Source organism: Monodelphis domestica, chromosome 5 (genome assembly GCF_027887165.1).
Source record: "Monodelphis domestica isolate mMonDom1 chromosome 5, mMonDom1.pri, whole genome shotgun sequence".
NCBI classification, from domain to species: Eukaryota; Metazoa; Chordata; class Mammalia; order Didelphimorphia; family Didelphidae; genus Monodelphis; species Monodelphis domestica.
In genome coordinates, this window is record NC_077231.1 from 305,422,181 (window position 1) to 305,483,128 (window position 60,948).

A 60,948-nucleotide genomic window follows, 5' to 3' on the forward strand; every position below is an offset into this window, starting at 1 on the left:
CAGGGCCATGAGATGCCTTCAAAGCGGACAAAAACAGCGCCCAGGTCAGCGGCCTCACGGCCAGAAACTAACTTGAAAAGGCTACAAGCTAAGACTAAGCTAGAGCCGCCCCTGTGGCTGGGATCGAACAGAGCATGGAGTGACTCTCTGCCTCTTGTGCTATTTTTGGCTTGAGGGTGCCAACAAAAGAGGTTCTCCACCAGCGGGGACTCCACCATCCAACCATGGGGCCATCGGCCCCGCCAGTGCAGAAATCCTGAATGCTGAGGATAAGTTGGCTCCCCGAGGCAGTAGATTTCCAGGGATGTCCACAGAGAGGACGAGGCTGAGCTAGCTCAGTGTTGGGGAGGCTTAGAAGGAGGTGAGGGAGAGAGGAGGTATCAGGCGTTGTGCTAATCTCATCAGGGAATGAGTGCGAAATCTGGACAATCTGCTAGGAAATGGAATCACACCCATTTGAATTGTTTTAGAAAGATTCTGAGGTCCAGACATGGAGATGCTTTCTCAAGCTGAACCGCCAGGCTTTCAGCCTCGACTGCAGAGAGCCCAGCTGATGGGCTGGCCGCAGAGTCTGAAAGCTAAACATACATTTACCTAAAGACCCTTTTAGAGAGGGTTCGCAGGAGGCAAGCCTTCACCAGGTAAAAGGACACTCGCAAGGTCTCTCTGAAGAACTTTGGTATCCATTGGGAGACCCAGGAGATATGGGCACAGGACCTCTGGGTCTGTGCTCCAGAAATGCTGTGGCTCCTTGAATTTAGAGACATCTCTGTCCCAAATGTTCTTACGGGCTGTTTGTGGAAGAACCTTCTGGGCTCTGATTGTTCTGATCAGCCACACACACACACACACACACACACACACACACACACACACACACGCACGCACGCATACACGCGTGCACACACGCACATGCATACATGCGTACATGTGTACATGTGTACACGCATGCACATGCATGCGCGCACACACGTATGCATACACATACACGCACACGTGCACACACACGAACATGTGCACACACGCACACATGCGCACACACATACACGCACACACACACATACACACACACGCACACACACACACACGCACACACACACACACACACACACACACACGCACTGTGCCCTGACCCCAGCATCTGGCATCATTGGTCCTCTGAGTACAACATCCAGGAAGGAGGGCTGGACAGCAGTCTTCCAGAGTTACACTGTACGCTGCCCCAATTCAAAGAGCTGATTCTTGGCTCGCGGCCTTGAGGGCTTACCCAGCTCCTGCCCACCCCAATCCCGACCCTCCTGGTTTTCAAAATTTTTCTTCTTTCTTCCTGGCTATTTCCTTCAGCTTCCTGAGGCTGAATTCTTTGAATGCTTCAAAACGACTAAGAACGCCCTTTCTTCCCTTGGTCACTTTTCTTCCTTTCTTAGCCTTTATGGTCTCCCCATGAAATGTTGGAGGACAGGCTCATGGGAAAGGATGTTGTCCATGCTAACAGGCGACATTCCAGAAGAGGTTCTATATAAAGGATTCAGTATTCTGGATGGAGGACATCCATTGATTCATGAGATTCAATATAAAAAACATGTAGAAAGAGCCTAATTCACTGAACCAAAGCACTGGTGATACTCTTGATAGCTAGTGGCTCAGTGAAGAGAGCGAGATCTGAGTTCAAATCTGACCTCAGACATCTACTAGCTGGGTGATCCTGGGCAAGTCACTTAACCTCTTTTTGCCTTAATCCATCCAAGAAGGAAGTGGCAAATTACTCTAATATCTGTGCCAAGACAACCCACAGACAACAGTGGCCGGCTATGGTCCTCGGGGGTCATGGAGTTGGACACAGCTGAACAACAGCATTAGTGTTAGCCTGAAGACATCTGGAGGCTTCTAGGGAGGTGATGTTCTCTGGAGCCATGAAATTATGTTTTTTCTTGATTTCCATCTCCCACATGGGTCTACACTGTTCATATCAGCAGGGCTGGAGATGTCTGAGGTAGGTTTTATCCAGGTTTTCTGGACCCCAAATCCAGGGCTCTGGCCACTACACCAAACTTCCTCTCATCGCAGCATCTAGCCATGGGGCTCCTGAACCCCCCCAAAATCTGCCCCCTCATCAAGATTCCTGAATTCTCCATGAATTTGCTGTCCCAGCTTTTCAGGACTCCATTCCGGTGGGCTCCTTTAGGCGAGGCGCCCTTTATCCGACGGATCCTTGACCACCAAAAACCATCGTCAGAGACACTCTGCTGGGGTCCAGGCCAATGCCTCCTCCTGACCCCATGGAGCTCCCCTGGAGCAGTGGGCAGCCGCCGTGAGGACTTCGGGCTTGCACGGCAGGAAATACTTTGTGAGGAGGTCCTGCTGCCTTGTAACTCTAAGAGTCTCTCTGCTCAGGGAGCTCTTTAGGCAAAAGCTAGAAGATGGGTCAGGAAAGTTGAGGTGGGGCTGCTTTTGCAGGCGGGCCCAAGATGCCCTTAGATGATAAAATTCTGGTCCCTTCCAGCTTCAGATTCCTTATCTGAAGAACAGATGGGATTTGGTGGCTTTTAGAACACCGCCCTGCTTTTAGTATTTGTAATAGAAAAATTGCTATTTAATTGATTCATTTAGAATATTTTTCCATGGTTACAGGATTCATGTTCTTCCCCCCCCTCCTGCTACCCCCATAGCCGATGCGCAATTCCACTGGGTTTAACATGTGTCATTGATCAAGACCTATTTCCATATTATTGACAATATACAACAATAACAACAATAACCACAACAACCCCTTAACTTCCATTTTAGAATCAATTCTACATTTTGGTTCCAAGGCAAAAAGTGGTAAAGGCTAGGCAACTGGGGTTAAGTGACTTGTCCAAGGTCACATGGTTGGGAAATATGGGAGACAAATTTGAACCCAGGACCTCCTGATCCAGGCCTCTATGAGCTACCTCTCCATCATGTCGCTTTGAGGGTATGGGATAAGGTAGAGATACAGGGACCATTTCCAAGATAAGAAAGAGGAAAAACAGTTATTTAAGCCTGCCTTTCATCAGTGTGATGTGGACTGTGAGTGATTGGAGGCTTGTCCAAAGAATTGGTAGCTCAGGCAGTCCCCATAGCAAAGGAACAAGCTATTTTGAGAGAGGGAGGAAGGCGGAGGCGATGGAGAGGGTCGGCTAAGAAGGGGCTGTTTGGGGCGGGGGGCAGTAGTTATCCTGGCCAGTCACAGAGCAACCTATAATTATCTACAAACCAAGCTGTCTGCATGGCGACCCTCATCAAGCGGCCACTTTCTTTCCGAGTATGACAAAGTACCGGCAGCTTCCCAGCTCCCACAAGTGACCGTGAAGAGACGTGGACCAATGGAGCCCCAGCCTGATGTCTCTTCCTTTCCTGGAAAAGATAAGCCACTCTTGGGGGCCCCAGATTTGAATGAAACCATGAGAGCCTTGGCCACAGGATGAGGAAACAGAGTCACACAGAGGCAGAGAAGGCTGGCATCCCCGCGAGATTGTTTGTGGGGGCTCAAGATAAACAAGGCAGCTCTAATCACGTCTCACACCGACCCCAGCTCGTCCCAGAACTCAGAGCGGAGGGTCTCTGGGCTAGGAGTGAGCCAGGGTAGGACAAATCCGGACTGTGAGCAGAATCTGATAAAGGGGAGAAACGTGAATTATTGCTGCAGCTACTGTTGCCCCCAACCCGAGCCGGCTCCTTCCATGATCTGCTTGGGCAGCTCTTCTGGGCATTCTGCGGTGTTTACTGACCTGGCCGCTCCTTTTGGCCCCTCGTTGCCAAAGGAGGAGGAAGAAAAGGAGGAGGGAGAAGAGGAGGTTGCTTTGGGTAGGGAAGTCAGGGAGTTCTCCTATTGTCCCACACCTGTGTGTTGCGGAATTGGCTTTCATTCTCTTAAGATCTTTGTTGTGGTTGCTGTTAAGTCATTTTTCAGTTGTGTCCCACTCTTCATTTCTCCAGTTGGGTTTTCTAGACAAAGACCCTAGAATGGTTTGTGATTTCCTTTTCCAGCTCATTTTACAGATGAGGAAACTGAGGCCAATCAGGTAAAGTGACTTGTCCGAGGTCCCACAGGTAGGCCAGCTCAGGCTAGATTTGAACTCAGGAAGATGAGTGTTCCTGACACCAGCTGATCACTCTATCCATTGAGCTACCTAGTATTAATTAATTAATACCCTGTATTCCAGAGCTGGGGTGTAGTTCTACCCTTAATGCATCATTTTATTTTTATTTATTTTTTATTAAACTCCCACCTTCTGTCTTGGAATCAATTCTGTGTATTAGTTCCAAGGCAGAAGAGTGTTAAGGGCTAGGCAATGGGGGTTAAATGACTTGCCCAGGGTCACACAGCTGGGAAGTGTCTGAGGTCAGATTTGAACCCAGGACCTCCCATCTCTACGCCTGGCCCTCAATCCACTGAGCCACCCAGCTGCACCCCCCCTTCATTTTACAAATGAGGGAACTGAGGCACAAAGATGCTACTATTTGCCTGAGATCACACAAGTAGGAAGTAACAAAGCTAGATTTGAATTCAGGTTCCCTGCCTCAAAGTCTAGGGCACTTGACACTGTACCACCCTGAACGGTGCCTCCTTTTTGTTCTGTAGCTTCCACGGTGCCCAGCATGGAGCTTGGCACAGAACACAGGCTCAGTAGTAACCACATATTGAATTTATTCTTTCTTGAGGGAAAGGCCAGAAATGAGACATGCTAAAATTACCAGGAGCCCAAGTAAAGGCAGGCTGGCGGTCCTGGGGATAATGTGACTTTTAGCTTTCCAGCGACCTTTGCATGATATTTACTCTCCCTCATGCCCGAGAGGAGAATTTTTTTCCAAACTCTCAACGAATTCCTGGTCTGGGGAAGCGTCTTTTTTGTTGATCCACACGTCCTTTACCATCTTTACCAAGTTCAATGAAAGTCACCTCTCTGGCATAAAGAGGGCACGTCAGGCACCCAGGACACAGCTCGGTGGGCTTAGATTGTCCTCTTCTGGTGAAACCGTGAGAGGCATCAGGCGCAGTGGAAGCTTCGCTGCCAGCCTCAGCCCTACCGTACAATCTGTCTGACCTGGAGCGAGTCATTTCCTGCCTGTGCCTCAGTTTCTTCATCTGTAAAAGAGTTGGATTTGACTGGACAACCTCTAGTTCCAGTCCAGCTCTAAGTCTAGGATCCTCTGGATGAAATTATTTCCCATCTCAGGGAGGAGGGAGAGAGAGAATTTGAAACTCAAAATGTAAGAAAACAAATGTTTAGAATGATTTTTATGTATTACTGGCAAACCCCCATAATAATAGTAGTAGTATTTGTAAAGTATTTTGAAGTTTCCAAAGCCCTTCATGAGAGTTAACTTGTTTGATCCTCCCAACAGCCCTGGGAGGTAGTTACTCTTATCTATTTTACAGATGAGGAAACTGAGGCTGAGAAAGGGCAAGTGATCTCTCCAGGTTCACAAAGCAGTTATTAAGTATCTAAGGTAGGTTTTGAACCCAGGTCTTCTGGCTTTAAGCCCTCTGCTCTATCCCCTATGCCACCTAACTCTTTGTATTAAACATTGATGGTAGCATGGAGAGGGAATTCCATCAGTCGAAGCTCCTTGAGGGCAGGGATTTTGTCTTTCATTTTGTATTTGTCCCTCCAGCACTCAGGACAATGCCTTGTGTAATGGGGCCAGAGTGGGGAAAATGACATCTTCTCATAATTTTACCAAGGGCTTTCCTAGTAAGTTTCTGGGAAGGTGCATTGTGAACGATTGCCTGCCTCCCTTTCTCCTTCTTACCGAGGAGGAAACTGAGGCTCAGGGAGGTTTCTCAATACCAAGTCCAGCGTACTAGAGAAACATTCACGTAACTGTGCCTCTTAGCTTTACACTTAATCTCCAGAGAGCCTGTTTGGTCCTCTCTGACTCATGTGGACTCTGGCCAAAGCCAAGAGGGGCTTAGAAGGAAGGGTACGATGACCTACTAGGCTTCTGGGAAGAGGGGCTTTGCCTCCTCCAATACTCTTGATTTGATTGAAGCTTGTGCTTATGCTGGTAACTGGATAAGGGAGACAAAGACTTCATGCCACAATCACTGGGCAGTTAGCAAGAAAATGGAGAGACGTGGCATCCCTTAATTGGCAGCGGGATCGAGCGTGCAGAGACGCCAAGGGAAGCGAGTGGCAACATTTGGTTTTTCTACTTCAATACTGAATCTCCTATTTCTTTATACCTTGTGCTCTTCACTAGCACCGCTTTCTCCATCTCTGAATCTCTGCCTCTGTCTAGCTCTGAAACTCTCTCTCCTCGTCTTTGTCTGCCTCTGCTTTTGTGTGTGTCTCTCTCCGGACGTCTCTATTTTTGTTGCCACCGCTATGTCTCTGTCTCCCTCTGAACCCCCATCTCTCCTGTCTTTGTCTCAGGTTTTCTGTCTCTGTCTCTGTACATCTGACTCTGTCTGTCTGTCTGAAACCCCATCTCTTGCTGCCTTTGTCTCTCTGTTTTTGTGTCTCTCTGTCTTTCTATTTCTGTCTCTGTCTGTCTGTCTGTCTGAAACCCCATCTCTCACTGCCTTCGTCTCTCTGTTTTTGTGTCTCTCTGTCTCTGTCTTTCTATTTCTGTCTCTGTCTGTCTGTCTGTCTGTCTGAAACCCCATCTCTCGCTGTCTTCGTCTCTCTGTTTTTGTGTCTCTCTGTCTCTGTCTTTCTATTTCTGTCTCTGTCTGTCTGTTTGTCTGAAACCCCATCTCTCACTGTCTTTGTCTCTCTGTTTTTGTGTCTCTCTGTCTCTGTCTGTCTGTCTGAAACCCCATCTCTCACTGCCTTCGTCTCTCTGTTTTTGTGTCTCTCTGTCTCTGTCTTTCTATTTCTGTCTCTGTCTGTCTGTCTGTCTGTCTGAAACCCCATCTCTTGCTGTCTTTGTCTCTCTCTTTTTGTGTCTCTCTGTCTCTGTCTTTCTATTTCTGTCTCTGTCTGTCTGTCTGTCTGTCTGAAACCCCATCTCTCACTGCCTTCGTCTCTCTGTTTTTGTGTCTCTCTGTCTCTGTCTTTCTATTTCTGTCTCTGTCTGTCTGTCTGTCTGTCTGAAACCCCATCTCTTGCTGTCTTTGTCTCTCTCTTTTTGTGTCTCTCTGTCTCTGTCTTTCTATTTCTGTCTCTGTCTGTCTGTCTGTCTGTCTGAAACCCCATCTCTTGCTGTCTTTGTCTCTCTCTTTTTGTGTCTCTCTGTCTTTCTATTTCTGTCTCTGTCTGTCTGTCTGTCTGTCTGAAACCCCATCTCTGGCTATCTTTGTCTCTCTGTTTTTGTGTCTCTCTGTCTCTGTCTTTCTATTTCTGTCTCTGTCTGTCTGTCTGGAACCCCATCTCTTGCTGTTTTTGTCTCTCTGTTTTTGTGTCTCTCTGTCTCTGTCTTTCTATTTCTGTCTCTGTCTGTCTGAAACCCCATCTCTTGCTGTCTTTGTCTCTCTGTTTTTGTGTCTCTCTGTCTCTGTCTTTCTATTTCTGTCTCTGTCTGTCTGTCTGTCTGAAACCCCATCTCTCGCTGCCTTCGTTTCTCTGTTTTTGTGTCTCTCTGTCTCTGTCTTTCTATTTCTGTCTCTGTCTGTCTGTCTGTCTGTCTGAAACCCCATCTCTTGCTGTCTTTGTCTCTCTCTTTTTGTGTCTCTCTGTCTTTCTATTTCTGTCTCTGTCTGTCTGTCTGTCTGTCTGAAACCCCATCTCTCACTGTCTTTGTCTCTCTGTTTTTGTGTCTCTCTGTCTCTGTCTGTCTGTCTGAAACCCCATCTCTCACTGCCTTCGTCTCTCTGTTTTTGTGTCTCTCTGTCTCTGTCTTTCTATTTCTGTCTCTGTCTGTCTGTCTGTCTGTCTGAAACCCCATCTCTGGCTGTCTTTGTCTCTCTCTTTTTGTGTCTCTCTGTCTCTGTCTTTCTATTTCTGTCTCTGTCTGTCTGTCTGTCTGAAACCCCATCTCTGGCTGTCTTTGTCTCTCTCTTTTTGTGTCTCTCTGTCTCTGTCTTTCTATTTCTGTCTCTGTCTGTCTGTCTGTCTGAAACCCCATCTCTCGCTGCCTTCGTTTCTCTGTTTTTGTGTCTCTCTGTCTCTGTCTTTCTGTCTCTGTCTGTCTGTCTGGAACCCCATCTCTCGCTGCCTTCGTTTCTCTGTTTCTGTGTCTCTCTGTCTCTGTCTTTCTATTTCTGTCTGTCTGTCTGAAACCCCATCTCTCGCTGCCTTCGTTTCTCTGTTTTTGTGTCTCTCTGTCTCTGTCTTTCTGTCTCTGTCTGTCTGTCTGAAACCCCATCTCTCACTGCCTTCGTCTCTCTGTTTTTGTGTCTCTCTGTCTCTGTCTTTCTATTTCTGTCTCTGTCTGTCTGTCTGTCTGAAACCCCATCTCTCGCTGCCTTCGTTTCTCTGTTTCTGTGTCTCTCTGTCTCTGTCTTTCTATTTCTGTCTGTCTGTCTGAAACCCCATCTCTGGCTGGCTTTGTCTCTCTGTTTCTGTGTCTCTCTGTCTCTGCACATCTGTCTCTTTTACTCTGTCTTGCTCTTTCTTCCTCCATCTTTTCCTCTTTAAACTTCCTCATCCATTTCCTGCCTACCGTCAGGTTCCAGGGAACCCTCTTGAGCAGAGAACTCTGCTGGCTAAAGATTCATTTCCAGAGGGGCCATTCCACACTGCCCCGTTCCATACGCTCGTCCACGGTTCCGCCAAAGATCCCCCCATTGGTCTCTCGGTATTTTCCATTACAAACTCCTCATCTAGCCATGAGAAAAATCCCAATCCTTCCCTTAAAAAGAGCCCCCAGAGGCATCTGCTGGTTAAGGCCGCCAGGGGCCGCCCTATCACTCCATCCAACTGATGCTGGACCAGCAGTTTCTTTAGGCTGGCAGTGCCAGCTCTGAAAAGGGCAATTAGCCTTCTCCCAGTTTCCTCCGTTGTACCTTCCTCACACAGGCCGCTTGAGGTTTGGGCCACTCAGCATTGCGTGTCCTTTACAGCTTCTTGAGAATCTTTCTACCTCGTCATAGTCTGTAAATTCATCACCCATTTCAGATCAGCTATTGCTCATCCCAATGAAGAATAACATTTAAAACGTACAGAGTGCTTCATGGTCTGCAAAGCGATTTACCAATATTATCTCATCTTATCCTCAGTCACATTTTACAGATAAGGAAACTGAGGCAGACAGAGGTGAAGTGATTTGCTTACATTTACCCAGTGGGTGAGGGTTGGTGGCTGGATTTGAACTCAAGTTTCCTTGCTTCTGAGTCCAGTCCAGCAGATTGTCCACTGGACTACCTCGCCGTGATGCTCTCAAGGCCACCCACCCATCCATGGATAATCTACTGGACTGGTGTGGAAATGAACATGGACGAGAGCAGTCCATGAAGACCATTTGGACGACGATGGGGCAGAGGTCTGACGTGATCGGTCACCACGTTGACCAACTGCCCCCGGGGAGCTCTGCTGGGGCCAAGCAGGCTTCAGGTGGTTTCCTCCAGGGAAGGAAGCCTCGGACGCATTGTCCTTCGCCCTGTAATTCACCTAGAGACCTTGATCAATAATCGGGATGGGGGTGGATGCTGCAAGAGAAAAGAAATCTATGCTCTGACCTTCCCCCCTGGAGGAGGCATCAGTTTAGCTGGAGAGATGCTCAACCCAAAGGACAATGAGAGCCCCGAACACGAGAGAGGCTCCAACAAATGCTAGAGCAGGGGAGGGTGGACACGCTTCAGAGAGAGAAGATGAGAATGTGGGTTGGGATCATCTGGGACCACGATGTAGGGAAGTGAGATGGCACCACAGTGTGGGGCTTAGTGTCAGGAAGACCAGGGCTTCAGTCCAGCCTCAGACACTTTCTAGCTGTGTGACCCTGGGCAAGTCACTTCACCTGTTTGCCTTGGTTTCTTCATTTGTAAAATGAGCCAGAGAAGGAGACAGCCAACACCAAGAAAACCCCAAATGGGACCGCAAAGAGTTGAACATGCCTGAACAACAACAATAATGTAGGAGGTGAGAGTTTAAGCACGAGAAGGATTGGATAGATGGATTGAAGGAAGACCATTCCAAGCAACAATATTAACAACAGCTCCAATGAGGAATGAACATGGTGTACATGGGGGTGAAGGAAGCAGGCTGGAGTGGCAAATAAGGACGGGAAGATGTGTAAAGCTGGAAGGGATGGCAGAGGTCAACCCATTCATTTCATTTATTTATTTTAATAACAAATTTCCACATAAGTTTTCCAAAGTAATCGGATCCACATTGTCTCCCTCCCTTCTTCCTTCCCCCTTCCCAGAGCTGGCAAGCAATTCAGACTGGGTTATCCATGGATGATCACGTGAAACACACCATTCTTTCTACAGAAGAGGAAACGCAGACCCAGAAAAATCAAACCACTTACACAAGGTAAGTAGCAAGAGCTAGAATTTGAACCCAGGTCTTGTGACTGCTGGGTACAGAGGTGTAGTTCCAGTTCTAAGAAGCCTGAGAATCACACTTTAATTTTTATTTCTAAAATATTGTCCTCTCTTGTCTTTATACCACTTCTATTTTCTGATCTATCCCTACCAGTTTTCTTTCCCAGAGAGCCATTGCTTCTAATAAAGAAAAGGGAGAAAAAATGAATTTAGCAAAACTAATCAGCACAACAACCAAGACTGGTGCTTTTTGCAGGATTCCATGTCCATAACACCCCACCTCTGTAAAGAAAAGGGGTCCCTTATAGCTCTTGTTTTTATTTTTGTTTTAAACCCTTGCTTTCTGTTTTAGTAACAACAAGAAAGGTAAGGGCTAGGCAATGAGGGTTAAGTGACTTGCCCAGGGTCACACAGCTAGGAAGTGTCTGAGGTCACATTTGAACTCAGGTCCTCTAACCACTATGCTACCTAGTTGCCCTTCCAAGAATAGCATATTATTGTTTCTCTTTCCACACTCCTTCCATCTTTAATTATTCTCATTTTTTGTTATCTTTATCAATTTGCCAAGCATGAGGTAGAACCTCATTTAAACTAAATAACTTCCGGGCTGTTTTGATTTGAATTTCTCTTATTATTGGCGATTTGGAGCACAGCTTTTCATGGGGATGCTAACAGTTGGCAATTCTTTGGAGAACTGGTCATATCCTTTGATCGTTTATTCTTTGAGGAATGGCTTTTGATCTCTTTTATTTGTTTTAGTTCCTGTAGCAGAGAGAGAGCTGGTCCAACACTGACCTCTTCCTTCCTTATCAAGGGCAGATTTCAGGCAATAAAAATGACCTGTTTTATCTTTCTTTACTTTTAAACCCTGACCTTCCATCTTGGAATCAGTGCCATGTATTGGTTCCAAGGCAGAAGAGGGGTAAGGGCTGGGCAGTGATTTGCCCAAGGCCATACAGTTGGAAGTGTCTGGGGCCACCTATTTTATCCTTTCCAGTAGTCTCTAGCCTTTGCTTGATGAAGAACTTTTCCCTTTCATAGTTGTGCAGGGTCTCTGTTACGGTTCTCTTCTACATTAAAAACAAAACAAAAACCCTGACCTCCCGCCTCAGAATCAATACTGTGGATTGGTTCTAAGGCAGAAAAGCTTACTAAGGGCTAAGCAATGGGGATGAAGTGACTTGTCTAGGGTCACCCAGCTGGGAAGTGTCTGAATCCAGATTTGAACTCAAGACCTCCCATCTCTAGACCTGGTTCTCCATCCACTGAGCCACCCAGCTGCCTTGCCTTCTGCATTTTTTGAAGGCGAGACCTTTCTCTTTCAGGATGTATCTCCTTGGAGCTGGTGGTGGTTTGTGGTGTCAGCCATTGATCTAAGCTGTGTTGGAAGGGTTGAGTCTTTACGTCAGTAGCCCCTGGAATGCCGTGGATCTGATTCCAATAGGATGTGGTCTGACCTCAAAAGGGGCGCCATTAACTACCTGGAGAATGGAAGGCGGGTCACATCTCATCCCCCTGGGGTAGCCAGCCGCGGCACTTGTTGCTTCTTTTTAAAAAATTTATTCATTTTTAAGTATTTTCCCGAGAGAACATGATCGACGTTTTCTCCCTCCCAGAGCTGACAAGCAACCCCTCTGGGTTACACGTGTTGTCTGCCACTCAAACCCACGTCCATATTACTCGTGTTTGTTTCAAACCCAAACCGCCCGCCGTCCCCTAGGCAAAGAAACAAGCCATCAGTCCGATGTTTCCTTCTGCGTTTCTGCTCCCACAGTTCTTTCTCCCGATGGGCTGCGTTCTTTGTCCCAAGTTCCCAGGGATCGCCTTGGGTTCTTGCCCTGCTGCTAGTAGTAAAGTCTCCTACGCTGGATCATGCTGGGCTCCTCCTCACCTTCTCTGGTGCCCGATGCCTGCGTCACCACCCTCGGGTGCCCCGCCCAGCCCTGAGGGTCACCTCGTGGTGATGCCCCTGGCAGGGTAGACTGGGCACCGGCGCCTCCCCTTTCCCCGTTGGAGAGTGACCGACCCCACATCTTACTGCAGGATCTCCTCTGCCAAAGCCAAGCCGCCCCTCTTCTCGCCTGGACTATGGCAGTGGCCTCTGCCTCCTCTCCGGCCATTCTCGTCCGTCCTCCACTCAGCTGCTAAAGCTCTTGCCCTAAAACTCCAGCCTCCCTGGGTGATCGTCTACTCGCTTAACGCCAATGGCTTCTTATTGACCCTGGGGCGGGCCAGCTCCTGTGGAGTCCGCCTCGCAGCCTTCTGCAAGCTTCCTCCATGCCCAAGCTCGATAATGTGCCTAATCGGAGTACAGTACAAGAAAAGCAAATGTTCCATACCGGGGAGGGGCCTCCCCCCTCCTCTCTCTTTTCCAAACGAATAACATATAGAATATTATATAGCTAAGTATTACAAAGAAGCATGACATATGTTATATAAGCACATATACATGACCTGCACATGTATAAGTAGATATTACATATGCATGTTATATGCATGCATGTATTATATAAGTATATGTGTTCTATATGTATAAGTACACATTATATGTTATACACCTATATTATATATATTATATAAGTATATATGTGTTATATATTTATAAGTACATATTATATATGTTATACACATATATTATAAGTTTATACAAGTATCATTTATATATATTATATTAGTATATATAAGCATTATATATGTATATATAAGTATATATGTGTTATATGAATATATGTATTATATAAGTATATATGTGTTATATATGTATAAGTACATATTATATATGTTATACACATATATTATAAGTATATACAAGTATCATTTATATATATTATATTAGTATATATAAGCATTACATATGTATATATAAGTATATATGTGTTATATATGTATAAGTACATATTATATACGTTATACATATATTATAAGTATATACAAGTATCATTTATATATATTATATTAGTATATATAAGCATTATATATGTATATATAAGTATATATGTGTTATATGAATATATGTATTATATAAGTATATATGTGTTATATATGTATAAGTACATATTATATATGTTATACACATATATTATAAGTATATACAAGTATCATTTATATATATTATATTAGTATATATAAGCATTACATATGTATATATAAGTATATATGTGTTATATATGTATAAGTACATATTATATACGTTATACATATATTATAAGTATATACAAGTATCATTTATATATATTATATTAGTATATATAAGCATTATATATGTATATATAAGTATATATGTGTTATATGAATATATGTATTATATAAGTATTATATATTATACTATGTAAGTATTGTATATGTGTCATTCTATATGTGTTCTATCAAATAAATAAATATTACATGTGTGTAAGTATATATGTATATGCACATATATGCATTGAAAAGGTTTGGCGACCACTGCTTTCGGCCGCAGAGTCCCTCGGCATTTTTGGAGCCAGGCAGTGTCCTGGCCAAAGGGAATGGGGGCGCTTTGTCTGGCAGGGTGTTCCGGCTGCAGGACGGATTTCACTTTATCTTTCATTATTCACTTCATCGACTGACAGCTGTGGGCTAGAGAGGTGGAGATAGGGAAGGGTTGCTCGTGCAGAGGCACGGAAGGCACCAGGCGAGCAGATATCTATTCCTCTAAGTAGAAGGTCTCTTCAGGATCTGGGGCTCCGTCCCTGCTCCCAGCAGCCTTGTGCCAGGATTGGACCCGTCTTGCTAAGTGAACCATCATCGCTCTGAGGTTCTTCAGCGAGTCCCCGTGGCCCGTAATGAGTAACTGAAAGGAGAACGTGGCACGACGTTTGTTCCCAGTGCCAGAGCCGGCGTCCAGGGACCAATCAGAGAGATCACGGCTCAAGCTTCAGGACACAAATGTTGCCTTCGAATGTGCTGGCATGAACACGCGAAACCTCAGGGTGTCCCAGGCTGGACGAGATAAATGAGAACAAGCTGTCATGTCGGGATCTTGCCTCTTTTTCCCCAAAGGAGGCTCCTCTTGTAAGGCAGCATTGCTTTTCCATAGGGATTGGGGCTGGACGTGTGAACTCATCGGAACGGAGGTGGGAGTTGGGGGAAGAGAATAAGCAATTTACAGATATAATCTTGAACTTTTTTTTAAAACTTGTATCTCCTGTCTTAGAAGCAATACTGTATATTAGTTCCAAGGCAGAAGAGAAGTAAGGGCTAGACAATTCAGGGTAAGTGACTTCCCCAAGGGCACACAGCTAGGAAGATTCTGCAACCAGATTTCAACCCAGGTCCTTCTGGCTCGAACCCTGGCTTTCCATCCACTGAACCACCGAAGTGCTCTGTCATTTGGTCTTCATAGCAACCCTGGGAGGTTGTTGTTGCCCGTCTTGGCCAATGACATCACCAGGGTGATAGCCTGACTTTCTTGCAAGATGGATTGAAATGAGGCAGAGTTGCCCAAAGTCATTGGCCTCACTCCCTCTTCCAGTCACTGGAGTCCAGCGTTAAGTCATGGTGACTGGTAATGGTCCGGGATGCTGTGGATGTAGCTCCAGCTTCAGCCATCTGCCCATGCCCTGGAGGAAGTCTTCACCTGCCCATGGTAGACACTCCCCTAATTTGCCACAGGGTGTGAGGTCTATTGATTACCCTCAACTTGGCTTAGCCTGTCTGCTGAGGCAGCTTTATCTGAGGGTGGCCACCGCACTTGCTACAGCTTCTTGGAGCCACAGGGGAGAGCCGGGTGAAAGGGGGACACCAAAGGTGGATGAGTCAGGAGGTGGTGCTGTGCTTATGCCCCATTTTACAGTGGAGGAAATGGAGGCAAAGGGAGGACTTGCTCAAGATCACACAATTAGCATTTCTATGTCAGAAGCAGGACTTCACAATAGAGTCTTCTCTGGTCCTTATGCCACGCTGCATCTCATAAATAATTTCTTTTGTAACCTTTATAACTAGACCCTCTGCTTTGCATACATCTATAAGGGATAGGTATAACAGCACAGACAAAATGCAAATGGCTAGAAGTCTCTTCCCAATGACTTCTTTGTAGTAAAAGCCTTAAAAAAGCAGATGAAGATGCTGAGAGAAAATGGCAGGTAGTAAAATGTGTGGCCAGGATGAGAATAAGGAAGGAGTAAAGAATAAGCATTTATTAGGCTCCTATTAAGTACCAAGCACGAGTGTTGTACAGAGATCTCATTTTGAATCAAGAACGGTGACTAAATACAGAGTTAGGGAAGTATGAGATATTTCCAACACGGTATGACTCCCCCAAGGGCTTTACGGAGGAATATTAGGAATCTCAAAGGCCATCGTGCTTCAATATTTTACCACCTCATCATGGTGGAGGGATGGCTGGTTTGTAGAAGCTGAGCCAGTTTAGTACAGATGATGACAGCTTCTTCCATGCTTTGAATATGGACTTGGAGACAAGGCTCTGTCTGCTTATAAAGGACCAGCCATTGGCTCAGCAGTAGGTTGGCCCCTGCCTGACGGATTCTTTGATCAGAGCAAACCTGGCCCAATGTGAAAACCATTATGCAGTGTTTACATCATTTTCTCTTAAATTTTCACTTTACGCCTATTTTCTGTACCTACTACATTCCTTATACATTTCTCCCCCAGACTAATCGGGAGAAAAATTCCCTTATAACAAACATGCAAAATGAGGCAAAACAAATTCCCTTAATGACTACACGAAAAAAAATCTGCTCTCTGAGTTCATCACCTAGTAGATTTCATGATATGAATTGGAATTGTGGTTGATAATTGTGTATCAGAATTCCTAAATCTTCCCAAGCCACCTGTTTCCACAGTGTTGTTGTTATTCTATAAATTGTTCATCTGGTTCTGCTTATCTCACTTTGCATTAGTTCATATAAATCATCTTGGGTTTCTCTGAAATGCTTCCCTTCATCGTTCGTTTCTTATAACACAGTAATATTTTGTCACATTCACCATAACTTATTCAGCTATTTTTCAACTGATGACTGATGCCTCCTCAGTTTCCATTTCTTTGCCACCACAAAAAGAGCTGCTACAAATTTTGTACTTTTGGGGTTTTTGCCTCTTTTTGTTTTTTAAAAAAATCTCTTTAGAATGAAAGCCCTTTGATCCATCAATACCACTATATAAGAATTGAATTAATATTTCTACCCAGATCTGTAGTTTATAAAATTTATTAGAAAGGGTAGACAATCATAGTTTTAAATCTCATCATTCCTCTAAGTAACCTGACCATGAGTTGCCTAGCCTGCCAATCCCTTCCTCTTCCCCCTTAGCTTCCTGCTCTGTTCCCATGTTTGTTCCAAAGCCCCAGTCCGTCACTGACCCCTCACTTTTATTGACGTACAGCCCATAATGGACGCAAACCTGGCGTAACTGTTATGTGAGGAATGCTGACAGACAGGTCAAGCTACTCAGGAGGGGGAGGGAATGAACTTCCTTGACACAACTACTAGGTTCCCAAAGAGATAATAAAAAAGGGTTGTATAAAACATTTAGAGCTGCGCTCTTTGTGATGGCAAAAATTTGGAAAGTGAGGGGGTGTCCTTCAATTGGGGAATGGCTGAACACATTGTGGTATATGTTGGTGATGGAATACTTCTGTGCTATAAGGAATGATGGACTACTTGATTTCTATATGAATTGGAAAGATCTCCATGAACTGATGCAGAGTGAAAGGAGCAGAACCAGGAGAATGTTGTACACAGAGACTGATACATTGTAGCACAATCAGATGTAACTGACTTTGCTACTAGCAGCAATGCAATGATCTAGGACAATCTGGAGGTACTTATGAGAAAGAGAAAGAACTGTGGGAGGGGAAACACAGAAGAAAAACATAGGATTGATCACTTGTTTACATGGGTATTGCATATGGGGTTTTAGTTTTAAAAGATCACCCTATTACAAAAATGAATAATATGGAAATAGGTTGTGAGTGATAACCCATGTATAATCCAGTGGAATTGCTTGTCGGCTCCAGGAGTGGGGAAGGAAGAGTGGAGGGAGAGAATGTGAATCATGGAACCATGGAAAAATATTTAAAAAGAAACAAAAGAAAAAGACAAGTCTCTTTAGGGTATAGATTCTTTAGTGCCATAGCCGAGTCAAAAGGTAGGTATAGTTGAATTAATTTGGGGGAATAGTTCCAAATATCTTATCAGAATGGCTGGACCAGTTCTTGGCTCTAACAATATACCTCTTCTCCCATAACCTCTCCAAAATGTAATTTTCTTTTTTTTGTGTGTGCCAATTTGATGAATATGAGGTAGAATCTTAAGAGATATTTTAATTTACATTCCTCTACGTATTAGTGACTTAGCTTGGATTTCACTGAAAAATATTTGTTCATATCATTTGATCATTTATTGATTGGGGAATGGCTCTTATTCTTATAAATGTCAATCAGTTCCCAATATATCTTAGAAATGAGATGGATGGATCTGATACTTAGTATCGATTTTAAGACAAAAGTTAAGGGTGATTCCAAGGCAGAGGAGCAGTAAGGGCTAGGCAATTGGGGTTAAGTGACTTGCCCAGGGTCATACAGCTGGTAAGTATCAGAGGCTTAATTTGAACCAAGGGCCTCCTCTTTGTCCACTGAGCCACCAGGCTGCCCATCCAAAAGCATTAGAATATAACACTGACCATGTTTATAAGCCAAACTTTGGACAACTCAGGAGACGTCTTTTGTCTACTCATATTCCTTTGCTTCCTCCTGAAGAATGTAGCAGAGGGCATCATGAGGATTAGTTTTTGTCTTTGTTCCTTCAGTCCTGAGAGTAAACAGCCAGTAACTTATTTAGACAAAGCAAAGATTTTATAAATATTTGATGACTCAAATGGAAATTAATTTAATTTCTAAAGGGGGTAGAGGGAGAGTCGGTATGGATAAAGGGGACCAGATAATGTGCTTTTTGGGGTTCTGAGACCTAATCCCTGGTCTTCTTGTGCCCATAGACATGATGTTCATGAAAAAAGGGACAGAAAACCAGAGTCAGGAGTCTTGGGTTTGAATCATGACACAGAAACTCACCACTTTGGTGAATCCATGTTGAAAAGAAATTGCTCGTTGCCTCTGAGTTTCAGCTTCTTCATCTGTAAAATGGGGATAATTATACTTGCAATGTACACCCCAAAGATTTGTGAGGATGATGCCCTTTGGAAGCCGTAAAGCCCTGTATATGTGTGTATTCATGCCCTGTTGCACTACTTAGGCCTTTGGCCAGAGGTATCACAAAGCCAAGGGCAGTTCACATTTTCTCCAGCCAGGGGCAAACCCAGAATTATAGGAAGGGGATGGGAGGAGAAGGAGCCACCCTCTGGGAGGTCAAGTGGGGAATTGAAGGGTCCTAAACTCCATGGGCAGTTGCATGGAAATGAGCCCAAACTGCCATTAGACATCTCCATTCTCTACTTGTGGGAGGATAAACAAGAGGGAGGCATGTTAGTCCTCCAGGAGCTCTAAGCACCTGCAGTCCAACAGCCAGATAGGGGAAGAAGAGGACTTTCTCATGGTGAGCAGGAGGCCGCCTCAGCGTCACAGACAATATGGCGCCATGACAGTATGGTCCTATACCTCACCAGAGGCTAGGCTTGACCGGTGACTTCATCCCCAGGCCAGCCGCCCAGAGGATTGCTGAAAGGCGCACGGACACATCCAAGGTGGGCCTGGAGGGGTCCTGGCTCCAAGGCCAGCTTTTTCTCCACTTGGCCCTGGCTTGCTCCCCGCCTCCGATGGCCTGGTCTATAGGAAGACCCATCCAACGACAGTGCCTTCTCTCTCAAAGCTAAAGCCCTGAGCTTTCTAGATGTTTCCCATTCTGGGCCAGCCCTGTTTGTCTTTCAAACACGAAATCCGTCACTGACGGGCTAACCTGGTGTTAAGTTCTCCGGAGGCTCTCTTGACTGCTGACTATCACATCAATTAGAGTGAGTCAGTGGAAGAAAAGAGCCCTCACTCACCACGTGGGGTAGGCTGTTCCGGGGCTCCAGGGCCATTCCCAAGAACAGTCTTGCTTTGAAAATCCTCGCCCAAAAGAGCCCAAGCTGACATTTTCAGGGGCTTTACTTTTCTGAATCCCTCCAATTGGGCTGATGCCACCCTCAGTGCGGATCAGAGGAAGATCTTCAGGAGGCCAAGTGCCCTGTGGGATGGGGGGCATCTTCTGAGTGCCCGGGAGCCGCAAAGCCTCTGGCACCCCCCCAATGGGCATGTGTCCCCCTTGTCTCTAGTTTGTTGACATATAAGCTTCAGCCTTCGTTCTTAAGTCAAAGGTGGGGTTTGGAGAAGGGGCTATTCCCAAACTCCACAGGAAATTTTCCCTTTAAAATCCAAGCCAATTTTGGGGAACTAGAAGAAAGAAAAGGGGCCTAGCTAGGTTTAAATTCTCACACTGGCCTTGTGGGTGTAAAGATGATTTAGCATTGTGACTTAAAAATCTAGATTTAATTCGTTGCCAATAAAAATACCCGTCAGTCTGGAAATTGTGGTAATTTAATTAATATAGAGAGAAGGAATTAAGGAGAAGAGAGGAAAGAGGATATATGATTTCTCCCACCTGGCCTGTGCCTTGCCTCTAGGTCTCTGAAGATTAGAGGCTTCTAAGAGGATAAAGTTGAAAAGTAAAGGAGGAAAACAGCCAGAAACTCACCACCAAACCGGACAATAGCTTGTTAGCCATGCTAAGATGCCAAAAAGCTCAGCACGCTGCTCTCAGCTAACTCTCCACCGCCAATAAGGTTTCCACCAATAATGAAATTCTGGAGACAGCAAGGGAGCCAAATATATAGACTTTTCACCCTTGTGTCTCCTCCTCTAAATTTTCACATCTACCAATCAAATTAAAGGCTTTTCTCCAGGACTGCCCATACTTTTTGTTCTCATCTTCTTTGATTTGATTATATCTTTTGAGTTACTTAACACTGTGAATCTTAAAAACTACTCAGACTGTACTTTAGAAGATTTGATTTAGCTATTTTCTTATTGTAACAATGGAGATACTTGGTCTAACAAGAATCAGGAATGTCTTGGTAACTTTACATTACTCCACCCATACTTAGATATACTTTAAGGGAAGATAAAGTTGTAAACTCCTGATTGAACAATGAAGGTACTTAACTCATACCTTATAGTGAATCTAGAACCTTAAGCTAAGTCTATTTTTATATCTAATACAAAAAGGTGTTAAGTACCTGTAAAGATTAAATTAATCACAAAAAGGTCAAGTAACTCACAAAAGCCAAGCTTAACAAAGAAGTGTGAAGTACTAAGAAGATATGATCTAACCAGAGAAGGTGAGAACTAAAGAGTGGTGAGAACTAAGAATGGGCAGTCCTGGAAAAAAATGTCTACTATGATTTGTAGGTGGGAAAATTTAGGGGAGGTGATATAAGAGAAAATTTCTTTAAAAGGAGGGGTAAAAAGTCAGTTCAGGCAATTGAATTCAGTTTGGAGTGGAGGTTCTGAACTGAGTTCAGAAGATTGAGTTCAGTGGAGGACTGGAGCTTCCTTGGAGTCGGTCTCATGGTGAGTGATAAGACTGACTCCCTATCCTTTAGGCTCAGGAAGGACACTTTGGCCAAGGCCTTTAACTACTGCCTGGTTCAGCCTGAGCAAGAGGAGTTTAAGTTAATTCTCTCTCTCTCTCTCTCTCTCTCTCCCTCCCTCCATTAATTCCTTCGCTCTCTATTAATTAAAAATCTCCATAATTCCCAGCTGACTTGGGTATTTTATTATTTGGGAATCATCCCTGGAGACCCTTAAAATTTAGATTCAAGTCAAAACACTAAAATTATCTTACAACACTTCTTTGTTAAGTTCACCTTTTGTTAGTTACTTGACCTTTTTGTGATTAATTTAACCTTTATAGTTACTTAACACTTTTTTTGTATTAAGATCTAAAAATAGACAGCTTAAAGTTCTAGGTTTACTCTAAGGTGAGAACCAAGTACCTTCATTGTTCAATCAGGAGATTATAACTTTATCTAAGTAGGGTGGAGTAATTTTAAAGTTCAAATGGGGAAGCCGACCACTTGTACTTAAGGATGCCCTGGCGGTGGCCTGTCATTCTAGGGACAGCAGGAGGCACTCGTCTGACAAGCCTGGACAGGGACTTTTATCTCCTCCCGTCACGCGGGAGCCCCTCACCTGCTTCTCTGATCTTGGCGCTTCTGGAGCCCTGGGAAGCCTTGGGGGCCCTCAAAATTGAGGCCGAGGAGAGTCCAGGGCAGGGATGGCCGTATGGCCATCAGGGAATGCTTACCAGGAACTTGGGGAGTTTGGATGATTTTTTAAAAACAGAAATGGAACAAGGGGACTGGGATCAGGTTTGCTAACTGTGCTGGAAGCACATCGTGGCCCAGCTTAGCTTGTTTGAGCCTGTGAAAGTACTGAGCTATAATGGCCCTCTTCCAGGGAGGAGACATGGCTCCTATTTTACAGATGAGGACACTAAGGCTCAGAAGGGTCTCTGGCCTCTGAGCCCAAGTCTGTCCGCTGGCCTGCCCTGCCGACTCCTGGCTCTTCTGGTCTTGGATCCTTTGCTGTTCTCCTGCGTGTGTGGCTTCATGCCTGCCTCAGAAATAGAAAATGCAGCAGGAAAGGCGAGCGCCAGTTGTGTCTCGGCTGGGGCCGAGGAGGGCGGCAGGTGGGAGGCCGTGTTGGTGGGCTACGAGAGTAAGGAGGGGCACACGAGTGCAGTTTGTTTACTGGGGAACAATTGTTCATTCAGAGGCAGAATCTAGTTCAGAACACACGGCTGGAGGGGATGAAGAGTGCTTTAAAGGCTGGCTTTGGGGCAGCGGATGTATGCAGAGGCTCGTCCAAAGGGACACTTCCTTGAATCCAGGATTACGCTTCCATTTTTGTTTCCATCTAGGTCTTAGAGAAATGTCACGTGACCCCGTCTCTCCCAACAGCCTCTTTCTGACACACACCCCCAGCACCCCCTCCAGCATTTCCAGGGCAACATCCCCCAGGGAGCCCTCCTGTGGATGGCCATTGGCTTCGGGGGAGCAGTAAGGGCTAGGCAATTAGAGTTATGTGACTTGCCCAGGGTCATATAGTTGGTAAGTATCAGAGGCTTAATTTGAACCTAAGACCTCTCTGTCCACTGAGCTACCTGGCGCCCAGAGAGTACTTGGCGGAGCGCCATGAGCTCCTGAGTGGGACATGGCATGAGTGACCTGAGCAGGGCTGGGGAGGCCTAGCTGGGCTCCTCTAGCCTAGGCTTCGAGCGACATTGGCCCTTGACCCTGCACCAAGGCTCCCTTCAGGGGGTGGCCAGAGTTGTCCTGAGAGCAGTTTCCCAGGCAGGAAAATGGGCTCATGGACACCCACAGCCAGCACCAGGGTTCTAGTCGATCCCGCTATGGTGCCAGCGCATGGATGGGCCTGAGACCCTCCAAGAGCGGAAGCCTACTCTGAAGACCAACGTCTAACGCGGGCCTCCCGTCCTGGCCCCGGCCGCTTAGTGCGAGGCACAGGGACGTGGACCCTCCTTTGGGCTTTCTGGGAATCCCTCTCTGGGAATTGTGGCTAGACAGACCACGCACAAGAAGGGGGAGAGCACGTGCTTCGGTTCTACCGACATTTATTAAGCGCCTTCTATGTACAGGCCCGGCCAGCCTCGGCTCCGGGGCTCCGGCCAGGAGGAGTCCTGGCGACAGGGGGGGCATCGGCCTCCTCGCCCGCCTCAGCTCTTCCAGTTCCAGGGAATGCAGAGGTCTCCGTCCTGCATCACTGCGTAGAAGTGGGAGACGCACAGGTGCATCCCCTGCAGGGAGGGCAGCGACTGCTGCAGGAGCCTCTTGCAGCAGTCGATCATCTGCGCGCTCGAAATGCTCGGCTCCTTGTACAGCTTTTGCAGAGAAAATTTCTCCACCGAAGCATCGATCAAGTCGTTTTCAATCGTCTTTAACCTGAGGCAGGAACGAGAAAGTGGACGTCAGGGAGGAGATACAGCGGCAAACGCGAGCGAGTGAGCGGGGAGGCGAGCGGGGGCCGAGGGCTGGGGAGGCTCAGCGAGGAGCAGAGGAGACCCTGCCAGGCTCCAGGGGCAGCCACCGGGTTACTTGGAAAGGGGCCTTTAAGGATGGAACCTTCCTACTCTTTTTTAAACCCTTCATTTCTGTCTTAGAATCAGTACAGCGTATCAGCTCCAAGGCAGAAGAGAGGAGAGGGCTAGGCCACGGGGGTCAAGTGACTAGCCCAAGGTCACCCTGCTAGGAAGTGTCCGAGGTCACACTGGAACCCAGGACCTCCCCCCTCTGGGTCTGGCGTTCAATCCACTGAGCCGTCCAGCGGCCCCTTCCGTCTCTCATCTTGAAAAGGAGCCCAGGCCCTGGGGGGACCCCGGCTCCCAGCCGGCCCTCCTGCACGGGAAGCCCGGGGTACTCACTCCTCCTTTTTTTTCATGTTGTCTCTGGCCTGGGCCGCTTTGGTGAAAAGAAACCACTGGAGGGAGACGGGATCACACAGGATGGGGACGTTGAAGTGGCCCAGCTCGTGCAGACTGGGGGTGTACCTGTCGCTGGAACGAGAGGGAAACAACATGGCGGCGGCGCTGGCCGAGGCGGGCGGAGGAGGGGGAGCCCCGGGGAAAGCGGCGTCTTCCCGAAGGGCCAGCTGGCCGGCGGCTCCCTCGCCGTCTGTAGGGATTTCTGGGGCCAGCAAGGGCAGGGCAGCGGCGTGACGAGTGACCATTCCCTCGGGCTGGCCGCCACGGCCGGGCAGACAGAGGCCTCACCTGTCCAGGATCATGCGCAGGCCCCGGAGGCTGCGCGGGTGGAAGGGGACCCTGCTCTGGAGGAGGCGGCCGTGGAAGCAGTCCAGCACCGAGTAGTACTCCTCGATGGTCATTGCGGGCTGCAGCTCCTCCAAGTAGACCACCTGGAGGCCGCCCAGAAGCTGGCTGATCTGTTCCTCCAGAAGCACCAGCCTTCTCCGGAGGTCGAAGTAGCTGGGCAGGCGCTCGAAGAGCTGGGCCAGAGAGGAGAGGCGCGCTCAGCCCGAGGCACCAGGCTTTACGCTCCCCACAGAGGCAGGGCCCGCGGATGAGGGCAAGATGGGAGGCTGGGAAGCGAAGGAGCATCGCCTCCAGGAAACGGGCCTGCCGCTGCCCAGAGCACCGGGCCGGGCCCCAAACACCGTGCGGAGCTCCGGAGGCCTGGGAAGGGGAGAAGGAGAGCCCCGAGGCCGGCCGGCCTTCCAACAGCACCTCCCTGCGGGGTGAGCCCAGCCCCAACGAGGAGGGTCGCTGCTGCTCTCCAATCGGCTCTCGCTGAGGCCATTCCCAGACGCTCGTGCTTTGCCTGCTCTTAGGGATCCCGAATGAGAGGATGAGACCCACTGAGGAGGCCGAGACCTGCCCTCCCGTGGCAGTACCGCTGCTTACCGTGCCTGAATATCCTCCCAGAGACACACTAGGGAACGAGGGCTTTTATAATGGGATTGGCTACCTGTTTCCTACCACAAAATGGTGGCGAGCAGGAAGTGGTGCAGGGGGAGGCAGAGAGTCTTCCTGTTTACCAGAAAGCATAGAGGAAATCTGAGGAGAAACCTCCACCAACACCTTCCCCTGATCCTATAGTGTGCGACGTTTTTTAACTCTTACCTTCTGTCGTGAAATTCCTGCAAGCTATTGGGGTAGAAGAGTGGCAGACCACTGGGGTTAAGTGACCTACCCAAGGGCTCGCAGCTGGGAAATGTCCGAGGCCAGAGACGAGCCCAGGATTGCTTGCCTCCAGGCCTGGCTCAAACCCACCTGAGATTTTAAAAAATGTACTCATGGTAGGAAGCAGAAGAGAATGGAAAACCCCACATCTAGCTATAGGTGGGGAAAGCAGACAAAATAATTCTGAGTCAATGGCCAGGGATGGGTTATCTTGGCCCCCCAGGGTTCTTATGAGGTCAGGTGACCAAGTGGTCATGAAAAATATCCCTAAATAATGCTTATCAGAACAAATGAGGTGATTGAGAGAGAAAAAATAAGAAAAATTAAGTTTAATGAGGACAAAAAAAACAAATGGGGAGACATATCTTGTCCTTTGTTACTTGGAGAAAAAATGGCAAACTGATGAAAAATCATTTTCTGATAAAGAGAGCTGAAGAAGGACAGTCTGAGAAAAACAATTTGAAGGCTTTTAGGTTGTGTTTACAAAACATAAAATTATAAAATAAAAAGTGGGAAAAATATTACCGAGTTATTTTCCCAAATACCCTATCTACTTGACACCAAAAATATGGGTATTTTGATAAAGTAAACTTTTATCCAAATGTTAGACCATGATAGGACGCTGGTGCTGCAAAGATAGACTGAGCGGCTAAAATCTAAACATTTTGCACTTCTGAAGATACAATTTAGATAAAAATCACAAAGATGCCTTTGAAGACCCTGGAATTGTCTTGCTTTCAAGATTTTCCTTACTTTTGTCCAGTGGTGGTGAACATCCATGGTTCCCAGCATGACATGGCCCAGGGCACTCATGCCTGACCGGTCTGTGAATATGATGGTACAACCTGAAAACAAGAAGAGAAATCCCTCATGACGCAGAGAAGTTGGTGCAGGGCTTTGGTACTTAAGCTGGCTTCCTCGTTCACAGTGGCCGCCCTGCCCCTTAGCTCTTGTTTTAGTCCCGTTCTGAGTCTCCAGGAGAAAGTCATCTCTCCCAGCAGAAATGCTTTCGGTAGCGCCCTGCACTCCCCTCAAAGAAGACGCACCTTTGATGTTCTGCAGGACCTCCAGGTTCTGCTGAGCTAAGCGGCCTAAGCTATGGAGCTGGCTGCAGCGGTGCGCGACTCCCCAGCTCCTCTGCCACCTGCACAGAGAATACAGAGAGGTCAGCAGCGCGTTGGGGGGCACCAGGCACGCGTGGCAAGGGCTCAACAGAGTCGCTCGGAGTGGCCCTCCAGAGCCAAATGAACCCGCATCTGCATCAGCACCAGGGAGAGCCTTGGAAAAGGGGAGGAAAGAAGAAACTGCAGAATCTGGTCTGTTTTCCTGAATTGAGAATGGAGCTGGAGTCTACAAACTTAAAACCAAGTAAGCAAACTGAATTGTAAAGCTGATTTAAAGAGGGAAAAGGGAGAAAAGGACTAAAAACAATGCCTGCTTTGTCAAGATGTGGAGGAAGATGGGGAGGCAGCTGGGGTGGCAGAGAATGCCAGCCTTAGAGCTGGGGACGCCTGGGTTGTAAGGAGCCTCAAAGCACACACCAGTCTGTATTGGCAGAGTTTTCTCACTGGAAATTTCCAGGCCCTCTTCTCTGCCAAGATTATAAAAGCATTCTTTTCCTTTTTCTTAATAAAATCCTTTCATCTCTCTAAAAAGTCACTGGCCATTTCATCATGTCACCTTTGAAAAAATATTTCTTCAGAAAAATAAGTTTTTGATGTAGAAAACAATTTCTATGTACATCATATGCAGTTTTAGTCCAAATAAAGGCCAACCTTTTTTCTAAATCATGGTTGTGTAACACCTTTTTGTGGTCTACATTAACTGTGATTTTTCTTTTTGCTGGGTATTTCTTTCAGAGATATGATTTGTGATCTTAACGATATATGGTTGTGGTGGTGAAACAATGGCACGTGTGCCACAGATGGCAGGCAGAGCCCTCTCTGTAGGCATACCTGCCTGCCTGCCATCGCTCCAGCACAGACAGAGTTTGTTACTAGAAAGCCAGAGGGAGGTAGGGCCAGGTTTCCCTCCCCACTCCACGTGCACCTGAGGACATCACCTGCCCCTCTGCCCAGCAGCCCAATGGGAGCACTTCCTCCCTCCCCTGTCTGGGAGTGGGCATTTGGTCTCTAGGTGAGGCATGGCACATTGTCTCTTGGGGTGGGGAAGGCATGGCCCTTCATCTCTAAAAGGTTCACCATCACTGGTATATGGTCTTATATTCCATGATTTTTTATATTGAAACCGATATGGTGATTTGGCTTTAAAAAATTAGGAATGAAAAAATTTCAAAATTTAGGGGAAAAATTAAATCTGATATTCCTGTATTTTTGATATTAATTGAATGCCCACTGACAACATTCTTGATCTGCTGAGCTTAGATTCTAATGCTTTATCTTTGAACATTTTTGTTGTTTGTCTTGATTCTTTGTGACTCCGTATGGACTTTTCTTGGCAAAGATACTGAAGCGGTTTACCATTCCTTCTCCAGCTCATTTTTTCCTATATTTTTAAATTTAAAGATATTTTATTTTCTAACTACATGTAATAATAATTTTCAATATGTTTTCTAAAATTATAAGATCCAAATCATCTCCTTCCCTGCCTTCCCTCTCCCCACTTGGAGATGGCAGCAATTTGAGCTGGGCCTTACACGTATTATCATGCAGAACATACTTCTATCATGGTCACTTTTAGGAGCAAATTCCTACAAAACCGAGACCCCTAACTAAAATGGTAAATACACTGATGTGAAAGAGAGAATGTTTTGATCCACATCCATCCAATCCAACAGTCCTTGCTCTGGAGGTGGATAACATTCCCCATTATAAGTCCCTCAGGGTTGTCCCAGACCGCTACCTGGCAGAGTCGCCACGTTTTCACAGGTGGTCAGCCCACAGTTTGGCTGTTCTCTGTACAACGTTCTCCCGGGTCTGCTTATTTTGCTCTGCGTCAATTCTGTAGGTCTTTCCAGCTTTTCTGGAATCATCGTGCTTATCATTTCCATCACCAACATGTACCACACTTTGTTTAGCATTCCCAGAGGATGGACATCCCCATAACTTCCAGTTCTTTGCCACCACAAAAAGAGAAGCTCTCAATATTTTTGGACAAGTAGGTCCTTTCCCCTTTTTTATTATCTCTTTGGGATAAAGACCCCGTAGTGGTATTACAGAGATCCAAAGGGATTCTGCAGCTCATTTTACAATGAGGAAACTTGCCCAGGGTCACACAGCTGGTGGGTGTCTGAGCGGTCTTTCTGACTCAAGATCCAGCACTCTATGCACTATGGTGCCACCTAGTCTGAGGAAAGTCACTCAGAAAACTCTAGGGGTGGTGTTAATTTTTTATTTTAATGTTGACAATTTACTATTGTAAAGATGCAGCTTCAAGAGTGGGAAATACATGAGTTCAAGTCTGACACCCAAGGGCCGTGTGATCCTAAATAGGTCCCTTAACTTAAAAGTCCAAGACTATAAATGACAGCCATCTGCACTGGGGAAGGACACTCTCTCCTTGGGAGTTCCCCATGCCACAGAAGTCACAGGTGTGGCCCAAACCAGTTTATCATCATGTTTACAAATGACAAAATCATTCAGAGCTGCTCCAGTCACCAAGATGATCATGCTTGAAAGTTCTTTGGATTGGAACTCAGCTCTTTGGGCTCTAGGCCCAGCTCCCTTCACTAGCATGCTGCATGAGCTGTGTGTGGCTGAGGCAGGCTCAGGTTTGTAGGATGAGGCCTCCCTCTCCCTCTCCTAGGGGAAGCACAGCCATGCCTCCCTGGTGGTCAGTCAGCACAGGAGCATGAAGCGGCTCTGCTTCTGATCTGGGCCTCATGGCCTCTCCCAGGGTTCACCATCCTGGCATCAGGCATAGCTTCCCTGCAGCTCAGAACTCGCAAATCAGGGGATCCCACCAGCCAAGATCCTGTGCCACTGGGCCCGGCGGCCTCCAGGGTCAGGCAGAATTCGCTGCCTTGTGTCACTCTCTATAACATTCTATGAGAACAGGCACGGAGTGAGAAATTCAGCCTTGCTTTGTTAGGACGTGGAAGGGCATGAAACGAGATGAACTGACAGCATACGTTTAACTCTTCGTCCCAGGTCTGATTCCTGGCCCAAACCTGGGAGTTGGGAATGTTTATTGGCAATTTCTGTTACTCAGAGCTACCTGGAAGGACTATTAATTGGTAACGTTCATAGGATGCACTTACTGGAAGCTCCTGCACCCAAAGAGCTCGGTGCGCCTGCCTTCAAGGCTGAAGACCAGCTATACGTACACACAATTGTGTCAACACTCTGGACTGTGAGGTAGAAGAGGTGATCTCTAAATGCTGCTCCAAGGCTTAACAGAGAACTGGGAATTAAAGCAGTTGGTTCCCTTCTTTCCTTTACTGAAAAGATGGCTCTGCCTAAGGCCAGTCCTTGTGGTCCACTGCAGAGAACTGGGTTCTGGCATTGATGAAGCTGCCTTCCTTTTTTCCTCTATAGGGTAAGATAGGATTCTATACCCCACTGAATCTGGTTGTTCTTCCCTCTCTGAGCCAAATCCTATGAGAGTAAGGTTCATGTATTACCCATCACTACCTTCATCCTCCCCTCCACTGTAATTGTTTCCCCATGATTCTCTTTATGTAATATAATTTACCCTGTTTTACTTCTCTCTTCTCATTTCTCTTAGTACAATCCTCTTTCATCATCCCTAGATTTTTTTACATATCATTCTAAACAACTTACTAATATACCCTCTGTCTATGCATATTTCTTCTAACTTCTATCATAATGATAGCAATTTTTAAGAGTTACAGATATCATCTTTCCATATACAAACATAAATAACTTGACCTTATTGAAGCCCTTAAATTTTTTCTCTTTCTTATATACCTTTTTAATGCTTCTCTTGAATTTTGTATTTGGACATCAAATTTTCTGTTTAAGTCTGGTGTCTTTTCTTCAGGGATGCTTAGAAATTTTCCATTTTATTAAATGATCATGATTTCCTCTGAAAGAATATATTCGCTTTTGATGGGTAGGTGATTCTTTGTTGTAAACCCAGTTCTCTTGCCTTCAAGAATGTCATATTCTAAGCCTTCTGGTCCTTCAATGTGGAAGCTGCCAGATCCTATGTAATCCTGACTGGGGCTCCCTGATATTTGACTTGTTTCTTTCTGGCTGTTTGCAGTATTTCTCCTTGACCTGGAAACTCTTGAACTTGGCTACAACATTCTTGGAAGTGGTCATTTGGGAATTCATTGCAGGGAGTGATCTGTGGATTCTTTTAGTTTCTAATTTACCCTTTTGTTCAAGAATATCAGAGCAGTTTTCTTGAACAATTTCTTGTAATATGATGTCTAAGGTTTTTTTTTTTATCATATATCATATAATTTTTAAATTGCCTCTCCTGGACCTATTTTCCAGGTCAGTTGTTTTTTCAATGAAATATTTTATATTTTATCCCACTTTTTCATTAAAAAAATTTTGTTTTATTGTTTCTTGATGTCTTGTGGAGTCATTAGCTTCTATTTGCCTAATTCTAATTTTTAAAGAATGAATTTCTTCCAAGAACTTGTGAAAAGGAATTTAAACTCCCATTATTCTTTTTAACTTAATCAATCAGGGACTTGGACTCCTCCCTCCCCTGTTTTAATTTAATTAATCAGAGATCTGGAGGTCTTTTTACCATTGAGATGTGCAGAGATAGACCAGTTCACATCGAAAGTAAGTAGAAACCAGAGAGACAGGAAGTGACTGGGGAAAAGGGCTTATAAGACTGGAGAGCTGAACATTCATTCCATGTTAGTGATTCTGTGTTGGAGATTCTGAATTGGTAGGTCTTGCTGAGAGAGGAGTTTGGCTTTGGTGACTTGCTTGGGTTGAGGAGATTCTGGATGGAGATATTGGATTTTCAGCTCTTCTCCTGTCTTCAGTGGGATGCTTTCTTCGGTGAGACTCTCTTTGGCAGGACACTCTCTGGGCATGAGACTCTCTTTGGCAGCTCAGTCTTGGTGGCATCAGACTCTCTTTTGGTTGGTGAAATGCTTGGCTATAGACACTCTCATGGGTTGGTGAGATTTGCATTTGGATTTGCACTTGTGGTCTGGAGACATTTGGATCTGGCCTTAGGGTATTTAGCTAGGCAATATTTCCTCCCTCCTTCCTACATTTCCCTATCTTTACTATCTCTACTTTGCTGTAATAAAGCTACTAATATGCTTATAGTTTAATTTTTAATTATTCTAAATGGCAACCACAATTTTTTTAACTCTTACAATTTGGATACCCTTTCTAATTCTTACAATTTGACAAAATCTTTTTAACTATTACAACATTTTGATCCTCCTTTTCCATTTGGTCCATTCTATTTTTCATGGAACTCTTTATTTATTGAATTTTTTTTTTTGCCTTTTCCCTCAGTAGGTCAATGCTGCTTTTAAAGAAACCTTTTTCTTCATTAGATTTTTGTGCCTCTTTTTCCAGTTGACCACTTTTGCTTTTTAAGCTGTTTTCTTTTTGCATTACTTTAATTTCTTTTCCCATTTTTCTTCTCATTTTCCTTTGATTTGTCTTATTTGACTTTTGAATTTCTTTTTGAACTAGCATTTGAGACTAATTTCCATTTTTCTTTGAAGTTTTACATGTGGTTGCTTGGATCTAACCATCCCCTATTGCAGCATCCACCACCCCAATCAGTCAGCCACCATCAGCATCAGGGCAAGACCCTCCCCCAGAACTAAAGGCTCAGATGGTTCACAGGACCCCTGGTTCTGCATTCATAAAAGAAGGCTAACAAGATTATCTTTAAGGACTCTTCTTCCAACTCTAAAACTCTGATCTTATAGGGAGCTTTGAAGAGTACTTGGAAAACCTTTAAGTGCTCTTTAAATGTTTAGCTATTATTAGTGAAATAATATTGAAGACAAATAGAAATTTTCAGATGAAGAGAAGAAAGCCAGGCCAGGAGGCAGCACATGCTCAGTTTGACTTCTACATCATTACCTGATATCTGAAAGCAGGAGCTGATGAGACAGTTCTTCTTTCAAACGATCCAATTCCCCTCTAAGTGGCAAACTATCGGTCAGCTTCTTAATGGCACTTTTTTCATTATTATCTAACCAGGATCTAGAAAGAGACAGAGATGTAGCCATAAGAATCATTCCCCCCCCCCCCCCCCCCCAAGAATATAAAGCTGAAACGCCTATTGTTAGAAGACAGATGTGACCGGAGAGTTAAAGTTGTCTCAGAATCAACTCAAACCTTGATGAATAAACATGTTTGCATTTCTATAAAGACTTCCAGACTTTTATGTGTCTATCAGTGATGATGAACCAGTTAGAGATCACGTGCTGTGTGCCACATTTAGCTGCTTCATGGAGGGGTGGGGGAGTGGGGAAGCTGCCTCCTGATACCACAGGGATCTGCCACTGCATCCAGCTGTGCCAGGGGCTGAGCAAGGGGGCTGCTGCTGGGCTTTGCTCAGTCAGAGAAGACTGGCAAGGTTGTGTGGAAGAGGCATGAAGAAAGAGAGGATTTAAAAGACAAGACAAGCATGCAAACCAAAGTAAAGGACCTGATCTGTCAATCAAGGTGAACATTCCAAAACAGAATGTTCCAAGAGAGGCAGTTGGATCCTGGCCAGGGGAGAGGAACTGAGGTTTTGCTTCTCTGGGGGATTACTGACCAAGAAAGAGACTTCCTTGGCTTCTGGCTGAAGGGGGAAAAAGCTGAGAACTGATCCCTGTTAGCTTCTGTCCCAGGCTGAAGGACCCTTGGGGGGCTTCTGGAGTTTGGCTGAGAAGAAATTAACTTTTGTTGGTGGCTTTGTGTAATTGGAAGAAAGAAGTTTTAACAGTTGTCCTCCATTTCTCTGACTTCTCTGAGTCACAGTTGTGACTGGACTGACATTTTCTATAATCCTCCTAATTCTCCTTATAGATTAGGGTCACCCCTATCCCTCTTACCTCAATCCTCATCCTGTTGTTGCCAATAAACCCCTTTATCTGAGAAAAGAAGAGTAAAGAATATTTCTCTGAAATCTCATAGTTCCCCTGAGTTGCTTGGAAGGTGGCTGACTAAGACTGGGGAAGGGGAAAGGAGGCAAAAGGATATGGGTGGAAACTGGGAGGTGAAGGGTGGAGGAGGGTAGGAAATATCTTGATTTATTAGCCATTAGTGATCAATAGGCAAACCCCAGAGTACTTCTCTAGCAGTATCTCTCTCTCTCTCCATCTCTCTATCTCTCATTATCTCTCACTAGACACCTTGGCATCTATCACTCCAGAATATCTCCATTACAACTAGTCACTCACAGTGACACGAAATACATAAAATTAATAGTTTAGAAATGTCTACGGCTGGATGAATAAACCAAGAAGGCTGAACCATGCAGACAAACAATAGAGGAATGCCTCTCACAATTTGGCTTGCGATGTCATAGTGCAGGTCACACTCCACTATCATTCTTCACCCTGAGCCCCTCAAAAGGCCCATTATGCTGCTTTGCTTATCTTCAGGATGCCAGGCAGCCCCTTATGGCCATCCCAGTCCATGATTCCTCTATTATAGTAGCCCAAGGATTCCCAAGCCCTACCCCAAATTGCTTAGATAAAAGAAAAAGAAGCTTAATAAGTTTTCACTTAAAATTTTTTAGCTATGCTGAACCCAGCTGTTGGAGACCATCAAGTAGCTTTCAATTTAATCTTTGATCAATTATCCAATCAAAAAGCTGGAAGCCAAGGGCCATCTACACCTAGAAATAAGAAGCTGATGCCAAAAGATCTCAGGAATCACCAAGCCACCATTTAGCTTTGTGCAACTTACACTACTCACCCAGTAAGCAAAAACCACAAAAAGCTCCCAATAAGTCATCAAACAATCTTTCTGATTTGGGGGGAGGAAGGAGAAGGAAGGTGAACTCTGGGAGACAAAGATTGCATTAATTCTTTTTTTTTTTAAACCCTCACCTTCCGTCTTAGAATCAATACTATGTATTGGTTCTAAGGCAGAAGGGTGGTAAGAGTTAGGCAATGGGGGTCAAGTGACTTGCCCAGGGTCACCCAGCTAGGAAGTGTCTGAGGCCAGATTTGAACGCAGGACCTTCCGTCTCTGGGCCTGGCTCTCAATCCACTGAGCCACCCAGCTTCCCCCTGCATTAATTCTTTAAACAACAACAACAACCAAAACAAACACCCCAATTAAAACAAATAGCTAATCTTAAAAAAATGTACAAATGTCCTTAGCATTCAACATATAAAATATTTAAATTCATGGGGCAGCTAGGTGGCTTGGTGGAGAATCAGGCTTAGAGACAAGAGGTCCTGGGTTCAAATTTGGCCTCAGACACTTTCTAACTGTGTGACTCTGGGCAAGTCACTCAACTCCAATTGCCTAGGTCTTATGGCTCTTTGGCCTTGGAACTGATACTTAGTACCAATTCCAAGACAGAAGTTAAGGGTTTAAAAAAATAAAATGTTTGAATTCTAGGTTTTGGTAAGCACAGGCCCTGACAAAATCCTTGTCCTCAGTTTCCATGGAGATAACCCTTAACTTCCTGCCCTGGATACAAGGAGAATGGCATCTCAGTTTTAACATCGGGCTTTCTGATTCCATGGGAAATCATCCCTGTATCTATTATACCCTTGTATATGGAAATGCCTTTTGTGTTTAATTTTCACAAGGACATGCACAAATGTCGACATGTGCTTTATTGCCCCCGCTAGTGCGGTTGTTTTAGTGGACAGGGCAAAAGCAGATACTCAAGAGGATCTAAAGAAATGCTTTTAAAAAACAGTTTGTTGAGAAGTAAAACTGAAATTTAATCATTTCAGAATGATTTAAAACTTATCTACTGTGCTTTAAAAGGAAGCATTAATTTACACGCTCATCTTCTTGGGAAGTCAAAATACAAGAAATAAAGTGATGTGTAGAGTCAGTGTGACAGCAGGCATCCCCACTTCTCAAAGGGCTACTCTGGTGTCTAGGGCTAGGCGTGAGGGGGCTCTCGTTTGCGTTGTGTCCTCCGATAACCTGAGAAGGAGCCCTGGAATCAGCGGATCGCCTCTAAGAGAACTTGGAGGCCAATCCGTCAAACTGGAAAGGGGCTTCATGGCCACTTCCCAAGGGCTCTCTCCAGGAAGGAAGGAGCTAAACCCTGGGAAATACCTAAAGGCCCCACTCAGCTCCCCCAGACACTTTTCACACTGAGCCTCGGGAACGTTTCCCCTTTTCAGATTTGTGCGATACGTATCAGTAGAGTGCAATCTAGGACACCCAGAGGTTAAGCTGGGGATCTGCCCAAGGCCACATAGCCAGTATGAACCCAGGTCTTCCAACTCCTTGGCCAGCCCTCGAATGTGCCACGTTGCCTCTAAGATGTATGTCAAATAACGGATAGGTTTGGAGAGGCTACTGTAGCAATTACAAAGATGGTAGAGGAGGAGAGGCAAGAGAGAAATTAAATTAAAAACACAAAACTTATGGAAAACAGATTTCTAAAAACATCCCCAAGAAATGAAAGAAGAAAAGTTTAAGTCATGAGTAGATGGAAGTCCTCTTAAAAAGGGGGCGGGAGAAGAGAGGCTGTTGTAGAACTAAATCAATACTAGGTGACCTAGATCTGTGCCTTCACAGAGGATTTCGGGCGAGACATGGAGAGCTCAAGATGAGAGTGGACAGAGTTGCAACCTTAACCGCTATTTAAATCACCCACAATGAGGAGACCAAGAGGACCAAATGGGAGCAGAAAACCTGGGCGGAGGCCTGAACAACTCTATGATGTGTTCATCACATTGTAATGAATCACTTCCTATTTTATCTATAAAATCTTCATTTTGTGATCGAAGACTTGAAGCAGCAAAAGACATTCACATCTGCAAAGAGCACCTAAATCTTGGAACTAGCAAGACTGGGTGACAGGGACAGTTCTGGTGAGGCAATGGGGGCGAGTGGGTCACAGAACCTACCTTGGGGAAAGGCTCAGGGGCCATGAACCCCAGGGTCCTATGAAAGGGAATTCTTTATTCTCTTTGTCTATTTTGAGTTAATCAATCAGGCAAGAAACCCCTACTTAACACTTTGTTAGCCATCAAGTAAGAGAATTCACAAGCCACTTACTTAGAGAGCTCCACCCTTTTAACTCAGTCAGTCAGATATTTGTGAATCCTTTGATAAGAGTTTACACCCTCAGAGGATGAGAGGTGGATCCCACAGACACTGCTTCTTCCGGCTCCCCCCATGAATGCTAGGCAATATGGAAGCTGTGATTGGCCCTTGTGAAGAGGGGAAGGGACAGGAAGTGAAATGGAAAAAGGACTGTAAAAAAGTCTGAAACTTCCTGTTCTTGGGTCTTCTCCTTTGGACTTCTTCTTTGAAAGACTGCTGCTTGGGACTTCTAGCTTGGAGAGATGCCTGCCTTCATGGCTCTGTGAGGAGACCCTCTCTGCTCATTGGCATTTCAGAAGGGCGAGTTCTGTGGAGAGATTCCTTTCCTTGGATCCTGCATCGGCTTGCTGGTGAGTAAATCGGACTTCCATGTGGAGATTGGAACTTTGTAGGGGAGCAAGCTGAATTTCATGGGATCAGCACTTAGGGTAGGCTAGGCAACTCCTTACCTCTTTCCCTCCTATATTTCTTACTTCAACTCTTTCTCTTCCTCGTTATAAATAAAAGCTGCTAACAGTTTTTTCTGGCTTAGGGATAATATTTTTAATTCAGTGACCACAACATTGAATTTATAACTCTTAGTCAAAACCCCAATTTAACCCTTATAGTTATATTAGGGCACTGAGGAGGTCAGGGTCCCTGGTAGACAAATAACCAAACACGCATCTTAAGGGCCACAGGCCTAGTCAATGACAAACACGACCAGAGTCCCAGAGCTGCAAACAAGTGGGCAAGTACCCCCCCCTGGCCAATTTGGCAGAACCCTTGTTGAGACATAGTCACTGACTTCAATGGGAGGGAAGGCCCTGACATCTGATGTCCAGAAAGATGTTGGATTGTCCCCGACCCCAGGGAATCTGCTTCCCCAACAAGCAACGATTCTCAGATGAAAAGATCTCTCAGCCAGCACTCACGCCCTGCTTTGGGAATCTTGCTGAGAGAACATTAGATTATTGACACTGTTGCTGGAGAACTCTGCCTTTCTGCCATCAATAAAAGTGCCGTATTGATTTATTTCTGGAGAGGAGGGCTGTGTTTCAAGGGCAGAAACTGTGCTTCTAATCTTGGGGATGGGTAATCCCAGGCTTTTGGGTAGAGACTCACCAAAGACAAGTCACCAGCCCCTAAACAGTAGCCTCAGGGCCTTTCCAACTAGGGGCTTTGCTTTACCTACTTGCCATCTCCAACCTGCCATGCACCTTCTCTTTGGCCTTCGCTTCTGACTGGGGGCCTGAGGTCTGGCCCTGGACTTCTGAGTGGTAAGCAATCATTACAACTGGCTCAGACCCAGCCCCTCCATGTTTCTCCCCAAGGGGAAGGAGAGGGAGTGAGTGTATTTATATAGCAGCTACTGCGCACTGGACCTTGTGCTAAGCGCTTTACCAATACTAAATCTTTATGCCATTAATGTGACCACTCAGGACGGATCCCCAGTCTTGGTTCATCCTACGCTGTACTGCTCCAAAGCAGAGCCACACTTATCAATACAGCCTTCATTACCTGCCTTCCTTTCATCTTCTGTAAGTATTTTTGAACATCTAAAGAGGGTGCAGTCACGTGGGTTTCTACCATTTCATCCGCATCCAAATGCTCCCTCCCCACGTGCCCTGGATAAATGACAAACTCCTAACCCTGGCCCTGAAGGCCCTTCTCAGGACGGCTTCTGCTGACTGGCCATTATCTTCCTCTCCGTTCTCTTCATTCCAGGCACCCTGGTCCACTCACTGCCCCAGGCCCAAGGTTCCATTTTCCATCTCCAGGCTTTCCCAAGAGGGGTCCTCTCCTTGTCTGGTTCTTGCAACTTTCCCCTTGCTTCAAGCTCAGTTTAAGTGGGAGCCATGTGAAGCCTCTCCTCATATGTTCCAGGGTTGGGTTCTCGTCTTCCTCAAACGGTCCCATGCTTTATCCTTTGATGTTTAATCTCCTCGAGGGCAGGCTGAAGTTCCTCGTCACACTGACGTCGTGTCTAGCTGTCACCTCTGTGCTCTGTTGTTTTTAGCCCCTCGTGGGCTTCCTTTGTCTGTGGCGTGACATTGGGACAACATGGCTTCCACTCCACTAGCCAGGGATGCTGGTCTGACTGTTTTCCACCATGTTTCCTACTCTGGATTCTGGGATTTCTTCCCAAGGGCACCTCCTTAATATTCGATGCTACTTCAGCACCTCTTGTCTGTTGTTCCCTTTACAAGAAGCCAATAATCAGTAGAAACCCGGTTTACTCTGACATCTGGGCTCAGAGAAGAAGAGGCAGCCAGAATTCAAGCAACATGGATGGAAACAACGGGAACATTGGAATCCTAAACCTCGGACCATTACTTTGTAGTTCCTACACTGCCAGTCACGTGTGTCAGGTTCAAAGCTTTGTTTTGAAATACTCTACTGAATGGGCAGCATCGGCACGTCCAGGCCCACCGTGGGGCTCCAGCGGCACAGGGCACCTCCTCACTGCCCGGACCGAACTGTGCCAGCTGTGCCTCTATACCCCATCCCCGACAGAGCCAAGTCTCGGGTATCTGAGCCCCAGGCTCTCGGAGAAGCCAGCCATACTGTGGCTCACAGAGAGAGAAAAGGGGTGGGAGGATACGTGTGTCTCCAGCTATCCTCCTCTCTGCCTCCCATTAGCACGAGAGGGTGAGGGCTATGCAGAGAGCTGCCGGGCTGGCCCTGAGAAGCTGGACTTGGCCGCTGGGCTTTACAGTCCTCCACACTGAGAGCGCACAAGCGGACACTCAGACGCCAGGCAAACTGCAAGGCAGGCGACCTCAGCCTCTGGGACCCTCACCTCCTCGGTGGCTCCTCCCCTCTGCCACCGTCTACCTCCGCTACCCTGGCCCACCGCCCCCCACTCAGGCAGGGGCTCCCCCCAAACTGCCTCTACTCTTCTCCCACCTCAATGGAAATTCCCTGAGAACAGATCAAAGTACTGCATACTTTCCAGTGACCAATGGAATGAACCACCTACCAAAGGGCCGGCCTAGATGAATTTCTAATTTGCAAGACTTGCCAAGGACGCGGCTCAGTTCATCATCTTGGCTAGTGCTTCTTGCCTCGAGGTTTTGGCCAGCCTGGCTTCCCCTGGGACCCTGTGCTAAGCTGCCCTTCTCCCTGGTGCCTGTCCCCAGCCTCTCCGGAGCTCACTGTCCTTCTGAACATGGTTCTTCTGCCTCTGCCTTCTCTAACCCTCTGAAGGGCTCTGGCTCTCAAGGAACGCCTGACCTCCCATTGCTCTACCCTGCACGTAGCAGGCACTTTAAAAATGCTGAATTCTCCTGAAGACACAGAGGCCCTTCTGCCACCCTCCCCCATGGCTGGAGGGTGAAGGGTGGACACAGCGGCGAATCCCTGAAAGTCTTGTCTTTGGAGCAGAAAACGACACGTTTCAGATCTCAACACGCCTCAAACTGTACTGACGTGGCACTGGTAGGCAGTCCCACTGGTCTTTCAGGGTCAGTCAATTCCAACCTCCTTCATCCTCGAGGATCAAACAGAAACTCCGTGGGCATTTCAGGGCCTCTACAAGCCAGCTCCTGCCTCCTCCTCCCCTCCCACCTCTGAGCCTTTGTACAGTCTGCCCATCTCCATTCCTTAGCATCCCTACTCTCCTTCAAGGCTCATCAAAGCCCTCTTTTTTGTGAGGCAGCTTCTGAAGCTCTTTATCCCACCCCTAACTTCCCTCCTGTTTACCCCTTCACTCCACTGAGACATACACAACCACCATGTCCTTTCCCCTTGACGGCAAAGGCTGCCACGCACAGTGCTGATGCCCAGCAAAGGCTGCTAATTATCTGACAGTCCCACCTAAAGCTACAGAAAGACATGCCTAACCTAGTTACTGTTTTAAAGGCCCGATTTAATCTGATTGCTACCCTTCGTGTGTTTCGTTTCTTACAAATACAGGATTTTCACAAGACCCACATGAAGCTGATTACCAAAAATAATTAAGGTCTAAGAAATGTTCCCCAAATAATTCTTGCAATTTAAAGACTAAAGCTTTGAAAGCTAGAGATTGACAAGGATCTGAATTATAAATCGTCTCAAAAACAATGCTGCTAGATGAAGGAATTAGTTTGAGACGATTTTTAGTAGTTTTCTGTAAAAAAGAGATTTTAATTTTAGATCTAGATTGCAGTACCAGCTTAATGAAATAAAAGAATTTACATACATAAGAGACGTTTCCATTTTTTGGACTTTCTCCAGTTCTTCTTCAGGGTCTCTGAATCCAGTAAAGGAGTAGTAAGTCTTGTCCCATTTAATAGGTCTGTCGAATGTCCTTTTGGCTCCCTTGGGTGCTTGGGAGGTCACATTAGTGTTCATACTTTGGATGTGCTCGGTGGATAAGTTACAGGAGTTGAGAATATCTAAGACGGTGTTCAGTAGGTCTCTGCTGTGCAAAGTAAAAGTGACGGCTCGAAACCCTAGAAAATGGAATCCCAGAACAGTTATTATGGGTTCAATCTAATAGTATCTTTGCTTTTGAAAAGTCATCTTTTTCTTTCAAAAATTTTATAAAATTCATACACATTCTATTCAGTTTCTAAAATCTGTGTGTATAATTAAAGATTCTTCTTTAATACTTTAAAATTCTTTTTTTTTTTTAAATCAAACCCTTACCTTCCATCTTGGAATCAATACTGCATTTTGGTTCTAAGGCAGAAGAGTGGTAAGGGCTAGGCAATGGGGGTCAAGTGACTTGCCCAGGGTCACACTTTAAAATTATTTCTAATGGCAAAGTACTGTGAAAATAGAAAATTTTTACACCCAAATTACACCTATTTGCTCCCCTTTGGAAAAATGGAGGTCCCATGTCTGTCTCACTTTGATTTCTTTGCTGGTGGGCAAAAGTGAGGGTTGGTAAATCCCTTACAGCTAAAGGGCAGTCATCTGGAGGGTGACAACTTAGAAATTAAGGATTAAGTGTGGGGTTTGTCTCTCTGGTCTTAGTCATGGAAAAACTGTCCTAAGTGTGGAATGCAGAAAAGACCTTCTAATGGGCCAGCATTGTGTGGTACCAGCATCCCTGAAGAACAGAGCCAGGCTCTTTTGGACAAAAGTTCAGAGAAATTGTTTGGGATATACCAAGTACTCTGATTTTGAGAGCCACGGAGACTTAAGCTTTCTTTGTGTGGTGGGAGAGTGCTCACCCTGACCGTAACACTTGCCTACCCATGTGGATGGTTAATTCATCACTATGACTGTTGGATGTCTGATATATCATCATCTTCTTGGGTCAGTCACTGAGAAATCTAGTGGCTGAAGTTACTAAATGATGAACAAAAAGTTTATTTTTTAGAATGGCTATAGAAAAAATGGGGTTCATTTTTACAGTAAAAAAAACCCTAACTATACTCACAGACGCCATTATCCATGTGTGCATCATTCCAAGACCTGGGAGTAAAAGATGGAAATCGAAGGCCCACAAGGCAGGCATGTGGAATTGTCATCTTCCATCTACTCTAGACTTCCTGGAAGCAATTGGGGCTGCTTTGCTCCACAATACCTGAAGGGGACGTTGGATTTCACAGCTGCTCTGAGGCTTTCTTCTTCTCATCATTTAAAGCCAATTTTTCTTTTCTCTGCGTCTTAGTGACCTCTACTAATGCATACTAGAAGGTCCTAAAGATTCCTTGGAATATTCAGGAGGAAATGAGGTACTATTGCCTACTCAAGGGCAAGAGGTTCCCTTTCTACGACTTTGATGGTTTTCATCTTGAAGATTTTGAGTAGGGATAAGAGATGGGGAGATAGGACAGACAACGGCCCATGTCCCCAGAGTATTCTTCCAGGAACCCACAGATATGAGCCCTGGAATGGAGAATGTGGAGGATCTAGAAAAGCAACCTATAAAGTTACCTATGAGACTTCTATGTCAACCCCTTTCCACTCTCCCATCCAGCCTATACACACAGACACGCACACATTTTCTCTCTCTCTCCTCATATTATTAATAAGATGAATAAGAATTCATTTAATCTATAATGTCACCCTCCTTAATTTACACAGCACTTTTCTTAAAAGAAACCCACATGTAAATATTTAATGTTGTGCAAAGATATTATTTGGAAAGATCTACATTTCACGTGAGGTAACCCTGAACTAACTGGGCCAGGCTAGGCTTGGAGCAGCGGCAGCAACCAGAGGCTTCTGGATCCCTTTTCTTTTCCTACTCTGGAGAAGGAAAGGCGGAAAATAAAGCATGATGCAGACCTTTCTGTTCATATTCCCTGAATCACCTTTAAACATCAAAACGGCCCATAGCCTGCGTACGAGATGTAAAAGGAAGGCTGTCTTGTAGTCCAAGAAATAGAAAACGTTCTTTCATTTGCCTCCAGACCCTTCAAGTCTGTGCTGTGTATGGCTAACCTCCCATTTTCCCCAGACATGCTCTTGCTCAGAGCCATCTCTAAGATGGCAGATAAGCTGCTCTTGGGATTCTGAGGCTGACGACCGCTGAGCTCAAGGCCTCTGCTTTCCTAGGACCCGGGCACCTTTCAGAGACTCTTCCCCTCACATTTATGACTACGGACATGAAACTGCTGAGAAGCACTGTACAAACGGACACGGCACCTAGCGAATTCAACAGCTCGGGGCCCTCCAAGGTCGTCTGCTCGGTTTCTCTCACATAAAAAGTGAGCTGAGTTGGCTTCAAAGTCTTCCAACCTGGTTTCTGGAGGTTCTCCAAGTAGGCACTTAATCTCTTCAGAGAATTCTCATTGATTTCCTGCAGGGAGAAAAGAAGGAGCCACATATATACTTCCACCAAAGGAAACACTACCAGAAAGCTGTATTCCGGCTAGGTGACGATACTATGAGCGGGTTTAAATAATTTTTAAAATGTACACTACTTGTATCGGGGTACTGACATTTGAAAATGACTTCAGGAGTTTACTAAAGCCACTGACGGCTGCTCTTTTCATGTGCCTATTTGCTCTGCCTTCTAGAGCCAGCAGCAGGCCTCGAAATAAAGCGTGTCCACCTGCTTCTCTTCCACTGAAAGCACTGGTCAAGAGCCCGCCCTGCCCTAGGCACAGTGGTCCAAGGGGGAGCAGAGCTTGACCTTCTCTCCACATAGGTCTCAGCCACTGGTTATGTGTCTACATAAACCCTTCCTGGCCACTATTTTCTTGGAAGTTGAATTTGATCCCATGAAAGGAGCTTTTCCAGCTTCCGAGGGGCAGTGAAATAGCAAAACCAAAAGAGACCCCCCGTCCAGGGCTCTGCACATTCAGTGAATAAAGAAGACCCCCAACTGGAGAGCCAAACCCTAACAGCGCACATAAGGCCCACGTAATGCCCAGGCGAGCACCTGCGTGCTCACCATATGCATTTCAGTTATTAAGGTGGCCAGCTGACACGTGGGGGTAACTGGACTGTAACCTACTCAGGTAAGTAGAAGACTCTTTGGGTGAAAGGATTTGTAACGGGACAGGCGCCTGGGGCTGGCTGGGGGGACGTGGAGCAGGTAGGAGCGCTTGGAGGACCTGCTCTCTCCTCTGGCTCAGCCAAAGCGTGAATGGAGAATCCCAAAGCAGGACTCAAGCAGTGGCCGTCCCGAGGAGGGCCTCTTTGGAGGACACGTCCATGGAGACTTCCGGCCCATTTACAAAGCCAGCATGCATGAGGGCAGGGGCCCGGGCAAGGAGTCACCGAGCTCTGGCATGTTTGCGTGTTCTAATTCCCAAACAGCAAACTGCTTCCAAGAGCACAAATCCACACCAAGACTCTGTCCGGGACATCGATCAGCTTTGGGGGACAAATCTCTAAGCCAATCCGCGATGCCGCTTCTTTCACGATCACAACATGTGCCCCAAACCGCCCTCAGAACAAAGCAGGGGCACGAGCTTCTTGTTAGCTGGGCACTCTTGTCTTGTCTTCTCTCCCTCTTTACCGAATGACGGCTCAACATTTCCAGGGAGTTGTGAATGGGACACGTTTGCTCCCTTACAGAGTCGCTCTCAATCAGCTTCACGCAGTTGGCAAGCTGGTGGGACAGAGACAAAGCGAGCTCCATCCCAATGGAGGAGACGGCACGGACCTTTCTGATGATTCTCAGCACAGATGCAAAATGAACACGATACAGTTGTGGAAGGGATGGGTGGCCCCAGCAGCTGTGAGGCACAGGAGCGAGTTTGGAGGCTCCAAGGGCCGAGGGGAGGAAGGGGAGCTCTCCAGGGTTGGGAACCCCCATCCCCAAAGCCCAGGGGAGGAGAAGGACCATCTTGGGTAAGACCTTCCAAAGGTCTGGCGGGCTGGAGCTCAGCATGGACGGAGGGGAGTGATGCCTAAAAGACTGCAAGAGGAGGGCGGGTGGTAGCTATGCGTGTGTGTGAATGGAGAAAAGGGGATCTGGCGACCGTGGAGTCCAGTTTGGCGCCAAGGCTGAGAATGGGGTGCCTGCAGGGGTGACAGGGGAAAGCTGGGACACGTGGAGTCTGAACGCCGAGGAGGAAAGGCTGACTTGGGGGTGGGTATCTGTCTCAGGGGATGCTCTGGCCAAGGAGCCCCAGAAGAAGGACAAAGTATTTCTGTAGCTTCTCTCCTCTGATCCCCACCCCACCACGTGCTATCTCCACATCATTTAGGAGGCGTTCCCAGGGTCTCAGGCGCATTTAAACCCAGATCTTTTGTATTCCTAGCTCGGAGCTCTCTGTACTGTGCCACCTTCTCTCTCAGCTGCGCTGAGGTTGTACAAAAAGGGGGAAATATCTTGAGATATTAAAAAACGTACATCAACAACATGCGAAAATGATGGTCGAGATAGTTATTTATAATCAAGAATGCACTCTACAGCTGTCCTAAAAATCTTGGTGTGGTTTTAGGCTGATGAAAGTTTTTGACTGCCCTGTGACTTTTGGGACACCTGCACTCGGGAATAAGCAAGCTGACCGATTTTCAAAATTCTCCATTTTTCCCCGAAAAATCAATCCACCAAAGGTATTACGAGTAAGCCTTGGGAATTACCTTATTGCATCTTAAAGTTTCACTATCATACGCTTTCAAATTAGGCACAAGAGAATGATTCCAAGTCACCAGAAACCCACACCCACCACCCATCCACACCACATTTTACCAGGCCTGGTCCCAGCCCGACAAACGCCAAGGGGACTCAAGAACAAGGACAAATGCTCACCCTCTCTCTGGGATGCTGTCCAAAGAAATCTGGGTGCACTGCAAAATAGAAAGGTCTCAGAGCATTTACAGCCTCAGCTCCTGAGAGAGTTCTCGACTGAAGAAGCCAGGGGGGTAATATGTTCTCTAGACATAACCTTATAGGCACATAAAAAAGGTTTTGTTATCCATCAAGGCACAAAGAAGAATAAACACCAAGAAAGTACAGAACGATTCAAATGCACATGATTCAAACAGAAGGACTGTTTCTGGGGACTCTAACCTCCACGAGCACTCTGAGGGAAGCAGGTTCTGTTCTGAAATCTAGGACGAGCTGGGCTTTCACCTCGAGGCCCAGAGCCTTCCATCAGAAGGCTGGCACCCCAAGTGATGGGGGTGGAGAAATAAGAGACAGAAGCTCAAGCCTGTCTCCATCCCCGTCTCCACAAAGAAAGCTGAAAGGCTTGGGCCTAGCCGTGAACAACCTCACTGAAACGGGCCCAAAAGAGGGAGCCATTCCTGAGCCAGCAGCCTGGGGGGCCGCGTGACCAGGGAGCCGTGCAGAAGGCCAAGTTAGTGTCAGATGAGACGCCGGTCCATATGGTGATGACTAAGCAGATGACAGAAAAAAAGGAACAAATCAAGGCACAGAGGCTGACTCTGAGGACCGCCATTTCTCAGATGAGCAAAACTGATATAAAAGCCAAGGAGTCCCAAAGTGCCTAGAAACTGCTTCAACCACAATGAGGCGACCTGTCTCCAAGCGGGGACAGGAGGACTCTCTTTACAGCAGGGATGGCTTCCTTTTAACCCGGGCAAGTCCTGTCAAAGCAGTGCTCTGTACACAATAGGGGCCTAATCAATGCTTGTTCATTTATTCTATTAAAAAGAAACTCAGTTCTCAAACAGAGGGCTGTGGGTAACTGGTTTCCATTTCAAACTCGGCAGTTAAAGCAGGATGGAGGGGAGGCCCAATGTTCTAAGTGGGGAGTCCTTAGCAAGACGCACCATTCCCCAAGAAGCCCCAGTCCTATTCATTTCACTCCATCACATGCTCATCTCGCTCTTGGGTTTCTCTGTCCCCTTACCAGCTCCATCCTTTCCACGGTGGAGAAGCTTCCTCTCTCTAGCCCACACACCATTTTAGGAGGCTTTCCTGCCATGCTCCCTCCTTTCATGCCAACTCAATCGCTCTCAGGACTTCTCCTTGCCATGCCTGGGGAATCTCTCTGCTGCCTTACCCTCCTGGTTTCCTTTTACCTGTTGTCTTCCCCTATGAGAATGCAGAGTCCTTGACGGTTGGGACTGCCTTGTCTGCTTCTGTTTGTGTCCTGAGTCCTTAGCACAGTCCCTGGCACGCAGTGCTTACTAAGTGCTTTATCTGTCTGCCTCGAAGACTACAAGCAACCTTTCTTTAATTTTCTTCCCCTTGCTTTTCATGCCCAAGTGTTTTAAGTATCAGAATGTTTTCTCCTTCTTGTCCTATGAAAGGCCTTTCAAAGACATGGCTAGTATGAGATACCATTTCTCTTTTTGCCTTTCATCCTTGCTTTCCCATTAGTTTTTCCCTCAATGATAAAAAATAACTCCAGAAATTTGAAAAAACTGTAAGTTTGCTAAAATAATGAACATTAAGAGAAATCTGGTGGCCAATCTTACCTTCTTATAGATCTCATATGGAAAAACATTTCTATATATTGCTGCAAGTCAGCTTCCAGGAATCCATTAATCACTAAAAGAATTAAACATAACAGAAAGAGGAGAATATTAAAAACTGATATTGCATGAATTTTCCATTTCTTTTACAAGTGGAACATCATCTTGAAATAATATTGCCTTAGAATGAAATATTATAGTATCAAGCTATGATAATATTAAGGTGCTCTAAATAAAACTTCAAAATCACCTTTGAAATTTTATTTCATCAACAGGATAACCTTTTAAACACTCAAATACCCTGAAACATTTTGCAAAGGTATTTTAGCAAAAATAAATAATAAAAGTATTTTAATAAAAATTTTAAAAGATGTTTAAAATTCACGTAACAAAACAAACAGGAACCTGTTTGTTCATTCAAGTTTGAATTCATAATTATTTTACCATTCAAAATTAATCTTACATTTGAAACACGTGACATTAAATTTATGTTAAAGAAATATTTTAAGGGTACCATGAAAAGTGATCATTTTTAAAAACATCTGTAGATAAAAACTTTTTTTTAAGAATCAAGTCAGATATACTAAAGAACCCCAGAAAATCAACTAAAAGACTAGAGGAAATAATTAACAATGTTAGCAAAGTTGCAGGGTACCATGCATAAACCCACATAAATCATCAGCATTTCTAGATATTTCCAACAAAATTCAGCAGCAGGTATTAGAAAGAGAAACTCCATCTAAAATCACTCCAGACAATATAAAATATTTAGGAATCTCTCTGCCAAGACAAATAGGAATTCTATGAACACAACTACAAAACACTTTTCACACAATTAAAACTAGATCTAAACAATTGGAAAAACATGAATTGCTCGTGGGTAGGAGCTAACATAATAGCTATGAGCTAACATAATAAAAATGACAATCCTATCCAAATGAATCTACTTATTTAGTGCCATACCAATCAAACTAATAAAAAACTTTTTTTATAGAAGTATAACAAAGTTCATCTGGAAAAACAATCAAGCTGGCAGGGGAGCCGCTGGGTGGCTCAGTGGATTATGAACCAGGTCTAGAATTGGGAAGTCCTAGGTTCAAATCTGGCCTCAGATACTTCTCAGCTGTGTGACCCTGGGCAAGTCACTTAACCCCCATTGCCTAATCTTTACCACTCTTCTGTCTTGAAACTAATACATGATATTGACTCTAAGATAGAAGGTAGGAGTTAAAAAAAATCAAGTCAGCAGATATTTGTTAAGTACAATGTACCAAGCACTGGGAGGGGAGATAATGGTAAGGCAAAAACCTGCTCCCTTTCTCCAGTGTAAATGTAGAAATTTTAGGCTTCTGGGAGAGGTTATAATATTGTAATGGCTAAAAATGTGGCTACAGGATTTATGTAATATTGAACAATGGCCGCCAAGGAATTTACTTATGAAATTCCTAAAATGAAACACTCAAGTCAGAATGGAGTTTATGGAGGTTTAATCACACTGGAAGTAGAGAAAGGAGAGGGAGAGAAGGAGAGAAGAGAAAAGGGAAAGGGGCTACTCAACCTCTGACCAAGGCAGAGGGAGTTTTAGGCCCAAAGGCCCACGTGGAAAGAATCAGTCCTTAACTCACGTGACTGCTCTGAAGGAAAGCTGTCTGCGGGCGTCCTCCCTCCCCAAGCTCCTCACACCAACTCCCGTCTCGCTCTCTCCACAGGAAGTGAGCGAATTCCCGAGGCTGTTCCCTACCTCACTTCCTGTGTCTCACAAATCCAATGGTTGGCTCTAGCTTGGCTTAGGACAGCCCAGGTGGGCAGTTAGTTATTTCTGATTTGTCATTGACTAGCGCATGCCCGTGTAGTGTGGGTGTGCACAATTTTTGGGTGCTAGACCAAGATGGAGACTTTTAAAATTCACAATCCCCCCTGATGATGATTGGGGGACTAGTCTCCCCAATTGATCACTAAACATAAGCATACTGCACCCCAAAAATTTCTAACTGTAAGTGTATACAAAAATTTTTTTTTTTTACAGTAGGTGGCTCCCTAGTCTACAACCCTATACAGGCTAAGGGCCTATTGTATTGTAAATTCTCCTTCTTTTACAAGTGTGTATATGGGTGGGTCCCAGCAATCTTCTTTAGCCCTCAGGCTAAAACCGCTAGGACCATGTGCTATCTTCCTTGAGCAAAGCCCACTAAATTTTTAAGACTAGAAAGGCCAGGAAACAGAAAAGAATGGGTTTTAAGTTAGCTCCCTAGCTGTATTCAGCTGTTTAAGGGAAGAACAGGCAAACAGCTACAGATAAAGGACAGAGATCATTTCAAAGGATGGCTCTGAGATTTATGGGAAAGGGGGTCTTGGAGAAGACAGGCCTTCATCTGAGCTCTGAAAAAAGCTGGGGAAGCTGGCAGGGGGAGAGGAGGAGGGAAGACCACCAGGCATGCAAATGCCACGGGTTGAGGGAGGGGATATCTTGGGTGAGGGTCAGCAAGGGAGCCAATGTCACTGAGTATTTGGAAGAGAGCAGGCCTAAGCCTCCTGGGAAGGGGCTTTTAAAACCAAACAGAAGAGCTGATGCTAGGAGCCATGGGAGTTGACTGACTAGGGATAATACAGTCAGGCTTATGGAAGATCCACTTAATGTCTGAGTGGGTGATGGAAGGGAAAGCAGCCAGATGGCCCTTGCAGGGGTCCAGGGGGGAGGTGATGAGGACATGTACCAGGGGGCGGCCTAAGTGAGGGATGTTGCAAAGAGAACGGGCAGCACTCGGAGAAGGAGGAATTGAGGATGACGTCTAGGAGTGAGCCTGGCCCACTGGAGGATGCCCTAGACAATAAAGCCAGGAAGAAAGGAGGGTCTGGGGAGGAAAGAGAGTCAAGACCTCTCCTACCTGACCTTCCAAAGTCCAGAGGATCAGCAGCCTTTTTGTGAGTTGTCTCCCCTGACAGACCGGGAGCTCCGGGAGGGTCGAGGCTTTCTTTGGATGCCAAGAGCTAAGCACAGGACCGGGGAGACGGCAGGAGCTTAGTACATGCTTAATGGCTCCACTGACCAAGTCCAGTTTGGGACTGGTTGAGCTGAAGAGGTATGTGAGAATGGAGGATGGCGGAGGCACGGAAGGCAACTTGAGAATCATCAGCATAGAGACGATACTTCAATCCAGAGGAGCTACTGAGATCAGCCAGATAGTATGGAGGGAGAGGGGGGGCCCAGGACAGAACCCCGCAACACTGAGAGTTAGCAGGCAAGATGCTTAGGAAGACCCAACAAAGGAGCCTGGTGAGAGCATGGGATAAAACCCTAGTTATCGGCAGCATTAAAGGCTGCAGAGAGCTCAAGGACAACGACTGAAGTCATTCGATCTAGCAGGGAAGGGACGGCTGGTGATTCTGGAGAGATCCGTGTGGTGGAATGGCCACACCAGAAGCCAGACTAGAGAGGGAGAGGAAAGGAAGAAAGGGAAGAGAGATGGGCTTGGAGGAAGAGCGGCGCTAGTACACAGGCCTCGTCTGCTTCCTGTATTCTCCGCTAAACCAGATCGGTGCGTGTTTACGGAGGGGAAGGCTGGTCTCTGGCCATGTTGGCAGCAGGACCTCTCCTCTTGGGACCCCCAGCAAGGAACAGGCAGCCTCTTCTCACTTGGGGACTCCCTATGCCAAAACCAACTGGGAAGGAGCAGTGTGCCGCAGAGTAGATGGAATGACTGCTTCCGAACAGTTGTCCGTGAGGGTGAATACCTGTCAGACCTCTCTCCCAAGGTGCCTGTGAGGCTTACATGATTGATAGAGGAGACAGAAAGTTCTTTGCAAACTTTAAGGTGTTTATGAATGGATCAAAAAACATTTCATAAGCACCGAGGCTGAGCCAGGCATTGTACTAGGTCAGTGATGGCAAACCTTTTACAGACGGAATGCCAGGCCACTGTGCCTTCTTCCGATGAGTGCCAGGGGTGCCCCTCCTCCCTTTACCCCACACAGGGGAGGGAGGAAGCACTCCCATTGGGCTGCTGGGTGGAGGGGTGGGGGAAAGTGTCCTCAGTGTGTGTAGAAAGGGGGAGGGCAGTGGTCTGAGCTCTCTGCTCTCCTCCAGCTCTGCCACCTGTGAGCCTCCTACCTTACTTTCTGTGTGCTCCCACTGAGCTACTGAGCAGAGGGGTGGGAATGTGAAAAAAATTGGAATCAGGCATGTTGGGGGGGAGGGGAGCAGCTCCACCAGAGTCCCTCTGCCTTGCTAGTAATGAGCTGGGGGGGAGGGAGAGGGTGGTCACATGCCCACAGAGTGCTCTGCATGTCATCTTTGGCATTGTGTCATAGGTTTTCCATCACTGTACCAGGCCCTGAGGATATAAAGAATTAATTTGTTTCCCGTCCCAAGACATCAGGGGAGATGGCACAGAATAGAGATACAATACATACCAGGTAGCTTGGGAAGGAGGGCACTAGCAGTGGTGGGATGGCACACAAGGTGGCACATGAGCTCAGTCTTGAAAGAACAGAGATTTCTGAAGTCAGCAGGAAGTGCTTGGCAGAGGGAGAGTCAACCCAAGAGACAGGAGATGGAGTTCCATTGTGATCAGTGTGGCCTGTCTGCCCAGGCTGTGCAGGAGGGGAGGAATGCATGAGAAGACCAGACAGAGAGGTGAGACTCAAGTTGTCAAGACAAGTCAGGAAGCATTTATTAGGCTCTAACTGTCAGCAGAGTGCACGAACAATAGCAAAAGAGAAAGCTCCTACCCTCAAGGAGCTTACATTGAACAGGAAAGCTAACCCGTAAAAGGGAGCAGAAAAGGCCAGGGGAAGAGTCTGGAGAATAAAAGATGATCGTCTGGGCCCTTCCACAAAATGGAGGTACCAGGAAGAATCATCAATGGGAGGAAGAGGCTGCAGTGACCTTGAGAAGGCAGAGAAACAAGTTTGGGAAGATTTTCAAAAGCCAAATATAAATGTTTATATTTTATCCTCAAGGGAATTTTATTAAGAAAAAAAAAACAACCGTCCTTAACCTAGAACTTCTATTGGCATCAATTTATTTCCCATTATCAGTGGCATCTAGTTGTATGAGGCCAAGGTATCCCCAATTAATTTCTTTTGTACAGCAAATAGTTTGTTATATTTTTACATTTTCTGATTATTAAGATTGCAGAACCATAATAAACCTCTGATTACACCGATGACTTCCAAATACCACTTCTAACCAAGTGGAGCAGAGCCAATTAATCCATTCAATAAATGTATTATTCATGGAACAATGAAACTGTATTAGAAGATACAGAGAAGACTATGACATGATCCTTAGCCCCAAGGAGCTTCCAGTCTAGAACAAGGATGAGACAAAAGCTCTCATTCACCCAAATCTCAGCTCAGCTCTCCCTGGGCATCCCCTTCTGGGAGACTATTCATTTGAAAAGAAAAGAGTTAATGCGCGAACACTTTGGGCACAAGTGCAATTGATCTGAAGTTAATGAACTGAGCCATGAAAATGTCTTCAGATACCACCAGGGAAGTACCTCTGGCAAGTCACTGAGAAGACTAATGGGAGCAGATTCACCTCCCTTATCCCAAACTCTTCCTTTTTTAATGCAAGCTAGGATTACATGAACTTTCTGGGCTGTTCTAATACTTCCACAGACTGCCATGAAACAAAGGCCCACTTGCCTACAGCAATATTTTTCCTCTAATGCCATCCAGCTATGAAGCATGCAATACAACAGTCTTGGAAGATTTAAAATTTAGGGTTATCTAAAGGGCACAAGGGAAGTGCATGGTTGGCATGAGTAGGCAGAAACCCATTAAACACATTACTATTCTAGCACTGTGCAAGAGAAAGGACCTAACGGAGGTCATACAAGAGATGTGAGACCAGAAAAGAAGGTAAACTGGTCATGTGGCTTGAGTGTGGACTCTGCTGAGATCCAGAGAACTTGAGGCTGACTCCAGCAGTGTGGCTATTTATTTCTAGGAGGGTCTAGGCAAAGGTCACTATGGATGGCTGTGAGCCATTCATATCTGGAGAGAACACAAACTAAGGAGCTTTCAGCTCCATCCAAGTCAAACATTCTTGACTCATGTCGAGCTTACAGTTCACTAAGACATCCAGATTTTTTTTTTTAATCAGACAAACTGCTTTCTCACCTCTCCCAATTTAGACTTAAATCTCTTTATGAACTAGCTCCTTCCTTCCTGACTTCATATATGTCCAAGTCTCTTCCATCCTTAAAAATCCTTCAATATGCTCCAAATCTCTTTAAGCTATTCTTCCTACCCCCACAACCTCCCATTTTCTCTTCTTTTACTCATTCAGTTCTTTCCAATCTGGCTTCGGACTAGCTCTCAACTGAACCTGCTCTCTCCAAAGTTCCCAAGGATCTCTTAATTGCCCAATTTGACGGTCTTTTCTTAGTCTGATTCTTCTTAACCTGTCTGCTACATTTGACAGTTTACCATTCTCCTGGATACTCACTCCTGGCTCATCTCCTACAGATCTGGTCACATTGTTGGCCATCTCCCCCCAGGTTCTGTCCTGGGTTTTCTATATTCCCGTTCTCTCTCAGTGATGATCATCTCTACACAGATGATGCCTAAATTTCTATTTCCAGTCCCAATCACTTCCCTGTGCTTTTAGACCTAAATCACTAATTGCTCATTAGACATTTTAAGCTAGATGTCCCAGAGAGTTCTTAAACTCAACATAGCTAAACCCGAACTCTTGATCTTTCCTCCGAAATCTCATCACCCCCAAACTTTTTTTCTGTTTCTGCTGAAGGTAACCATGTTTCTAATATCTCAGATTTGCGATTTTGGCATTATTCTGGACTTATTTGCTGCCAAATCTTGTTATTTCTACATTGCAACAGCTCATCTGTCTATGCAACCTTTTCTCTACCTCAGTTCAGGCTCTCAGTACCTCCTTCCTAATTGATCTCCTGGTTTCTCACTATTCCTCATGTGGCTGCCAAAATAATTTTGGCTCTGATCAGATGACTCCCCTCCCTCAATCAATGGTTCTCTACTGCCTCTAGAATAACCTCAGACAATCCACAATCTGACCTCAACCTCTCCTTCCAGTCTTGGAGGAAATGACTGAGCCTTTTTACACTTTGGTCAAATCCAACTGACCATCTTTCTGTGTTTCCCTCCATCTCTTATTCCTGGAATGCATTCCCTTGTTCCTGCTGCCTTCCTCCCTCCTAGAATCCCTCTCTTCCTTAAGATGCAGGTGAGGCTCTATCTTTGTGGGAAGCCTTTCCTGATTCCTCTCAGTCTTGTATTTAACTCAATGAATGTGTCTCTTACTTGTGTATGTATCTAGTTCTTTCCAAATTGGGATTTGTATTCTCAGGGCCGGCCCAGAGCAGGCTTGTACTTGTTGATTGAATGAACTCAAGTATAGGCTTTAAAATGAACCTGAATAGAATCTAATTAGATTCACCTCACTTTTTATGCAAATCTGACAAATGCATCATCCAAGATTTGGATAAAAATGTTAAACAGCAAAGGGCTGATCCCTGAGGCACTCCAGGAGCTCTGGAAAGGGTTATATACCTCAAAATCTTTAACTGGACACCACATCCTGCCATATTGCTACATCTTGCACACATGACACGCACTGGAGAATCATCAAATGTTTTGCTAAAATCAAAGTAAACTTGAGCATACCTCCAGTACTCCCTACATTTATGAGTCTAATAATAACCCTACCAGGAAAGGAGATAAAGAGAGCTTGGCAGTACTTGATCTGGATGAAGGCAAACTAACTCTCTAGGACTACTGTTGCTTTGTCTAGATTTCCATAATCCATTTCTTCAATAATATATTATAGATTTTTGCCAGAAATCTTGGCCAAATTAATTAATTTCTGATTGCTTCCTTCCTACCCTCTAATCAATACATATGTGTTCCTCTAATCCTGAATTTTCCAAAGATCTTTCCATTGACAGTGGCTTTTCTCAGTTATCTCTATTAGTTCTTTCAGAGCACTGAGAGTTAGTCAGTTCTTTTGGGTGCCTTTAATTTGATATTTTCTTTTAAGAATCACTAATGAAGTACTGTCAAGTAAAGCTTCTAGAACATGCCTAAATTGATTTAAAATCAACACAGTTTAACAAAAAACCATCTGCTTTGTTATGTAAATGAAACTGCCTCTAATTAATTTTTGGGAGATGAAAACTAAACTCACTTTAGTCCTGTTACAATGGAAAAAACACTCCTCAGAACTCTTCCTAGCTTTGTTCTAACTTATCTGAGCCTTAGTTTCTTTGTCTGAAAAAATGGGCCCACTAATTCTTTTACCATTTATCTCATGGAATGATATCATGAAACATGCAGTATTATTAATGATTCACACACTATTCATTAACCTATTTATTAATTTACATTGTAAAAACCTGAGATTACGGGCATCTAAACTACTCTGTAACTTACCATAGGGAGTCTCATAACTAGGCCATGGTAGGTGTTAGTCATCTGAATAAAAGAAGGAAAGGGGTAAAGTCTGTTTTCTCTTTGAAGAAGGGAAGGAAAGAGAAAAGAATGAGAAACAAACTGATGATTATGCCTTTAGAAAATGTAAAAATGTCCTAATGAATTCTGGCAAAACATGATATGATTTCTTGATCTGAATCTAGGCCCATAGAGGACTTCTAGGGAGTGTCAGAAGGGCTTTGAGTCAGGCTCTTGTTAATCTCAAGCTTGGGACTATCTATGCCATGCTGTCCATAAAGCCCCTTGAAGGGCCTCCCCCATAAGAGCTGACTCCTTTTCCTTTTTATCTGTGAATGGAAAAACACCTGCGCCAGGACCCCCTGCCCTAGTGGGTCCCTCCCTCGACTTTTCCCGGAGCAATCTCACAACGGGAGTAGGTGGGCAGGAAGCTTTCTGGCCTTCCTTAATGCAGATGATGGCCTAGTGCTGATCGCTGTCCTAGTGAGGTGGTGACACGTCTGGGAAGTGAATGTGATGGGGGCAACAGGCCCTAGTTCTTGAGGAGTACGAAGGGCACAAGCCCCGCCCACCCGCCAGTCCCAGGGGCGTGGACAGGGGCTCTTGTTTCCCAAGAGTTTCAGGAGGATCCCCTCATCACGTTGCTGTCTTCCCACCCCCCTCCCTTGGCCCTTCCTCCCGAATCCACAGCTGTCCATGAACACATGTGACCTGGAGCTCCAAAAACCCGAGCCTCAGATTCCCCGTCAGTCCGGCAGAGGCGGAGAGGGTCGGTGTGGTCCATGGATCTGGGACAGCTGCAGGGCCGAGGATGAGTCAGGGGACACCTCATTCACCAGAGGCCGGGGCGGGGGTCAAGGTCAGTGTGATGACCCCCATCCCCACCCTCCGATTCCTGGCGGCGGCAGCGGGGGCTCACCTGGGACGGACGCTCTGACTGTCCGAGGTGATACAGCTGAGGGCCCATTCGGAATCTAGGCTCAGCCTCTACATTTGGCCTTAGTCCCCAGCAAGAGGCGGTGACGGGGGCGGAGCCTCCAAGCCGCATACTCATTGGCTTATCCGCGCCACGCCTCGCTCCCAAATCCCTGGTCCCGCCCCATTCCGCAGAATTCCCCGGTTCCGGAGACAACGAAAAGGTGCCCGGGGGATAGACGGAATAAAGACGGGGGGCGCGGCCCCACGATGCACTCTTATTGGCTGATATGTGCTGGACCACGCCCAGTATCATCCAGGCTACGAGGATCAGGTGGAGGGGGCGGAGAAAGAAGTATTCCTTGCATTTCTACTGGCCGAACTTCATCAGGCCCCGCCCTAGATCGCTCAGGGTCGAGGAAGGACAAGGCGGTTGGAGTGGGAAGCCATCCTTCTGTGTTCCCATTGGCTGAATTGCTCCAGGCCCCGCCCTATCCTGCAAGGGTCGCGAGGACACGAATGCAGGAGCCGCGCGCCCATTGGCTGAGCCGTGCCAGGCCTTGCTCTTAGGCGCGCGCAGCCCGAGACCCGTTAAAGTCACTCCCGGTGGCTCTCTCTCCTCGACTAGTCAGTCCTAACCCACCAATTCTGAAGGATGCTTAGTGGGCTTCCCCTCGTCCCTCACCCTGTGCCCCTTCCCCAGAAGGAACCCTGATGCTACCCGCAGCCCTCGGCCCGTTCCTACCCAGCTCCCTTACCAGCCTGTCCCGGGACAGCTTCGCCTACTCCCGCCGTCTGGTTTAAGGGAGAGCGGGCCCGCGCTTGGTGGGGGAGGGGGCCAAGCGGCAGGTGGCGGAGCACGGGGTCTGGGAGGGAGGAATGTAACACCCGCGCATGCGCTTTCAGCCGACCGAGGTGAGCTACTCGCGTGGGTTGGCCGGCCTCCACCTTGGCCCAAGGCACCTGCATCTGCGCAGTGGTGGGCCCTAGTGAGCACGTGCTGGGCTAGACTTGGAGCCGGTTTCTGGGCAACCTACTGCCCTGAAGTCAGCTTCGGCTTACTGCTCCAAAAATGAGGGGATAGCCCCAGATCCATGAGCAATGCATACAACAGATACCCGGGCAGCGTCCCTTTGGGGGCTGGCCATCTACTGGAGTGCAAGTTCCCTGGGGTCAGGGAGGACTTAAATATCTCTCTATGGCATACACCAGGCACTTAATAAATGCACCCCTTGGGGGGGCTTCTTGCCCCTATAGCACACACCAGGCGCTTAGTAAATACTGGTGCCTCCATTAGAAGATAAGCTCCTAGGGCAGGGGACTGTTTGTATTTGTATCCTTAGCATACACTAGGTGATTAATAAATGCTCCTGGACTTAGTAGGCCACAACAAGCCTCTGTGCTGTCTCCTTGAATGCAGGTTGTTTGAGGGGGTTAAGTGGGGGAAAACATTTTTTAGGGTATCCTCAGCATTTATCAAAAGACTTGGCATTTATTAAAAATGCTTTTTCATTCATAAAATGCGTCTTACTAGCTCAGCTACAAAGCCTACCAAGTGTGTGAGCTCTTCCTAGCTTGTTATAAAGGCTCTTTCCACTCTTTTTTATATGATGGAAGTTTCTGCGGTCCTTCCTACCAGAGCCTGATGGAGCAGGTTTTTCCACAGTAAGCAACTCTTTGCTGCTGCTCTCAGTGAAGAGTCAGGACCAAAAGCCAAATTCCTGTCTTCCCTCAAGGGTCCAGAACAGCTGACAGAGAGGCCCTTCTGATGGGTCAGCGCCAGGGCAGCCCTGCTCACTTCTCTCCCTCCCACCCCACACTCCTCCTGAAGATGCCCCTGCTGTGGAGGCCCCCTTCTTGATGTTTCTGCCTGGGCCCACCATTCCAACAAGGGGCCAAGTCATCCCCATCCATTCTGGCTTCTCTCCTGTCTCCACTCCTGAGTCTCTGCACTTTTCCCTCATCCCCCTCCCTACTACTGGCTCCATTGTTTTTAGTGTGTTGTCTTCCTCCATTAACATGCAAGCTCTTTGAAGGCAGGGACTGTCCCTTTTTGGTTTTCATGTGCCTGGTGCTTGGCACATAGTAAGCATTTCTAAATGCCCACGTTCTGTAGGTCACTGTATTTCTCTGTCTGTAAATGCAGTTTGCCTTTGTAAAACATTTCAGTGCAATCTATTTCCTTTAGGGAATCCAGCCTCCCGTTTTCTGTGCTTTAAACACTACACAGGCTCTTATGGCTCTTTACTGAAGTGTGATGCTGACCATTTGGACTCTGCAGTACAAAGAGAGGAACCATAGACAAGTAAATGAAATGGTTGAAAAGTAGGTCTTTTGTTACATTATCAGCTAACAACAATTATTCCTGGAAAGATCATTACTTCTTTGAATGAACATATTCGATGCAGCACCGATCCCAAACTCAATTCTATGACAAAATAATAAGATAACACAGAAATAGAGAAGACATCATTTTAAAGTACTGTGACATTTTCTTCATTAACTGAATTCCAAATGATTAAAAAAACAAAATTTGAAAGCTAAGGTTTTAAATCTAATTCTTGGATGGCAATGATCGATTTCCTCTCATGATGGAAACATTGCCAGTTTCTCCCTCTTTACTGATTCTTTCCTGTCAAGGTACAAATATGCTCAAGTTTATACAGTCCTGGGAGCAGCTGGGTAGCTCGGTGGATCCAGAGAGTCAGGCCTGGAGGGTGGGTGGTCCTGGGTTCAAATATGATCTCAGACACTTACCCTCATTGTACACTCATGCCTTAGAACCAATAGATAGTATTGATTCCAAGATGGAAGGTGAGGGCTTTAAAAAAGTTTCTTCAATCCTCTAAAAGTCTTCCCTCGACCATCAAACCCTAATAAAATGCTCTTCTTGTTTCCTTCCTTTCATGACTAATTCTTTTTTTTTAGTTTGATTTTTCAGTTAATAAGCATGTAAAAAATTAATTAGTCCTTTCTATCCCACCCATTGGGCAAATTAAAAAAAATAAATAAACAGGCACAAATCCCTAAATATATAACTAATAAAAAAACACAAGTTTCCACATCAGTCATGTTCCAAAATGTACATCTCTGCATTTTAAAATTCGTCACCTCTCTGGTAAGTGGCATGTTTTATCTTCATTTTTTCTTATCTTTTCTTTTAGATTCATTGTTTATCATTTCATGTTATTAGCATTCTAAAATTTTTCAAAGTGGCTTGTGTCTGTGTAATGTTGTTTCACTGTATAAATTGCTCTCCCAGTTCTGCTCACTTTGCTATGCATGAGTCATAAAAAGTCTTCTCACTTTCCTCTGAAATCCATTTCATCATTTCTTACGACACAAGAATATTCTATCAAAAGCATACATCAAAATTTGGTTAGTCATTTTCCAGGAGGAAGATACCTCCTTAGTTTTTAATTTTTGGCCACCACAAAAAGAGATGCTATAAATATTTTTGAAGATATAGAAACTTTTCCTCTTTCTTTGATTTGTTAGGGTTTAGGCTTAGTAGTGGGTAAAGGGTTTATGTGTCTGAATAATTTTCAGCGCTGAGTCTCAAATTGCTCTCTAGAATGGTTGGACTAATTCATAGCTCCACCAACACTGCATTAGGGAAGATGTTCCTTACTGCCCTCCAATATTTGAAAGTTTTCTCTTTTGTTATCTTTGTTAGTCGGAGAGATGAGGCAGAACCTCAGAGTTGCTTTAATTTTCATTTCTCTACTTGTGGGAGATAAAGAACATTAAAGAAAAATTGATTGGTGGCCTGGATTACTTCCTTTAAAAACAGACTTATCATTTGACCTACTGGTAATGCTCTTCATCTTATAAATTTGAATCCGATTTTTATAAATACACCAGATTTAAGACCTTTATCAAAGAAATTTGTTTCAAAGATTTTTATCCAATCTGTTCATTTTCTAATTTTTACATTAGATTTGTGCAATAACCTTTTTTTTTCACAGTCAAAATTGACCATTTTATCTTGTGTGATCCTATCACTTATTTAGTCACAAACTCCCCTATCTATAAATGTGAAAAGCAATTTCTTCCTTCTTCCTCTAATTTATATGACCTTTTATATCTAGGTCATATGCCCATTTGGGGTTTATGTTGTGCATAGTAAAAGGTACTGGTTTAAATCTTAATTTCTGTACAACTGCTTCTAGTTTCTCCTTCAGTTTTTATAAAATATGGAAGCCTTCCCCCTGTAACTGGGGGTTTGGGGTTTATTAAACACTAGGCTATTGTTTGTTTTAATCTATTCCACTGATCAATATCTCTTATAATCAGTACCAAATTGTTTTAATGATCACTACTTTGTAGCAGTTTGAGATCTAGTACACACTGCGTATCCCCGTTATTACTCTTGAGATTCTTTTTGTTCCTCCATATGAATTTTATTACTATTTCTTTCTGGATCTATAAAATATTCTTTTGAGTATTAGGCACAAACCTGAATAAGTAAATTAATTTAGGTTTCTTTTTAAGTTTTTTAAATTTAATTTTTTCTCCAATTACATATAAAAACAGTTCCTAACATTTTTCAAAGAATATTGTTTTTCATTCTCTCTCTTCATTCCTTTCTACCCCTCCC

The 60,948-nt window shown here is 45.6% G+C and overlaps 1 protein-coding gene across 11 annotated transcripts; it reads right to left on the reverse strand.

Annotated features, from left to right (window-relative positions):
• Positions 1 to 22,978: 22,978 nt before the first annotated feature.
• TCAIM (T cell activation inhibitor, mitochondrial) lies at positions 22,979 to 57,251 on the reverse strand. Of its 11 annotated transcripts, XM_016426476.2 has the most exons (13): positions 56,353 to 56,613; positions 55,416 to 55,457; positions 51,411 to 51,590; positions 47,004 to 47,076; positions 45,367 to 45,502; positions 42,804 to 42,957; positions 40,402 to 40,654; positions 32,079 to 32,201; positions 26,124 to 26,221; positions 25,831 to 25,922; positions 24,151 to 24,383; positions 23,803 to 23,934; positions 22,979 to 23,323 (listed from the first exon to the last, which is right to left on the reverse strand). In XM_016426476.2, the coding sequence occupies exons 3-13, from the start codon at positions 51,466 to 51,468 to the stop codon at positions 23,098 to 23,100; spliced, it is 1,578 nt and encodes a 525-aa protein (XP_016281962.2). In that variant the 5' UTR covers positions 51,469 to 51,590; positions 55,416 to 55,457; positions 56,353 to 56,613; the 3' UTR covers positions 22,979 to 23,097. The 11 variants fall into 11 exon arrangements, with proteins under 11 accessions (XP_016281962.2, XP_007505296.2, XP_007505297.2 ...); XM_007505234.3 differs by lacking the exons at positions 55,416 to 55,457; positions 56,353 to 56,613 and adding an exon at positions 57,107 to 57,239; XM_007505235.3 differs by lacking the exon at positions 51,411 to 51,590 and having other exon boundaries at positions 56,353 to 56,614.
• Positions 57,252 to 60,948: the final 3,697 nt, after the last annotated feature.

Coding starts and splice junctions, on each gene's coding strand:
- TCAIM (XM_007505234.3), bottom strand. CDS start 51,468: ATGTGCCACCTTGTGTGCCATCCCACCACTGCTAGTGCCCTCCTTCCC. Junction 42,958..45,366: donor GACAGCATCCCAGAGAGAGG/GTGAGCATTTGT, acceptor TTCTCCCTGCAG/GAAATCAATGAGAATTCTCT. Junction 40,655..42,803: donor CGAGCTGTTGAATTCGCTAG/GTGCCGTGTCCG, acceptor TCCATTTTCTAG/GGTTTCGAGCCGTCACTTTT.